Genomic DNA, 71,656 nt, shown 5'->3' on the forward strand with positions numbered 1-71,656 from the left:
CCTTCTTTCTTTTTCTTTGGAGAATAGCCTGACTTCTTCTTCTTTGGGGCAACCCCCTAATTATTGGAACATTGCTATCGTGTCTCCCCTGGTCCTTCTTTCCATTAAACTAGCCATGGTCAGTTCCTGCAACCGTTCTTCATATGTTTTAGCCTCCATTTATCCCCTGGTCCTCTTTGTGGCTCTTCTCTGCCCTCTTTCCAGAGTCTCAACATCCTTTATGCATTGTGGCGACCAAAACTGATGCTTTATTCCAAGTGTGGCCTTACCAAGGCCTTGTAAAGTGGTATGAACACTTCATTTCAACCTACCAAGAACAGCACCAGCACCAAAAAAAAAAAAAAAGAATATTAGGAACACAAGTTAAAACAAGGATATAAATATCACTGTCCATTTTGAATACATGGTGGAAAGAGGAAAGTTGAGAGTTCATGAGTCTGAAGCTCTATGGAATCTGGGCGTTTTGCCTTTGGATTCAGCATCTCATCTTAACTTGTCTTCTATCTTCTATTTTTTATTTATTTGTTTTGTCAATATTGGTGGTATACAAAGATATAACAATTTTTATATACATGATACTATTAAGAGAGAGAGAAACATTGGGACATGGGACGGAAGGCACGCTGGTGCACTTATGCACGCCCCTCACTGACCTCTTGGGAATTGGGAGAGGTCAACAGTGAACAGTCTAAGGGTCAGGTTTTGGGGGTTAGGGGATGATACTACAGAGTCAGGTAGTGAGTTCCAGGCATCAACTACTCAGTTACTAAAGTCGTATTTCCTGCCATCGAGTTTAGAGTGATTTACTTTGAGTTTCTATCTGTTGTGTGCTCATGTGTTGTTGTGACTGAAGCTGAAGTAGTCGTCGACAGGAAGGACGCTGTGGCCGATGATTTTATGGCTGTGCTGAAGTCGTGTTTAAGGCGACGTAGTTCTAAACTTTCTAAGCCCAGGATTGTGAGTTTAGTTGCGTAGGGTATTAAGAAACCCCTAGCTTGGCTGTGGAAGCCCCTTTGTGGTCGTAAGTGGAGGACTCCCTGGTGGCGTCACCCCGTTTAACCTGCACTTATCTCTCCAACCTTTACATCAATGCTGGCTTCCTGCCTCCCCTCCTGGAACAGGATCTGCTGGCGAACGAGGGCCGAATAAGCAAAGGGAAGCAGCAGAGGGTGAGATCAGCTTACATCCTCCGCGGCTACTTGGCCGTAATGAGCTGGCTCCCGTCCTGCCCTCCGCTCTCCTTCCCCAGGGTTGGACCAGCCTGGCCCGCGTGGTTGAGGCTCTTCAAGGTAGGACCTCCCAGGTGAAGGACTCCGGTCCTCTCGTGTGTGTCTGTGTTTATCACAATTCTCCATGGCCACCTCACCCACCACGGGACAAAAGTTACACCAACATCAAAGAAATAGAATAGATTAAATAGAATAGAATAGAGAAAAGAGAAAGGATGGAAGGAAATTATAATGAGAAGAAGGAGGGGATAAAAGAAGGAAGGAAGGAAGAAAAGAGGGAACAGAGAAATGAAGGGAGGCAAGGAATGAAGGAAAAAGGAAGGAAGGAAAAGAGAAATGAATGAATGAATCAAGAAAAGAAGGAAGGAAGGAGGGAAGGAAAGAAGGGAAGGAGAAATGAAGGGAGGGGAAGGAAGAATAGAATAGAATCAAAAGAGAAAATGAAGGGAGGGAAGGAATGAAGGAAAAGAGAAATAATGAATCAAGGAAGGAAGGAAGTCAGGCAGGAAGGAAGGAAAGAAGGAAGGAAAAGAGAAATGAATGAATGAATGAATGAATCAAGGAAGGAAGAAAGCACACACAAGGAATTTGTCTTTGGGGCAGATGCTCTCAGTGGACATAAGAGAAAAAGAAACATTTGACAAGAATTTATCCAGGGTGGAGTCGAACCGTTCAAGAAAGGATGTCAAAGGAAGGACAGAACGAATGACATGTGAATTAAAATAAAATTCTGTATTTATTTTAAAGGATGAAACATAGAAACAGATTAAATAGAATCATTAAAAATTATCCCTCCCACGGCAAGTTTTTAACACAGTGTGATGAGTTGGCGGTTATGAGTTGGCCATGGCAAGGTGTCCCATATATAAGAGCCGGGGTGGCACAGTGGTTAGAGTGCAGCCCTGCAGGCTCCTTCAGCTAACTGCCAGCTGTAGTTCAGCAGTTCAAATCCCACCACCGGCTCCAGGTTGACTCAGCCTTGCATCCTTCCAAGGGGGTCAAATGAGGACCCAGATTGTTGGGGGCAAGAGGCGGATTCGGTCAACCACTTAGAGGGGGCTGGAAAGCACTGTGAAGCGGTATATAAGTCTAAGAACTATTGCGAAGAAAGGAAGGAAGGGAGAGAGAGAGAGAAAGAGAGAAAGAAAGAAAGAAAAAGAGACAGAGACAGAAAGAGACAGAGAGAGAAAGAAAAGGAGAGGGAGGGAGGGAGGGACCCGGGCTGGCACAGTGGTTAGAGTGCAGCCCTGCAGGTTCCTTCAGCTAGCTGCTAGCTGTAGTTCAGCGGTTCAAATCCCACCACCAGCTCCAGGTGGACTCAGCCTTCCATCCTTCCCAGGTGGGTCAAAAGAGGACCCAGATTGTTGGGGGCAAGAGGCTGACCGCTTAGAGATGGCTGGAAAAGCACCAGGAAGCGGCATATAAGTCTAAATGCTATAACATAAAATATATAAATCCCCACCTCCCCGGGGAATCTGTGCCAAAGGAGGCAACTGGACTTTCTTGGGGGGGTTTTTTCCTTTGAAGACATTTCGCTTCTCATTTGAGAAGCTTCGTCCACTCCTTGCATGGTCATTTCCATCCTTTTGAGAGGGTCCTTGAGGCCACTTGGAGGTTTGTCCTCAGGGTCCCCTGAGTGGTGCAAATGGTTCCCGTGTAGTCTGCAACTCCATCCTAACTATCAGTCAGTGGTCAAGCCTCTGGCCTTTGATCGTGTGACCCCAGGGAGGCTGCAAGGGGCCTTCAGTGTGGAAAAATGGTCTTAACTCACCTTTTTTCCTCCATTGATGTCGTAACTTTGAATGGTCACTAAATGAATTGGGGTAAGTTGAGAAGTATCTGTAAAGCTTTAATTCTGGAGATGGGTCAATATCTTCCTTTGCAAACACCTCTCTCTCTCTCTCTCTCTCTCTCTCTCTCTCTCTCTGTTTCTCTCTTTGTGCTCCCTCTTTCTCTCTCTCTCTCTCTGTGTTTCTCTCCCTCTGTTTCTCTCTCTCTCTTTTTCTCTCTCTCCCCACTCTGTCTCTCTCTCTCTCTGTGTGTGTGTGTTTTATCTCTCTGCCTCTCTCTCTTTCTGTTTCTGTCTTCTTGTCTTCCTGTCTCTTTCCTTCTCTCTTTCTCTCTCTCTCACACACACACTGTCTCTCTCTCTGTGTTTTCCATCCATTTCTCTGTCTTTCTGACTGTCTCCTTTCTCCATCTGTCTCTCTTTCTTTCTCTCTTTCTCACTCATTCTCTCTCTCCCCTCTCTCTGTTTCTCTCTCTGTGTGTGTGTTTTCTCTCCCTGTTTCTCTCTCTTTCTGTCTGTCTTTCTCAGTCATTCTCTCTCTTCCCATCTCTCTTTCTGTGTGTCACTTTATCTCTCACTTTCTCATTCTTTCTCCCTCACTCTTTCTCTCTCTGTGTGTGTTTTCTCTCCCTGTTTCTCTTTCTGTCTGCCTGCCTGTCTCTTTCTTTCTCTCTCTCTTTCTCTTTCTCACTCTCTCCTTCCCCATCTCTTTGTTTCTCTCCCTCCCTTTCTCTTTCACTTTCTCTTTATTTCTCTTTCTCTCTCTTTCTCACTCTCTCCTTCCCCATCTTTCTGTTTCCCTCTCTCTCTCTTTCTCTCTGTCTCTTTTTCTCACTCTTCCTCTGTCTCTCTTGTTCACTCAATCTCTCTGTCTCTGTCTCTCTCTCTCTCTCCAGAGCTCCAGCCTAGAAGCCAAACAGGTGCCAACCCAGCCGGATCTTCCCACTTCAGGTGCCCAACCCTAGTGTGTACTTTACTACTTCTGGGGCCTGGAGAACCTGCTCAGGTAGAGCCAACCTCCCTCTTTGCCTGCGATACTCCCAGCCGATTTTCTGCCCTGCACTTCCTGGTCCACCTCGCCCAACCTGTCAGTGAGGTTAATTGGCAGGCAGACCTGGGAAGCTTGCAAGGAGCTGCTGCAGCACACCTGAGGCAGGTAAGGGCCGCTGGACCTCTTCCCTTCGAGTCGGATCTCTCTGTGTGTGTGTACGCCATGGGAGGGGGCTACAAGGGAGGAGAAGGGCTTGGAAGCAGGAGCAAGAGCATTTAAGACTTATAAACCGCTTCATAGGGTTTTTCCAGCCCTCTCTAAGCGGTTGACAGAATCAGCCTCTTGCTCCCCACAATCTGGGTCCTCATTTTATTGGCCTTGGAAGGACAAAAGGCTGAGTCAACCTGGAGCCTGGTGAGATTCGATCTGACAAACTGCTGGCAGCCAGGGATCAGCAGAAGTAGCTTTGCAGTACTGCACTTGAACCACTGCACCACCAAGGCAAGAAGAAGAGGAAGAAGAAGAGGAAGAGGAAGAAGAAGAAGAGGAAGAAGAAGAAGAGGAAGAAGAAGAAGAAGAGGAAGAAGAAGAGGAAGAGGAAGAAGAAGAAGAAGAAGAGGAAGAGGAAGAAGAAGAAGAAGAAGAGGAAGAGGAAGAAGACTTCACAGTGCTTAACAGCCCTCTCTAAGTGGTTTACTGAGATTCAGCCTCTTGCCCCCCACAATCTGGGTCCTCCTTTGACCCACCTGGGAAGGACAGAAGGCTGAGTCCACCTGGAGCCTACTGAGATTCGATCTGACAAACTGCTGGCAGCCGGGGATCAGCAGAAGTAGCCTGCAGTACTGCCCTCTAACCGCTGCACCACCGAGGATTGTGGTCCACCTCTGGGTCCTTCCCCTCATTTCTGGGGGTGCTGGATGGATACGGCAGGCAGTGCATTGATCCAAGCCAGGATAAAAGTCCCAGGACCAGCATGGGATAAATTAACCATGCTAACGTTGGGTTGGTGGAGTTGCTTTGTTTTCATAGCTTAAGAGCAGGGGGGCTTCAACCTTAGCAACTTGAGGTTGGTGGACTTCAATTCCTAGAATTCCCCAGCCAGCCATGACATCACCCTGGCTTGTTTGACTGGCAAATTCTGGGCGCTGGAATTCTTGGGTGGCTGAGGCATTCTGGGAGTTGAAGTCCAATATCTTCAAGTTGCCAAGTTTGGCTGGCTGAGGCATTCTGTGAGTTTTTTTTTATTTATTTATTTATTTATTTATTTATTTATTTATTTATTTATTTATTTATTTATTTATTTATTTATTTATTTATTTATTTATTTATTTATTTATTTATTTATTTATTTATTTATTTATCCAATACACAAATACATAGGAAGAAAATAGACATGTAGTAATATATATATAAGGGTGAAAGTGAACTTAGAGGAGAGGATATATGAAAGGAAGAGAATATATAAGATAGGTGAAAAAAAGGAAAGACAATTGGACAGGGGACGAAAGGCACACCAGTGCACTTATGTACGCCCCTTACAGGCCTCTTAGGAACCTGGAGAGGTCAATCGTGGAGAGTCTAAGAGAGAAGTATTGGGGGTTAGGGGTTGACACAATTGAGTCCGGCAATGAGTTCCACGCTTCGATAACTCGATTGTTGAAATCATATTTTTTACAGTCAAGTGTGGCGCGGTTCGTAATGAGTTTGAATCTGCTGCGTGCTCTTGTGTTGTTGCGGTTGACGCTGAAGTAGTCATTGACCGGTAGGACGTTGCAGCATGTGATCTTGTGGGCAATACTCAAATCGTGTTTTAGGCGCCGTAGTTCTAGGCTTTCTAGAGTTGAAGTCCAACATCTTCAATTTGCCAAGGTTGGCAGTTGTTGGCTCGCTCACCAGCAAACCCTGATCTTCTATCATCTTGTGAATTAACGCTGGCTTTGGCTGATCTGTCGACAGGACATTCTTAACCCGATTTGTGTTTGCATGGCTTACAAGGGACTCGGCCTTCTGCAACGCAAATCTTTTAGAGAAAGATTGGTCCAATATCTCAATGTTCATTTCGATGTTCAGGAATAAATGTTCAAAAACAAACCCTTTTGAGAATGATCCAGGGATGGAAAGTGTTCTGTCTGGGTGCCCCCAGACTTCAACACCAACTGGAAAAAGCAGCCAGACATGCTGGTAAAAGCAAAAGCACTTTATAGTTTGAAAAATAAACACAGAGAAAAACCTGTTCTTCCCAACAGGCAGGCTATGAGGCTTCACAGCAGAGTCCTGATGGCCAGACAATACAGCAGACTTCTTGCTGGCACACCCACCACTGTAGAGAATAAGACCCACACCTTTTCCCCCAAGGTTTCAGTATTCAAAGTCACAAACCAGAATTCCAAGACGCCAAAGATCACAGCCAGGTCCCAGGACTCCCAAAGATAATACTCCACAAGCCAGGAAGGGTGGGTCTGCCTTTTCAGCCTTTCCAGAGAGCACCACACCCAAACCCAGCTGTTGCCTCTTTAGTGCTGAAAGTACCTGGCTAATTGTCCCCTTCGTTGTGTTGCTCTTCTCTGCCGGAGATCTATGATTGCTTGTGCATTTTCATCTAAGGAATCCAGGCTGCTTGCTGGGGAGAGCTCCCTCTCGGGGGACTCTGGCTGTCCTCCCTCTCCCTCAGCCTGAGATTCCTCCTCCCCGTCTGCCTGAACCTCCTGTTCCTCATCCTCCCCCTCTGAGCAGGAAGCCGGCAGAGGATCAGCCGTTCCCTGAGGGGCCTCAGACGGAATCACAACAGAAAGGAATTAAAAACTCAGCCAAATGAAGCAAAAACAGACAGAAGAAAATGATATTGTGGAACTTTCTGATTGAGATGTTGCCATCTTACCAAGCAGGCGAAATAAAGACCAGCATATGTAGTCACAGTAGGTTACGTTTGCTTAATATTAACCTTGCTTGGGATCATAAGTTAAATAAATTATAAATTAAATAAATTAAATTAAATTATGTCAGCTTGGAAAAGAGTAGCTGAGCAGGCAGAAATCAAGTACACTGCAGTGGCTTTATTCACACAACACACAACCGTAAGCCATACATCTGTACAACCTGTTATTTATTTATTTATTGTTAGAGTTGAAAGGGACCATGCGGGTCATCAAGTCCAACCCCCTGCCTTAGCAGGAACCCTATAGCATCCCAGCCAAATGGCAGTCCAATCTCCTCTTTAAAATGTCCAGAGTATTGGAGTTCACAATGTCCGCTGGTAGGTTGTTCCACTGGTTGATCGTTCTGACCGTCAGGAAGTTCTTCCTTATTTCCAGGTTGAATCTCTCCTTGGTCAGCTTCCAGCTGTTGTTCCTCGTCTGTCCCTCTGGTGCCCTGGAGAATAAAGTGATTCCCTCCTCTCTGTGGCAACCCCTCGTATACCTGTAGACTGCTATCATGTCCACTCTGGCCCTCCTTTTCTCTAGGCTATCCATGCCCAGTTCCCTCAGTCTCTCTTCTTAAGTCTTGGTTTCTAGACCCCTAATCATTTTGGTTGCTCTTTTCTGCACCTTCTCCAGAGTTTCAATGTCTTTTTTGAAGTGTGGTGACCAGAACTGTACTCCAGGTGTGGTCTGACCAGGGCGTAGTAGACTGGTATTAAGACTTCCCTGGTCTTGGAGCAATTAGCTAGCCTCCAGTTAATCCTGGTTAGCTTCTTTCTGGCTTGCAGTGCTGCACAAATCTCATTCCAAAACCCAGAATGTGGGTTAATTAAACCCAGGTCAATGGGAGTTGGGTGAATATGGTCTGTGCGAAATGTCATGCCAGCGAACAGTCCTCGACTTAACAACAGTGACAAGTTACGACAACAATGAAAATGGAGACTCAGTAGTCAAAGGGAAATGAATGATCGTCTTCCTTCAGATCTCAGGATTTAAGATTAGAGATCAAGAATATAAGTTACGAGCCTTTGCTGATGATTTGACCTTCGTACTAGAAAAGTCAATAACTTCAGGCTCGAAACCCTTATCACAAATTGAAAGATACGGAGAGGTAGCAGAATTAAAGTTCAATAAAGACAAAACTAAATTGATCACAAAGAATATGACTGAAAAGCAAAAACTACACCTTAAAAGATGTACGGATGTTCAAATAGCGAAAGAAGTAAAGTATTTGGGAATCCATTTAACAGCTAGATGTTCATCACTCCAAAAAAGATAATTATGCATAACTTAAAAAGCAGATAAAGACCTTCAAAAATGGAAGAATTTTCAGTTATCATTGAGAGGCAGAATTGCCCTAATTAAGATAAATAGACCTTTATTACAGTCGAAGACCATCAATGTAATAATAATAATTAAAAACCCCCAGAAAAACAGAACATCCAAGAACCGTTTCAGATTCTTAGAATCTAGACATTTTAGTATCTCTTTGACCCTAGTAACAGATTCTTGGGTGATAAATGTAGTCCTTGACTTACAACAGTTCGTTGACCATCCAAAGTTGGTCGTCACCCAAGTCAACCAAGACATGCTAGGTGTTGAGGTTCTTGGACATCTTGGAGACAAATGACTTACAAAATTCATGACTTTTGGCTGAGCAACCAAAATTGACCCATTGTAAATATAGAAAAGATGTACATATCTCGCTATGATGCCCTAATTAAGATGAATATTTTACCAAGATTATTGTTCCCGGAACTACATTGAAGACAATTAACCAGTGGAACTACTTGCCACCAGAAGTTGCAGGTGCTCCATCGTTGGGTGCTTTTAAGAAGAGACTGGACAGGCATTTGTCTGGAATGGTAGAGGTTTTCCTGCTTGAGAAGACAGGCTGGACTAGAAGACCTCCAAGGTCCCTTATTCTCTTATTCTGAAGTAGCTGGTGACATCAGTGCCAAATGAAATAAAACATTAAAACTGTTTTGCTTTGGGAACATTTTGTAGGCCTGTGTGTCTTTGTGTGTGTGTGTGTTGCAATCTGATCTCCAGGCTCTCCAACACAAGGAATTTCAATGAAGGGGAGGATGGCTTTAATGTAAATAAATAAATAAATAAAAAAATCTGGCTCCCAACTGCGGGAATTCGGAGGCTGCAGATTAAGTGCATCTCTCCATCTGATAAATTGTGTTCTGTTCTCTTTTTTTCCCCCATTAAGGGGAAACTGGAGCTCTTCCAGACAGGGACCTCTTTCAAAATCGCTGGCTGTCAGTTCGGTTTTTGTGCCTGCGCTTTCAAAATCGGGTTAAAAGAAGAGAGAGAGACGAGGCTGACCGGCTGCAGGAGGATAGTAGAGGATGTGGAAGAACATCCATATATTTTTTTCTGGATGGTCATCCTGCCAAACAGAACGAGACCCCTGGATAAGACTTGGAGAGGGCTGGACAAGACAGTCATGAGCTGATGGGGAGAACGGTTAATTGGCTGCGGAACAGAGGTTTCCGAGAAATGTAGCCGAATTGCACAAATGACCTCAGCAGCTTTCTCTCTCCAGCCTTAAATTAATCCTCCCCAAGGCCCCCAGTTTACATGCAGGGACCTCTCATCTAGGAATAATAATAATAATAATAATAATAATAATAATAATAATAATAATAATAATAATAATAATAATAATAATAATATTGGCCAAAGGATCTCAGCGGACATTTGAAAACCATCGGAATTGACAAAATCTCCATCTGTCAATTGCAAAAGGCCGCTTTACTGGGCTCGTCAAACATAATTCGCCGCTACATCACGCAGTCCTAGGTGCTTGGGAAGCGCCCGACTGGTGATGAAATACGAAATCCAGCATAGTGATCTTGTTTGTTGTGTTGTATTGATGACAATAATAATAATAACCTGACTACAAGCATAGACATGATGCTGTGGCACAGATGATCCACTGGAACTTGTGCCGGAACTACCATCTACCAGTGGCAAAGAACTGGTGGGATCACAAGCCCGAAAACGTGGTCGAAAATGGGCAAGCAAAACTACTGTGGGACTTCCGACTTCAGACTGACCGAATTCTGAAGCATAACACACCAGACATTGTGATCGTGGAGAAAAAGAAAGTATGGATCATCGACATCGCAATCCCAAGAGACAGCAGAACTGAGGGGAAGCAGCTAGAGAAATTAGTGAAATACGAAGATCTAAAAATCGAGCTGCAATGACTCTGGCATAAGCCCGTGAAAGTGGTCCCAGTGGTACTTGGCACGCTGGGCGCAATGCCAAAGGATCTCAGCGGACATTTGAAAACCATTGGAATTGACAAAATCTCCATCTGTCAATTGCAAAAGGCCACTTTACTGGGATCGGCAAACATAATTCGCCACTACATCACGCAGTCCTAGGTGCTTGGGAAGCGCCTGACTGGTGATGAAATACGAGATCCAGCATAGTGATCTCGTTTGCTGTGTTGTATTCTTGAAATAATAATAATAATAATAATAATAATAATAATAATAATGATGATGATGATGATGATGATGATGATGATGATGATGATGAAGATAGGGATAGGGAGGAGGAGGAGGAGGAGAAGAAGGAGGAGAAGAAGAAAAAGAAGAAGAAGAAGAAGAAGAAGAAGAAGAAGAAGAAGAAGAAGAAGAAGAAGAAGAAGAAGAAGAAGAAGAAATTACACCAGCGGAACTGCAAAACACTGTGTTACTTGGAATATCACATATTTTGATACCTGGTTGATACCTAGGATGCTGGAAGGAACCTGTATCAACTATCTGCACTAGACAATGGTATTTAGGATGCATTCTTAAATGTTTGGTTGACTGAGTTTCATGTTTGATGAATAAAATCAACAACAAAAACAACAACACAATGGGAAGGGACCTTGTAGGTCATTCAGCCCAACCCACCACCACCCAAGCATTGGTTTGATTGCTTGTCCACTAAGGTCTGTCAACGCCCTTAGATGACAGGGAGAGTCAATATCTGAGACAGCCAGTTATACAAGTGTAATTATTAACCGAAGAAAAACGTGGAGGTAAAATTGCATGTTGTTGTCATGATGTTTTGCTTGAATGGGCCAAAGGGAAGGTTCTCAGCTTTTGCTGTCGTGAGATTTTCCACCTGGAGAAAGCAGGGCATAAACTGTGGTCATTAAGTAAGGACTATTTGGACCGCGGTGTGTGGAAGCATTACCATAAACCAACTGCAATACTATGGAGTTCAGTCTGGGTTGATATTGGGCCTCATCATGCTGCTTGATACCATGAAGTATAGAAACCTAGAAGATTGAAGGCAGAAAAAGACCTCTTGGTCCATCTACTCTGCCCTTATACTATTTCCTGTAATTTATCTTAGGATGGGTATATGTTTATCTCAGGCATGTTTAAATTCAGTTACTGTGGATTTACCAACCACGTCTGCTGGAAGTTTGTTCCAAGCATCTACTCCTCTTTCAGTAAAATAATATTTTCTCACGTTCCTTCTGATCTTTCCCCCAACTAACTTCAGATTGTGTCCCCTTGTTCTTGCGCTCACGTTCCTATTAAAAACACTTCGCTCCTGAACCTGATTTAACCCTTTAATCTATTTAAATGTTTCGATCCTGTCCCCCCTTTCCCATCTGTCCTCCTGACTATACAGGTTGAGTCAATGAAGTCTTTCCTGATCAGTTTTATGCTTAAGACCTTCCACCCTTTTTGTAGCCCGTCTTTGGACCCCTTCAATTTTGTCAATATCGTTTTGTAGGTGAGGTCTCCAGAACTGGACACCGTATTATTCCAAATGGGGTCTCACCAGCGCTCTATATAGCGGGATCACAATCTCCCTCTTCCTGCTTGTGATACCTATCGCTATTTATTTATTTATTTTGTCCAATACACAATACATATTGAAGAGGATAGACATGAAATATTATATATAAAGAAAAGATATAAAAGTAGAGGAGAAGATATATATGCAGCCAAGCATTCTACTCGCTTTCCCTACTGCCTGACTGCACTGTTCCCCCATTTGGAGACTGTCAGAAATCGCTGTTATGATAAGCAGCAGGGTACCACAAGGTTCCATCTTAGGCCCAGAATTCTTCAATCTCTCCATCAGTAATGGGTTGCACCGGGAATGGGCCGGGGGGGGGGGGACGGGGACAGGGGAGATACCATCCCAGGAGTGAAAATGGAGCTGCTTAGAGAGGGCTGACTTGCTTCGAGAGTAAACCGCTTAGAGAGGGCTGTAAAGCAGTATATAATAATAATAATAATAATAATAATAATAATAATAATAATAATAACAACAACAATAATAATAAAAGATCACACAGACTGACTACAAGCATAGACATGATGCTGTGGCACAGATGATCCACTGGAACTTGTGCCGGAACCACCATTTACCAGTGGCAAAGAACTGGTGGGATCATAAGCCCGAAAAAGTGGTCGAAAATGAGCAAGCAAAACTACTGTGGGACTTCCGACTTCAGACTGTGGAGAAAAAGAAAGTATGGATCATCGACTCTGGCATAAGCCAGTGAAAGTGGTCCCAGTGGTCATTGGCAAGCGTGCGCAGTGCCAGAGGATCTCAGCGGACATTTGAAAACCATCGGAATTAACAAAATCTCCATCTGTCAATTGCAAAAGGCCGCTTTACTGGGATCGGCAAACATAATTTGCCGCTACATCACGCAGTCCTAGGTGCTTGGGAAGCGCCCGACTGGTGACGAAATACGAAATCCAGCATAGTGATCTCGTTTGCTGTGTTGTATTGACATAATAATAATAGTTTATTAGATTTGTATGCCGCCCTTCTCCGAAGACTCGGGGCATCTAAAGTCTAAATATAAGTCTAAATACTATTGCTAAAGGGGGACCTGTTGATGTAATCCTGGATTGCTTTTGTCTTAAGGCAGTCGGCTGGAGGAACCAACTACAAGGTCCAGATTTCAGACATAAGAGAAAGAGATGGAAGAGAAGGACGAAGCTTCCCCTCCCAGGGCCGAAGTGTCACCCCAACCGAAGGCCACACAATCCCAATCCAACTCCAGGACCCTGCTGTACCCGCAACGCTCCCTCGAGTCGTACGATTCCAGGAAGTATTTTGTCACAAGGGTGAGTCAACTCCTATTATAAATGCTGGGATCGATTTTACTGCTGGATGGAAAAATGGAAAAATTCAAAATAGATAGTTAAAATGAAAGACGTAGTGATGAAGGAGAAAGAAATAGAAGTTTAAATACTGGCGGGAAAGAAAAAAGGGAGAAAGAAGGAAAGAATGTAAAGAAAGTGTAAACAAATTGTTGTTGTTGTTGTTGTTGTTATTATTATTATTATTATTATTATTATTATTATTATTATTATTATTTATTGGATTTGTATGCCGCCCCTCTCCGTAGACTCGGGGCGGCTAACAACAATGATAAAAACAGCATGTAACAATCCAGTACTAAAACAACTAAAAAAACCCTTATTATAAAACCAAACATACACGCAAACATACCATGCATAAATTGTAAAGGCCTAGGGGGGAGGAATATCTCAGTTCCCCCATGCCTGACGGCAGCGGTGGGTTTTAAGGAGCTTAAGAAAGGTGAAGAGGGTGGGGGCAATTCTAATCTCTGGGGGGAGCTGGTTCCAGAGCGCCGGGACTGCCACAGAGAAGGCTCTTCCCCTGGGTCCCGCCAAATGACATTGTTTAGTTGACGGGACTCGGAGAAGGCCCATTCTGTGGGACCTAACTGGTTGCTGGGATTCGTGCGGCAGAAGGCGGTCCCGGAGATATTCTGGTCCGATGCCATGAAGGGCTTTATAGGTCATAACCAACACTTTGAATTGTGACCGGAAACTGATCGGCAACCAATGCAGACTGCGGAGTGTTGGTGTGAAATGGGCATATTTGGGGAAGCCCATGATTGCTCTGGCGGCCGTATTCTGCACGATCTGACATTTCCGAACACTCTTCAAAGGTAGCCCCATGTAGAGAGCGTTACAGTAGTCGAGCCTCGAGGTGATGAGGGCATGAGTGACTGTGAGCAGTGAGTCCTGGTCCAGATAGGGCCGCAACTGGTGCACCAGGCGAACCTGGGCAAATTATATAGCTAATATGAATAAGTAATTAATGAATATCATGATAAATGTAAACTGACATGTAACATCCACTGTTTTTAAACGTTTTCTGTTTGTTATAGGTATTTGTAAATAAAAATTTTCTTTTTTAAAAAAGGGTGCATCAACTCAGCCACTTTGGGAGGGGGGGTAAGGGGGGGTTATGACCTGCCTAATAGTAATAGTAGTGCAGACTTAGTAAATAGTTTAACAGTGTTGAAGGAATTATTTGCTGAGCAGAGTGATGGCGTTTGGGGCAAAACCTGTTCTTGTGTCTAGTTGTTCTAGTTTGCAGGGCTCTGTAGTGACGTTTTGAGGGTCGGAGTTGGAACGGTTTATGTCCAGGATGCATTATTCTATCTTATTCCTCCATGGCAGGTGGCTAGAGACAGGTGGGGGCCCCAAGGGGGTTTTGAGGGACAGAGGAGGGGGTGTAGGAGGAATCCAAAATCGCATTGGGGCTTTCACCCTCTTCCTCCTCTCCATTTTAGCCAGGAGCCTTCGATCAAGCCATGGAGGACCTCAAGACCCACCTGGCAGCCAACAAGGGAGAGGAGGCTCACAGCTTCTGGCTACTCACTGAGTAAGCTCTACAGGAGGTCTTGTTGTTATTTGTGCTTCTCCGCTGCAGCCACAAACTTGTTTAGGCTTAAATCGAGCCCCATGAAGGCAGCCTGGCAATTACAGATGTAAGTCACAATAGAAATAAACACAGGGCCATTTTATCCCCTTTCCTGCAGTGGTTCCAGAGTAAATGTGGAGTCCTTAAGCGAATCCATTCATTGCTACGATCCAGGCAGTGAAGGGCTGCATTTTTTTTTACTACCATACTGTGGGCGTGATTTATTTTGAGGGTGTGGCTTGTCAGCCATGTGACCAGGTGGGAGTGGCTTGATGATCATGTGACCAGAGGGTGGCTTAAAAGTCATGTGACTGGCTTAAAGGTGGCCAACTTGACGTCACTCACATCAAGGGTTAGAGTTAGTGTGCCTGGCCTCTCCTCGCCTCAAAGACATACAATTTCCCTCTCTATTTAGTATTACTGAACATCCAAAATATACTCTTTAATTCTATGTCTATATGCCATAGGTGTACATACATATTACACACAGGCACACAAAAATAGACATTATCTACTATATAAGCTTTATGTGTATGTACACGCACATAGAAACATAGAAGATTGAGGGCAGAAAAAGCAGACGTGGTTGGTAAATCCACAGTAACTGAACTTAAACATGCCTGGGATAAACATATCCATTGTAAGTTAAAATACAGGAAATAGTATATTATTATTATTATGTCAGTACAACACAGCAAACGAGATCACTATGCTGGATTTCGTATTTCATCCCCAGTCGGGCGCTTCCCAAGCACATAGGATTCTGGGTGATGTAGCGGCGAATTATGTTTGCTGACCCCAGTAAAGTGGCCTTTTGCAATTGACAGATGGAGATTTTGTCAATTCTGATGGTTTTCAAATGTCCACTGAGATGCTTTGGCCCTGCGCCCAGCGTGCCAAGGACCACTGGGACCACTTTCACGGGCTTATGCCAGAGTCGTTGCAGCTCGATTTTTAGATCTTCGTATTTCACTAATTTCTCTAGCTACTACTTCTTCTTCTTATTATTATTATTATTATTATTATTATTATTATTATTATTATTATTAATTAGATTTGTATGTCGCCCCTCTCCGAAGAGGCAGTGTAACGAAGTATATAACGTCAGACTAGATGGACCAGGAGGTCTTTTTCTGCCGTCAATCTTCTATGTTTCTTCTAAGAAGAACTAAACTGAGGCTTCTTGGCTGAGAAGCAAAATGTTTTCAAGAGGAAAAAAACCCTAACAACAAAGTCCATTGACCTTTTGGAAAAAAACACCTTTGGGACAACCATGACCTGGAGGATGGAGAATCTCCATAGACACCCCATGTTGATTGCGCTGATACAAATAGACACACAGATACACAAAATTTGTTTTGTTCATTATGTCAATCTGAAAGAGTTGGAGGGAAATGGGTGATTTATTGAACGCCTGCTTTAAAGCCTTCCTCCCTGCTCTTCTTTTAACGAGTCTCCTCCTGATTCTCTCCTAAAATTAAATTCTGCCTTCTTTGGGGATATTTGTTTATTGCTGTTGTTGTAGTTGTGATGAATAAGAAATTCTACCCTAATCATCCCTAAAACTGCCTTACGCTCAGTAGGATATTTTTTTTTCAAATTGAATTTCAATATTTGCCTCCTCTCGGGGCTCCCTAAAATAGTCACTTCTGTTTACTCTGCAGAAATTATTTAATTGCCAATTCCCGCAAGCTCAAACATTATTATATATAACAGCAGAGAATTTATTTAATAAAAGTTTCTTGCAGTCTGTAGAGTGAAGAGCAGAGATTTATTTTCCTGTACTGCCACCTACTGGACATAAAGAGATCTGCATGTAAGCCTCTAATTGCCCTTCCTACATAACCATAACAATAGCAATAACAACAACAATAACAATTATAACAACAACAACAACAACAACAACAACAACAGAGGTGGAAGGGACCTTGAAGGTCTAGTTCAATCCCCTGCTTAGGCGGAAAACTCTACACTACTTCAGACAGATGGTTATCCAACATCTGCTTAAAAACTTCCAGTGTTGGGACATTCACAACTTCTGGTGGCAAGCTGTTCCACTGACTAATTGTTCTAACTGCAAGGAAATTTCTCCTTAGTTCTAAGTTGCTTCTCTCTTTGTTTAGTTTCCATCCATTGCTTCTTGTCCTGCCCTCAGGTGCTTTGGAGAATAGGTTGACTCCCTCTTCGTTTGGGGGCAATTTCAGCCGCTTTTAAGATGGGAAGGACTTCAGCTCCCAGAACCCCCCTTGTGAGCCAGGGAATTCTGGGAATTGAAGTCCATGCATCTTAAAGTTGCTGAGATTGGAAAACCCTGCTCGGTCCCTATCCAACTGTGCTATTCTCTTATAATGAAAAAAATTCTCACATCTTTCATCATTCCTGACCTTGACAAGAATTGTACAATGGGTGGAAATTAACCAAGGAGAGAAGCGACCTAGAATTAAGGAGAAATTTCCTTACTATCAGCAATTAACCAGTGGAACAGCTTCCCTCCAGAAGTTATAATAATAATAACAACAGAGTTGGAAGGGACCTTGGAGGTCTTCTGGTGGACAGGAGGCCCTATACTACTTCAGACAGATGGCTATCCAACATCTTAGAAACTTCCAGTGTTGGAGCATCAACAAATTCTGGAGGCAAGCTGTTCCACTGGTTAATTGTTCTACCTGTCAGGAAATTTCTCCTTAGTTCTAAGTCGCTTTTCTCCTTGTTTCGTTTCCACCCATTGCTTCTTGTTCTGCCCTCAGGTGCTTTGGAGAATAGTTCGACTCCCTCTTCTTTGTGGAAACCCCTGAGATATTGGAAGACTGCTATCATGTCTCCCCTGGTCCTTCTTTTCATTCAACTAGCCAGGCCCAGTTCTTGCAACTGTTCCTCATATGTTTTAGCCTCCAGTCCCCTAGTCCTCTTTGTTACTCTTCTCTGCACTCTTTCTAGAGCCTCAACGTCAGTGAAAGGCTACCAATATTTTTACTACCACACTGTGGCATGGCTTATGCAGGACACCCTGCATTTTCTTTCAACATCTTCCAGTGCAAATTGGGTGCTATGGGGTGGAGCTTCATTTTCGCTACCCCACTGCATTCACCCCCTAGTAGCCCAACCCTGCTCAACATCCTTTTTGCATCGTGGCGACCAAAACTGGATGCCATATTCCAAGTGTGGCTTTACTAAGGCCTTGTAAAGTGGCCTTAACCCTTCATGTGATCTTGATTCTCTCCCTGTGTTGATGCAGCCTAGAACTGTGTTGGCTTTTTTGGCAGCTGCTGCACACGGCTGGCTTCTATTTCAATGGTTGACCACCAGGACTCCAAGGTCCATCTCACAGTTACTCCTGTTGAGCAAGGAACCACCTATACTGTTCCTGTGTGTTTTGTTTTTCTTGCCTAAATGTAGAACCTGACTTCTTTCACCCTTGAAGTTCATTTTGTTAGATAACGTCCATCGTTCAAGTTTGTCAAGACCCTTCTGTATTTTGAGCCTATCTTCTGGGGTGTTGGGCTGTTCCTGCCAGTTTGGTGTCATCTGCAAATCTGATGAGTTCCCCATCTAGCCCCTTGTCCAAGGCATTGATGAAGATGTTGAAGAGTCCTGGGCCTAAAACAGAGCCTTGGGGTCCTCCACTGCATTGTGGGTGCTCCATCACTGAAGTTTGGGCACCCATTTGTCTGAAATGGTAGAAGATCTCCTGCTTGAGCAAGGGGCTGGAGTAGAAGACCTCCAAGGTTCCTTCCAACTCTGTCTCCCTGGGCAGAGAGATTTGGGGCACTGAATTGCCCAGAGTCTCCTTGCTAATGGTCCTGCCTGTGCTTTCTCCCAGAATCGATCACTGGAACATCGAGAAGGAGCGCATCGTGGTGCTCACCGACAGTGCCCTCCTGGTGTGCAAATATGACTTCATCATGCTCAAGTGCTTGGAGCTCCAGAGGATCCCTCTTAACTACATCGAGAGTATCTCCGTGGGCCCCTTCGCTTTTCCGAAGAAGTCCTTGAACAGGTGAGGCCCCACGGCAGTTAAATCAGTCATCTCAATACACATGCAATACTATAAATTTTACTTGTTCAGCTTACAAATACATAAACCAACATTTGAACACACCTTACTACAGCCTGGTCACACAGACAAAACAGAAATAGCAGAGAGAAGCCAAGAGAGAAAGAACCGCACTTTGGGCTCCCTCTGGTGGCAGTCTGCAACACTAGCTCTTAAAGCAATAATGTTCTAATACATGTAAGCATACATTGTTGGTCTATTTTATATATTGCCAAACCCAACTAGTTATGTACGTAATACTAACAACTGTGAGTGGGATGGAATGGAATATGTTACGGTACAATACAATACGCCACAAGTCCTTGGAGAGAGGTGGCATAAAAGTCCATGAATCTGTCTAAACCTGCCTTGAAGCTTTCCAGGCCGACAGATTCAGATAGATTCGTGGATGCCAAGTGTATCATAGGTGGTTATTGCAAAGGATGTCCACGTGCCACCTCTATGTTGGTTGAGGCAGGCAGGGTTCCCTTGAGTCCCATTTGTTGGGGGTCAGGGGAAAGGGAGGGTCTTGCCTTCTCTTTCTGCTCAAGATCCCCAAGGACAATTGGGGGGCCACTGGGGGCCACATAATGCTGGACTCAATGGGATTTGTCCCCATTCAGCAGGGCTCTTCTTCGGTTCTTAGGTTCTAGCACGAGGGGCCCCTCCATAAAGCTCACAGGTGAGAAAGTGAGGACAAATCAAGGGAAATATTTTTTCACCCAGAGGGTCCTCGGTTTATGGAATTCTCTTCCAGAAGAGGTCGTGACAGCTGTCAGCCTGGAGAGCTTCAAGGCAGGATTAGACGGATTCATGGATGCCAAGTGTATCATAGGTGGTTATTGAAACGGATGTCCATGTGCCGCCTCTATGTCAGTTGAGGCAGGCAGGATTCCCTGGGTCCCATTTGTTGGGGGTCAAGGGAAAGGGAGGGTTTTGCCTTCTCTTTCTGCTCAAGATCCCCACGGACAATTTGGGGGCCACTGTGGGACACAGGATGCTGGACTCCATGGGCTTTGGCCTGATTCAGAAGGGCTCTTCTTAGGTTCTTATGTTCTTATGAATTTAGGTTCTTATGTTCTTATAAATGCAAAAGCATTTATGTACTAAATGCTTTTGCTATTGAATTGGAGGTGGAAGGGTGGCAGGGAAGCTGGGAGCTTTCTCTCCACCCTTCAACAGATGGCGCTCTTCTCCCTGGAGATGGCAGGACTGACCTGGGCGCGTGTTGGAGAGCTAGGCATCCCAGCCAACTTTCCTTTTCCTTGCTCACCTTGTTCACCCCGGAGAGAAAGAAAGAGAGCGAGCGAGAAAGCACATGACCTTCCAAACCCTGAGTGGCATCTGCCAGTTGGAAGGGACGTGGCATTCTTGGTCCGAGGCCGCCCAAAACTTCCATTCATGCCTTCTTCTGTAACAGCCATTCCGTCCACATTGCAAGAGGACACTTCGGTTTCAAGAGGGTTGGTGATATTCCTGGACATTTTCTGGCCGTGCCGCTTTTGACCTCACCCAGCCTCACTTCCTGGATTAGCCAATCCAACCTGTGCTTTAAAAGCCCCGGTGCACATGTATTTATTTATTTTATTTATTCATTTGTCCAATACACAAATACATAGGAAGAAAAATAGACATGTGATAATATAAAAGAGGGTGAAAGTGAACTTAGAGGAGAGGATATATGAAAGGAAGAGAATATATATGATAGGTGAAAGAAAGGAAAGACAATTGGACAGGGGACGAAAGGCACACCAGTGCACTTATGTACGCCCCTTACTGGCCTCTTAGGAACCTGGAGAGGTCAATCGTGGAGAGTCTAAGGGAGAAGTGTTGGGGGTTGACACAATTGAGTCTGGCAATGAGTTCCACGCTTCGATAACTCGATTGTTGAAATCATATTTTTTACAGTCAAGTTTGGAGTGGTTCATATTAAGTTTGAATCTGTTGCATGTAACTTGATTTGTAATGGATCCAGAGACAGGCTACAAGAATGGTGGAAGGTCTTAAGCATAAAACCTCTCAGGAAAGACTTCATGAACTCCATCTGTAGAGTCTGGAGGACAGAAGGAAAAGGGGGGACATGATCGAAACATTTAAATATGTTAAAGGGTTAAATAAGCTCCAGGAGGGAAGTGTTTTTAATAGGAAAGTGAACACAAGAACAAGGAGACACAATCTGAAGTTAGTTGGGGGAAAGATCAAAGGCAACATGAGAAAATATTATTTGACTGAAAGAGTAGTAGATCCTTGGAACAAACTTCCAGCAGACGTGGTTGGTAAATCCACAGTCACTGAATTGAAACATGCCTGGGATAAACATATAAAATACAGGAAATAGTATAAGGGCAGACTAGATGGACCATGAGGTCTTTTTCTGCCGTCAGTCTTCTATGTTTCTATGTTTGTTTCACAGCACAGAAGAACAAGAATTGGAAGGGACCTTGGAGGGCATTTAGTCCAACCTCCTCATCAAAGTAGGGACCATACCATTCTCTTTTTTTAAAAAAACTTTATTTAAATTTTCCAATATCATAAAAAGAAAAAACATATGCAGATCATAACCCATTTCTGAATCAATATGCAACAATTTCTGATTTGATTAGTTACTTTCATCAGTAAAGAGATAAGGTGAATTTAACTTATTAAACTTTAGTATTTGTATGTTTCATCTGTTATTATCTAAATATGTTCTGGTCTCTCGTCATCTTATTCTCTTCTCAATCCAGTTCTACCATTTATCCCAAAATTTGTTTTTTTTTCATCTGATTTCGTGCCTTGAATGTCTCTTGTCATCTTGTCCATCTCCGCGCACCTATAGATTTTTTCTATAGGGACCATACCATTCTAGGCAAATGGCTGTCCAGTTTCTTCTTTAAAAAGCTCCAGTGATGGAGCCACCCACAAGTTCTGGTGGCATGTTGTTCCACTGGTTAAATTGTCTTATCTATCTGAAAAATCAACCAATGGAACAACTTGCATTAATAAGTTGTGGGAGCTTCATCACTGGAGGCTTTCAAGAAGAAAATGGACTGCCATCTGTCAGAAACGGTGAAGGGTCTCCTGCTTGGTTGGGTGGGGGTTGGACTAGATGACCTCCAAGGTCCCTTCCAACTCTCTTACTCTGTTTAAATCTTCTTAAAAAGCTCCAGTTGATGGAGCACCCACAGCTTCTGAAGAACCTAGTGAATAATCCACCCCAACAGGTCAAGTTTGTCCAAATTTAACCTTCTGTTATTTCTCTGTGGTTTAGGATTCAGTGCTACCTCCATCTCTTGGGTTATTTTATCACTGAAGGTATGAGGTGGAAGGGTTCTTCAAGGTCATCCAGCTCAACCCCATCAGCCTAGGACCAATAAAAGAGAATATTTGTAACTCTGAGTTGAAACGATCGCTCTCCGAGCTTGCAGCTTATCCCTAGGGAGTCGTGTAGGGGGAGTCTCTAAACTTGGCAACTTTTAAGGCTTGTGGACTTCACCTCCCAGAATCGGCTTAATCTTGTGCGATCCCTCCCACTGCAATCTCTCCATTTTAATTTAAATTCTCTTCAGTTCTGGGAGCTGAAAGTCTTCAAATCTTTAAACTTGCCAAATTTGGAGACCCCTTGAAATATGAGGAGGTAAATCAGATCCCCCCATTCTTCTCCCCAACTGAACTGACCACGATCCAGACAGAGGCTATAGGTTTGGGCCGAGCTGTGCCGGCCTGCAGCTATTCAGGCTGGAGAATTCTGGGATTTGAAGACCCCAAGTCTTAAACTTTTGTTTGTTTGTTTCTTTTGTCAAGTACATATTGGAGGTATGTAAAGATATAATAACATTCATGTACATGATACTAGTAAAAAGAAAAATAAGAAAAAAAACATTAGATATAATAATATTCATATACACATGATACTAGTAAAAAAATATAAAGAAATATGAGGACAGGGGACAGAAGGCCCGGTGGTGCACTTATGCAGGCCCCTTACTGACCTCTTAGGAATCAGGAGAGGTCAACAGTGGAGAGTCTAAGGGTAAAGTTTGGGGGTTGAGGTGAGGATACTACAGAGTCTGGGAGTGAGTTCCAGGCATTAACTACTCGGTTCCTAAAGTTGTATTTCCTGCAGTCAGGTTTGGAGCAGTTTACATTAAGTTTGCATCTATTGTGTGCTCATGTGTTGTTGTGGTTGAAGCTGAAGTAGTCGTTGACGAGAAGGATGTTGTAGCATATGATTTTATGGGCTGTGCTTGCCAGATTTGGAGACCTCCTGAAATATGAGGAGGTAATCAGATCCCCTATTCTTCTCCCCACTTGAACTGGCAACGATCCAGCCAGTGGCTCTGAGTTTGTGCCGAGCTGTGCCGGCCTGCCACCATTGCCCCGTTGCAAAGGGGCAGGGAATGCGCGAGCTGCAATTACAAAGACACAAAAGACACACACCCTAGAGAGGTTGATTTGGCACCGTTCTTCCTCTTGGGCAGGGCTGGTAGGAACACGCCAATCCCCTGGAGGCGCAGAAAACACGGCCCAAATTATCAGATGACTCAAGAGACGCCTGCGAGGTGATGAGGAGGAAGAGGAGAAGGAGGAGATTTGATTCCATGCTTGGCCTGATTAGGGAGGAAACCGAAAATAAGTCAGGTAGCATTGTTTTGCCTCTGTACAAATCAAGGGTGAGACCCCACTTGGAGTCCTGTGTACAGTTCTGGTCACTGCACCTCAAGAAGGATAGAATGGAACCGGAAAAGGTGCAAAAAAGGGCAACAAGAACGATCAAGGAAATGGAGCCCCTCCCTTAGGAAACTGGGTTGCAACGCTTTGGTTTCTTCAGCCTTGAAAGACGGCGTTGAAGGGGGGACTTGATCAAAGGGAATAAAATCCTGCATGAGATAGAAAAGGTGGATGGAGAAAAATTCTTTTCTCTATCACGTAATACTAGGACGAGGGGCCCCTCCCTAAAGCTCATAGGTAAGAAAGTGAGGACAAATAAAGGGAAATATTTCTTCCCCCAGAGGGTCCTTGGTTGATGGGATTCCCTTCCAGAAGAGGTCGTGACAGCTGTCAGCCTGGAGAGCTTCAAGGCAGGATGAGACAGATTCATGGATGCCAAGTGTATTGGTGGTTATTGAAACGGATGTCCATGTGCTGCCTCTATGTTGGTTGAGGCAGGCAGGGTTCCCTTCAGTACCCTCTGTTGGGGGTCCAGGGAAAGGGAGGGTCTTGCCTTCTCTTTCTGCTCAATTGGACAATTGGGGGGCCACTGTGTGACACAGAATGCTGGACTCGATGGGCTTTGGCCCCATTCAGCATGGCTCTTCTTAGGTTCTTAGGTTCCCTCTTTCTCCTTCCTTCCTTCTTTCCTTCCTTCCTTCCTTCTTTCCTTCCTTCCTTCCTTCCTTCCTGCCTTCCTTCCTTCCTCCCCACTCCTTTAGTTTAGACAGGCAGGGGTCCCTGAGGTCCCATTTATTGGGGGTCCAGGGAAAGGGTGGGTCTTGCCTTCTCTTTCTGCTCAAGACCCCCATGGACAATTGAGGGGCCACTGTGGGACACAGAATGCTGGACTCGAGGGGCTTTGGCCCCATTCAGCAGGGTTCTTCTTATGTTTTTATGCTCTTATGAGCAGATTGCACCTTGAGATCTTGGGCATGGCTCACCCCCCTCCTCTGCCCCCCACCCCACCCCACTCCATTCCCCGGGTTAATTTCCAAAAACGAGAGGTAAATAAACCTCCAAAGCCAGCCCAGAAATTTGGCTCCCAGCTGCGTTTTTCCTTCTCCCTCCACTGTGACAACCACTGCTTTGCTCCAATGTGGCTGCCGCTGGGAGATTTGCATTCGGTCAAGAACCAACATGCTCCTGGGTGCCTCCTCCTCGTCCTCCTCAGCCCGTCCTGAACCTCTGGAGATCAAAAGCAACCCATTGCTTCTCACCAGGCTGGTTTGGCTCCATCTGCGCATCTCCACTCACTCACTTAACGAAGACAATTGGCTAGGGCTAGTCTGGTGAAAAGAAAGACTAGGGGTCCTTGATACCAATCCCAATATTTGAGGGTCTGTCCCTGTTCTGTCTTGTACAGTAGCCGACCTATAATTATCCCCAATAGGGTTGATATTCCTGGAGGTATCTGTAATATGGCAAATGATTTAGCCTTACTGGATAAGTAGTCAAAGCAATGGAAACTGCAGTTTAATAATTATTCATTATAATTATAATAATTATAATTAATAATGTCTCCAAATGTAAAATAATGCAATCCTCAATCTGAGTATTGTATTTATTTATTTATTCGACTTCTATGTCGCCCAATCCAAAATGACTCAGTATTGGCAGTTCTGTGTTAGCAAAAACTTCAGAAGAGAAGGATTTAGGGGTCGTGATTTCTGACAGTCAAAATGGGTGAACAGTGCGGTCAGGTGGTAGGGAAAGCGAGTAGGATGCTTGGCCGCATAGGTAGAGGTATCACAAGCAGGAAGAGGGAGATTGTGATCCCGCTGTATAGAGTGCAAGTGAGACCACATTTGGAATAATACTGTGTCCAGTTCTGGAGACCTCACCTACAAAAAGAGATGGATCAAATTGAAGGGGTCCAAAGACAGGCTACAAGAATGGTGGAAGGTCTTAAGCATAAAACTGATCAGGAAAGACTTCATGAACTCCATCTGTAGAGTCTGGAGGATAGAAGGAAAAGTGGGGACATGATCGAAACATTTAACCATGTCAGAGGGTTAAATAAGGTCCAGGAGGGAAATGTTTTTAATAGGAAAGTGAACCCAAGAACAAGGGGGCACAATCTGAGGTTAGTTGGGGGAGAGATCAGAAGCAACGTGAGAAAATATTATTTGACTGAAAGAGTAGTAGATCCTTGGAACAAACTTCCAGCAGATTTGGTTGGTCAATCCACAGGAACTGAATTTAAACATGCCTGGAATAAACATAGATCCATCCTGAGATAAAATACAGGAAAGAGTATCAGGACAGAGTAGATGGACCAGGAGTTTTTTTTCTGCCGTCAATCTTCTATGTTTCTATTCTATTCTACTCTATCTATCTATCTATCTATCTATCTATCTATCTATCTATCTATCTATCTATCTATCTATCTATCTACCTACCTACCTACCTATCCTATCCTATCTTATTCTATCCTATCCATCTACTGTTGTATCTATCTACCATCTATCATTCTGTCTCTCTCTTATCTAAAATGAAAGAATGAAATGAAATGAAACCAACAGGGTTCCCTAAGCAGCTGTGGCATCATTGGGCAAGAGCAGTCTATCTGAAACTCCTGCCATGCTCTTAGCCTTTTGCCAGTGCTTTCCTTCTCCTTTCTAAAACCACATCCATTGCTCTCCCAAAGTAAGGTAACCACTAGAAAAAAGGCAGGAGGCATTTTCTACCCCAAAGGTCCCTGGGGCTTAACAGTCAAGCATTCTTGGCTTAGCTTTGTTCTTAGCTTGACCACGTTATTGGCCACAACACTTGGCGCTCCATCTTTTTTTTCCTCCAGAAGTGAACCGACAGGCTGGTCCACCAAATCCTTTAAGGACTTCATCCCAGTTGTACTGAACTGGAGCCAAGTTGGCTCTTGCAAATTCTGACACGTTCTTCTCAAGATGTTCTTTTATTTATTGTTAGAGTTGAAAGGGACCATGAAGGCCATCAAGTTCAACCCCCTTCCCAAGCAGGAACCCTATATTACACCAGTCAAGTGGCAGTTCAATCTTCTCTTTAAAATGTCCAGAGTGTTGGAGTTCACAACGTCCGCTGGTAGGTTGTTCCATTGGTTGATCACTTTGACCGTCAGGAAGTTCCTCCTTATCTCCATGTTGAATCTCTGTTCCTTCACCTCTCATCGCCACCCATGGCTCAAAGTGGAGCAAATTGGGCCTGGATAGTTTAGTGAAGAAAAGGACCAGGGGAGACATGATATCAGTCTTCCAATATTTGAGGGGCTGCCACAGATAGGAGAGGGGTCAAGCTATTCCCCAAGGCACCTGAAGGCCACACAAGGAATAATGGATGGAAACTGATCAAGGAGAGATTCAACCTTAGAAATAAGGAGAGATTTTCTGACAGTGAGATCAATCAATCAATGGAACAGAAGTTGCCTTCAGAAGTTGGGGAGCTTCATCCCTGGAGGCTTTCAAGAAGAGACTGGACAGCCATCCGTCAGAAATGGTGTAGGGTCTCCCGCTTGGGGGTTGGACTGGATGACCTCCAAGGTCCCTTCCAACTCTGTTGAAGTCTGTAATCTGTCATTTGTACATGACTTCATCTCTCCAGAGCCTGGATCAACAAATATTTGCAAATGATACCCAGACACCCCAAAATTTACTCCTAATCCAGAAATGAGCCGGGGTGGCACAATGGTTAGAGTGCAGCCCTGCAGGCTCCTACAGCTAACTGCCAACTGTAGTTCATCAGTTCAAATCTCACCACCGGCTCCAGGTGGACTCAGCCTTCCATCCTTCTGATGTGGGTCAAACGAGGACCCAGATTGCTGGGGGCAAGAAGCGGATTCTGTCAAATGCATACAGAGGGCTGTAAAAGACACTACGAAGCGGTATATAAGTCTAAATGCTATTGCTAAATTTGTAGGGTGCCCCTTTAGAATTTCCTCTCTTCGGCTGCTTCTAATTTTATGGGCTTTTAATTTTTAATTTGTTTTGTTTTGTCAAGTATGTATTGGTGGTATACAGAGATATAACAATATTTATATACATGATACTAGTAAGAGAGAAACATTAGGACAGGGGACGGAAGGCACACTGGTGCACTTATGCACGCCCCTTCTTGGAAGCCAAATTCACTTAACAGCCAGGAGAAATTTCCTGACAGTCAGAACGGTTGACCAGTGGAACAGCGTGCCACCAGAAGTTGTGAATGCTTCAACACTGGAAGTTAAGCAGATGTTGGGTAAACATCTGTCTGAAGTAGTGTAGGGTTTCCTGCCTAGCAGGGAGTTGGATTAGAAGACCTCCAAGGTCCCTTCAAACTCTGTTGTTGTTGTTGTTGTTGTTGTTGTTGTTGTTATTATTATTATTATTATTATTATTATTATTATTATTATTATTATGTCAATACAACACAGCAAATGAGATCACTATGCTGGATTTCGTATTTCATCACCAGTTGGGCGCTTCCCAAGCACCTAGGACTGCGTGATGTAGCGGCGAATTATGTTTGCCGATCCCAGTAAAGCGGCCTTTTGCAATTGACAGATGGAGATTTTGTTAATTCCGATGGTTTTCAAATGTCCGCTGAGATCCTTTGGTACTGCGCCCAGTGTGCCAAATACCACTGGGACCACTTTCACGGGCTTATGCCAGAGTCGTTGCAGCTCGATTCTCAGATCTTCGTATTTCGCCAATTTCTCCAGCTGCTTCCCCTCAATTCTGCTGTCTCCTGGGATTGCGATGTTGATGATCCATACTTTCTTTTTCTCCACGATCACAATGTCTGGTGTGTTATGCTTCAGAATTTGGTCAGTCTGAAGTCGGAAGTCCCACAGTAGTTTTGCTTGCTCATTTTCAACCACTTTTTCGGGCTTATGATCCCACCAGTTCTTTGCCACTGGTAGATGGTAGTTCCGGCACAAGTTCCAGTGGATCATCTGTGCCACAGCATCATGTCTATGCTTGTAGTCGGTCTGTGGGATCTTTTTGCAGCAGCTGAGTATGTGATCGATGGTTTCATCTGTTTCTTTACAGAGTCTGCACTTTGGATCGTCTGTTGATTTTTCAATTCTGGCTTTGACAGCATTTGTTCTAATGGCCTGTTCTTGTGCCACCAGTATTAGACCTTCTGTCTCCTTTTTGAGTGTTCCACTTGTAAGCCATGACCAGGTCTTTTCTTTTTCCACTTTGCCTTCAATCTTCTCCAAGAACTGGCCATGCAATGCTTTGTTCCGCCAACCGTCCATACGACATTGAATTACAGTTTTTCTGTACTGGTCCTTAGTTTGCTTCACCTTGAGAAGCTTCCTATTGTTGACCTCCATCAACGCTGACTCTTTGCTCTCCTTCATCATCATCATCATCATCATTATTATTATTATTATTATTATTATTATTATTTACTTACCTACTTACTTACTTATCAATGGCAGTGATTCACTGAACGACTGGAGCAAGCAATGTTGTAAAATGAGGCACAACTCACTTAACTAATATCTCACTTAACCACCTAAACTTTGGGCTCCATTCTGGGTCGTAACTTGAGGATTGCCCGTAATTGAGGGGAGGGGCACAGCTTGGAGACTTCACTGCAGTCTGGGGAGAAAACACAGGCGTCCTGTTTTGGTTTCCCTTCTCTCTCTCTCTCTCTCTCTCTCTCTCTCTCTCTCTCTCTCTCTCTCTCTCTCTCTCAAGCCAGGTGCTTCTTGAATGGGAAAAGGAAAGAAAAAAGGACTTAAATCTGTTTATTATTTTTCTTCCTTTTGTTCCTCCTCCTCCTCCTCTTCTGCTTTCTCTGGCCCGGAGTTCGGAGCCAGGGGAGCAAATCTGTGTTTATTATTATGTCTTTAAAAAAAGAAGGAACAGAAAGATTAAAAAGAAAAGGGAAAGAAGGAGGATTTATTGGGCTGGCAAGAAAGGGGAGTTGGCCCAGCCTGAATTTTGGCATCCTTTGCAGAGGTGTTTGTGTGGCTTTAAAAAAAATAATAACAATAATTGTGTTTGAAACGGGAAACCTGATAGTTTTGGCGAGGGTGGGAGGCCCACCACATCTCCTCTGTCTCTCCTGAGCAATTCAAGTCTCTGAAGAAGACCTTCCAACGCCTGGCAGCCCTTGTTGGCGATATTTTGCCCGCCACGGAGTCCTTGCCTTACGACCCTCACTGTGACGGGAATTCCCAGGGTTATGAAGTGTGGCAATGCTTCTTAAGGGAATTGGGCCTGATTGGATGACCTTGGAGGTCTTCTAGTCCAACCTCCTGCTTAGGCAGGAGACCCTACACCACTTCAGAAAGATGGCTTTCCAACCTCTTCTTAAAAACGTCCAGTGTTGGAGCATTCACAACTTCTGGTGGCAAGCTGTTCCACTGGTTAATTGTTCTCACTGTCAGGAAATTTCTCCTTAGTTCTAAGTTGCTTCTCTCCTTGTTTAGTTTCCACCCATTGCTTCTTGTTCTACCCTCAGGTGCTTTGGAGAATAGGTTGACTTCTTCTTTGGGGCAACCCCTGAGATATTGGAAGATGGCTATCATGTCTCGCCTGGCCCTTTTCTTTCTTTCTTTCTTTCTTTCTTTCTTTCTTTCTTTCTTTCTTTCTTTCCTTCCTTCCTTCTTCCTTCCTTCCTTCCTTCCTTCTTTCTTCCTTCCTTCATTTACTTCCTCTCTCCCTCTATATCATTTTCTCTTTTCTCTGTCTCTTATCTTTTTTTCTTTCCTTCCTTCCTTTTTTCTTTCCTCCCTTCCACTGTCTCTATTTCATTTTCTCTTTTCTGTCTCTTCTCTTTCTTCCTTTTTCTGCTCCTTCCCTCCCTCTTCCTTCCTTCCTTCCTTCTTTCCTTCCTTCCTTCCTTCCTTCCTTCCTTCCTTCCTTCCTTACTTACTTACTTACTTACTTACTTATTTACTTCCTCTCTCCCTCTATATCATTTTCTCTTTTCTCTGTCTCTTATCTTTTCTTTTCTTGCCTTCCTTCCTTTTTTCTTTCCTCCCTTCCACTGTCTCTATTTCATTTTCTCTTTTCTGTCTCTTCTCTTTTCTTGTCTTCCTTCCTTTTTCTGCTCCTTCCCTCCCTCCCTCCTTCCCTCCCTCCCTCTTTCTTTCTGTCTGTCTGTCTGTTTCTTGTGCTTTGGAGAATAGGTTGATTCCCTCTTCTTTGTGGCAACCTCTGAGATGTTGGAAGGCTGCTATTCTGTCTCCCCTGGTCCTTCTTTCCATTCAACTAGCCAGGCCCAGTTCCTTCAACTGTTATTCATGTGTTTCAACCTCCAATTCACTCATCCTCTTGGTTGCTCCTCTCTGCCCTCTTTCCAGAGTCGCCGCATCCTTGTTGCATCGTGGTATATCTTCAGGGGAGAGATGGGCGCGGTTGAGCGCCAGGAGGAAGCACATGGCGGTTGGTGGTGCAACCAGCTTGCATGGCCTTGGGCAGAATTTCTTTGCAGCTCCCTGCATTGTGTGTGTGTGTGTGGTGGTGGTGGGAGAACATCTTCACCTTTCATTGTGCAATGCAATTGTCTTCTCCCTGCCCTGGGGGGCTTATATCCTGGGGAGCATCCAGACTGTGATGCTTTTCATCTTGACTCATCCGTGGATTGGGGTGTTTTTGGAGGAGCTCAGGTGTGACTCTTGGGAAAATGTTAAACCTTCCCATGTTCTCCAACCATTTTCAAGTTCCGCAATACTTTGCATCTGAGGTCCACAAACTTGCCAACTTTAAGACTTGTGGGCTTTAACTCGCCCAATAAGCTTAATCTCTTGCGATCCCTTTTTCTGCAATCTATTTTAATTTAATTCTCTTCCGTTCTGGGAGTTGAAAGTCCCTGAGTCTTTAAACTGGCCAAATTTGGAGACCCCCTGAAATCAGTGAAGGGCTACAATTTTTTTTACTACCATGCCATGGGTGTGGCTTATTTTGTGGGTGTGGCTTGCCAGCCATGTGACCAGGTGGGAGTGACTTGAGGATGATGTGACAGGGGAGGGTGGCTTAAAGGTCATGTGACTGGCTTAATGGTGGCCAACTTGACGTCACTCGCATCAAGGGTTTGGGTTAGGGTCCCCATCTATTGACTATAACTGAACATCCAAAATACCCTCTTTAATTCTTTGCATATATGCCATAGGTGTACATACAGATTACACACAGGCACACAAAAATATACACTATCTACTATATAAACTCTATGTGTACACACACACACACACACACACAGCTCTTCTAAAATTATACACACTCAACCTCATTTACTGCGATAGGAAAAGCATACTACAAGTGCTGACTGGAGGATTCTGGGAGTTGAAGTCCACATATGGTAACTGAGGGATTCTGGGAGTTGAAGTCTACAAATGGTGACTGGGGAATCCTGGGAGTTGAAGTCCACACATCTTCAATCTGCTGAAGTTAAGAAACATTGATCCAAACTGGTTTCTTTTCCAGGAGGAATGGTGAAGGCCTGAGGATCTTCTGGGACAAACAGCAAGAACCCAACTTCCTCTCCCGCTGGAACCCCTGGTCCACCGATATGCCCTACACCACCTTCATGGAGCACCCGGTCAAAAACAGCTGCCCCAGGCTTGGCCCCATCTGTCAGGTGGGTGAGAGAGAGATACACCCCCCCCACACACAAAAGGTTGTAAGGAGGGGCTTAAAGGTCATGTGACTGGCTCAAAGGTGGCCATCTTGATGTCAGGGTTCGGGTGCCTGGCCCCTCCTCGCCTCAAAGAGAGACAATCTCCCTCTCTATTTTCTACCCCTGAACATCCAAAATATACTATTTAATTCTATGTATATATGCCATATGTGTACGTACATATTACACACAGGCACACAAAAATAGACATTATCTACTATATAAACTGTGTGTGTATGTACACACACACACGCACGCACAGCTCTTCTACAATTATACACATTCAACCGCATTTACTGCGATGGGAAAAACATACCCAGAGCCCAGAAGGGGAAAAAAAGAAAAAACATTCAATTTTTTTTCTACTGGTTCTGCCTAACTGACTGTACCTGTAGGAGCCCACACTGGTAGCATGTGTTCATACATCCTGCTTAATCGATAGCTGTAAAGACCTATGTCCTGAGTTCACCCCAACTTTGAACCACAATTAACCCATCAAGTTGGGAATCAGGCCGTAGAAACTAATCTAGCTTAGGCAATGGTGTCCTAGTTTAGCCTTTACTTGACCTAGTTAAGAAAGTTGTAAGAAGAGAACGCAACCAACGAGTTTTCAGCTTTGAATATTTGCATTTACGGTGTGCAGAACATTTTAAAGCCGTAATGGTGAACCTAGGACCCGTGTGCCACAGGGGGCACATGGAGCAATATCAGAGGGCACGCAAGACTTGGCCACGTTTCAGCTTGTGCTCGCGTGCATACACTGGCCAACTGATTTTCAGCCTTGGGAAAGGCCGTTCCATCCTCCTTCAGCTTCCCTGTAGCCCCAGAGGCAAAGAATCCCTCAACAGACAAACCGGAAGTTTGGAAAAACTCACTTCTGGTTTGCCGTTGTGCTGTTTTTTTGCACTCCGGAGGGTTCCCGGAAGCTTCCTGAAGCCCCGGAGTGCCAAAGGCAGCACAATGGGCAAAGAGGAAGTGCATTTTCCAAACTTCCGTTTTATCGTTGTGCTGTTTTTGGCACTAAGGGGCTACAGGAAGCTTCCGGAGTGCACAAAACAGCCCAACAACAAACCGGAAGTGCACATTTTTTTCACCTACCAGGCTTCAGAAAGGCCTGTGAGCAGCAATGGGCTACCAAAATTCTTACTGCCACACGGTGGGTGTGGCTTATTTTGTGGGTGTGGCTTAATGGTCATGTGACTGTGTAGGAGTGGCTTGCCATCCATGTGACCAGGCGGGAGTGGCTTGAACGATCATCATCGTTCAACTGAACGGTTAAGTCCTCGACTTACAACTTTACCGGTGTCGCTCGCTGGGGTGACATTTTGCTTTGCGTTTCCCACGCTCTCCTTCCTGCGTCGCCCCCCCACCTCAGGCTGGGTAGCGAGGTGAACGGGTGCTGCCAAAAGCATCAATGCTGCCAGCGCCGCTTCCACCCAGGCCTTCTGCTTGCACCTCAGGTGGGAGGTGGCTGTGTGAGGCTGGAGGGGAGCCGGTTGGGAGAGAGGGAAGCTCGTCTAAGGCCAGGAAGGAGGAAAGAGGAAAAAAGCAAGGAGCCCAGACGCAGCAGCAGGGGAAAAAAGGCGAGCTGAGCCGAGACCGTCAGTCCAGGAAGTGCAGCCGCTAATCAGCTGGAGCTGTGCACGGATCTTCATTTCCGCTGAAGGAATTGCATTCCACCCCATCCTGCCTGCTGCCCACCTCTGCCTGGGCGCATGTGGGAGGGGGGACAGCACACGTGTGTGTGTGCATGTTTTGGGGGAGGGAAGGCGTGTGAGCATATGCACGCATGCTAGCACGCGAACCAATGCTCGCGTGCTTGGCACGCGAACCAAAAAAGATTCACCACCACTGTTTGAAAGACAACGGCTGGGGGATTCTTCCCTCTTCCATTTGAAGAAGAGATGTAGACAGCCACTTGTCTGGAAGGCCATGGGGTCTCCTGCTTGAGCCGGGGGCTGGACTAGAAGACCTCCAAGGTCCCTACCAGCTCTATTCTAATCAAAGCAGGCCAGGATGGAGGAGCTTGGCGATGCTCACAGTCCCGGCTCCTGGAGCTTTGTGCCTATCGCCGCCTCTTTTGTTGGAAAATTCCTTGTGCAAGAATTCTACCACCACCACCACTACCACCGCCCCAAATCTCTTCCTTACCCCCCCCACTTGAAACTCCCCCCCATAAGAGACGGTGAAAGAAAAGTCTCGCGTGCTCCCTCCAGACTTTTGAGATCAACCGATTACTTCTTGCTTGCTGTTTTTCTTACTCTAAAAACGAGTGGGTTCCAGTTACTAATTCTCTCCTAAGCCAAATTGCAGATGGGCAGATAGGCTGGGGAGAATATGTGTGTTGTTTGTATCCCAAAACACACACACAACATACACAACCCCCCCCCCCACACAATCCTTTTCAGGCTCTTATGTGCTCCTGGCTCCTTTCCTTCAGTGACCAGAGGCAAGCTCTTCTGACCAATAGCCAGCCAAGACCTTTATTGCCACAAACAACAAGAGAGAGCTTGTTGTTTAACGTAGCTTGATTTCTCTCCTAAGGTTCTGACCCAAATTTTTCCCTTCTTTATACAACCCTGTCTCAGCTGCTCCGCGTCCTCGGAGAGGGGAGGCATAGAAATCTAATTAATAACAACAACAACAACAACAACAACAACAACAACAATAATCCCTCCCTCTTTCCCATTAGCTGAGCTACGATGAGTTTACATGCAGTGAAGGGTGGCAATTTTTTTTACTACCACACTGTGGGCGTGGCTTATTTTGTGGGTGTGGCACGTGACCAAGTGGGAGTGGCTTGACGATCATGTGACCGGGAGTGGCTTAAAGGTCATGTGACTGGCTTAAAAATGGCCAACTTGACGTCACTCACATCAAGGGTTAGGGCTAGGGTACCTGGCCTCTCCTCGCCTCACCGAGAGACAATTTCCTTCCTTTATTATTACTGAACCTCCAAAATATACTCTTTAATTCTATGTATATATACCATATCTGTCCATACATATTACACCCAGGCAGACAAAAATATACATTATTGCTATTGTTATAATTAGATTGAAGGCATGATAGGAACCGACATTTTTTCCCCTTGTTGTATGAAGAGGAAGTAAAATTGAAACTTTCCTCGTCAAAGGCAGTTATATTAAAATGAGGGTTTAGAAAACATGAATGAGAGAAGTAAGAACCTAAGAAATAGGCTGAAGCACTATGCCATAGTTTTAGTAGAAAAAAGCCAAGAGGAATGTTGATATCTAGTAGCATTTTGAACCCAAATGAGAACAGGAAAAAAAATTGGAAATCTGGATGACAAAATTAGAAAAGGAGGCAGCACAAGATAAATGATGTGTATCAAAACAAGATAGATAAATAATTAAGAATTTTGATTAAGAATTTGACAATTGATACTATATTGTATTGTATTCTAATTTGAAGGTACGTGTATGTATACACACATACACACACACACATATATATGTCACATGTTTTTGCCAAATTTGAAAATTAAGGGAGACTAGGATAGATCTATTTCAGACTTATTTTGGCCTCATCAGCTAGCCATACCCTCACTGGGACTTGAACCTGCAACCTGTGCCTTGTAAGGCAGAGAATTAACCTCTAGGCTACAGTATCCAATCCCTACAGCTCTGCACCAGGGAAGGGTTACATGTTTTTTGTGTCAAATCACAATATATATATATATGTGTGTGTGTGTGTGTGTGTGTGTGTGTGTGACATGTTTTTGCTGAATTTGAAAATTAAGGAAGACTAGGATAGATCTATTTCGGCCTTGTTCTGGCCTCATCAGCTAGTCATACCCTTTCACTGGGATTTGAACTTGCAGTCTTTGCCTTGTAAGGCAGAGAATTAACCTCTATGCTACAGTATCTAATTCCTTCAGCTTTGTACCAGGGTTATATGGGTTTTTTTCTCTTAAATACACACACACACATGTTATCTACTATATAAACTGCACAGCTCTTCTAAAATTATACACATTCAACGTCATTTACTGCGATAGGAAAAACATACCCAGAGCTCAGAAAGGAAAAAAAGAAAAAAAAAATCAATTTTTTCTGCGTACCTGACTATACCTGTAGGAGCCCATCACTGACAACAAACAAGATGTGAGTTTTGAGCAGTTTTACGACCTTGCCACAGTTGCTATGTGGATCACAGCACTTGCTTGTAGGTGGAGTCTCCTACCTTGAGCAATGGGGGTGGACTAGAGGACCTCTGAGCTCCCTTCCAAACCTTGGACGCTGTGTTCTTTGAAGCCCAAAGGCCTTTGGAAAAAGCAGCGATTTTATCCATTCATTCTTCTTCCAACTCAGAGCTGCCCCCCCACCCCAAAAGAAAAAAAATGTTTTAAAAAAAGCCTCCCATTGTTACGGTCTGAGAGTTTTAATTTTCACTTAATGATCCTGTTTTTTTCTCCCTTTCTAAAATGGTTTTGCCATCTGCAATGTTGTGCCGTGGATGTTTTATTTTCGGGAAACCACAGAGAATAAATGGGATCCCGATAGTTATAAAAGCAGAAATAAATAAATGAATAAATAAATAAAAGAGAAAGTTGAGCTAAGCAGAGGGGAGGAAAAAGACCTGGAGAGAATCTGCCCAAAACAGAGAAAAAAGACATAGAAAGCAACGGCTGAAAGCTTTTCACAGAACAGAACAGAATAACAAAAGAGTTGGAAGGGACCTTAGAGATCATCTAGCCCAACCCCCTACTCAGGCAAGAGACCCTACACTATTTCTGACAGGTGGAGGTCCAGCCTCTTATTTAAAGCTTCCAGGGATGAAGCTACCACAACTTCTGAAGGGAAGCTGTTTCACTGAATATAGAACACCAGAGTTGGAAGGGGCCCTGGAGGACATCCAGACCAACCCCCTCACCCAATCAGGACGCCATTTCTGACGGATGGCTGTCCAGCCTCTTCTTCAAAGCTTCCAGGGATGAACCTCCCACAACTTCTGTAGGTGACTTCTGTTCCATTGAATATAGAATATCAGAGTTGGAAGGGACCTTGGAGGTCATCCAGACCAACCCTCCACCCAAGCAGGACACCATTTTGAGCTCAGTGTCTTCTTAAAAAGCTTCTGGTGATGAAGCTCCCACAACGACCTGCACTACAGTCTATAAATTGAGGCAGTCCTCGACTTATGACATAGAAACATTGAAGATTGATGTCAGAAAAAGACTCCTGGTCCATCTCGTCTGCCCTGATAACTATTTCCTGGATTTGATCTTAGGATGGATCTGTTTATCCCAGGCATGTTTCAATTCAGTTCCTGTGGATTGACCAACCACGTCTGCTGGAAGTTTGTTCCAAGCATCTACTCCTGTTTCAGTCAAATCACATTTCCTCATGTTGCTTTTGATCTTTCCCCCAACCAACCTCAGATTGTGTCCCCCTGTCCTTGTGTTCACTTTCCTATTAAAAACACTTCCCTCCTGAACCTTATTTAACCCTTGAACATCTTTAAATGTTTCGATTATGTCCCCCCTTTCCCTTCTGCCCTCCAGACTATGCAGACTGAGTTCATGAAGTCTTGTGATAAGTTTTAGAAACATAGAAGATTGACAGCAGAAAAAGACATCCTGGTCCATCTAATCTGCCCTTAGACTATTTCCTGGATTTGATCTTAGGATGGATCTATGTTTATCCCAGGCATGTTTCAATTCAGTGACTGTGGATTGACCAACCACGTCTGCTGGAAATTTGTTTCAAGGATCTACTACTCTTTCAGTCAAAAAATATTTTCTCACATTGCTTCTGATCTTTCCCCCAACTGACCTCAGATTGTGGCCCCTTGTTCTTGGGTTCACTTTCCTATTAAAAACACTTAAACCCCCCTGAACCTTATTTATGGAAGGAAGCTACGATCCTTCCATAAAAGTTCGCGCGGGGGGGGATGTTTTGCTCCGCTTTCATCCAGAGAGACCCCCAGCCCCTCCCTTCCCTACTCCCCTTCCCCATTTGCATCATAGAATACAGCTCATCTGTTTGGAACCCATAACACATTTCTGACATTAACACCCTTGAAAATGTCCAAAGATCCTTCACCAGAAGAGCCCTTCACTCCTCTACCCATAACAGAAGACCCTACGAAACTAGACTTACAATCCTGGGTCTTGAAATCCTAGAACTACGACGCCTTAAACATGATCTAAGTGTTGCCCACAAGATCATATGCTGCAATGTCCTGCCTGTCAATGAATACTTCAGCTTCAACCACAACAACACAAGAGCACACAACAGATACAAACTCAATATTAACTGCTCCAAACTTGACTGTAAAAAATACGACTTCAGTAACCAAGTTGTTGAAGCGTGGAACTCATTACTGGACTCCGTAGTATCATCCCCTAACCCCCAACACTTTACCCTTAGACTGTCCACAGAGGTCAGTAAGAGGTCAGTAAGGGGCGTGCATAAGCGCACTAGAGTGCCTTCCGTCCCCTGTCCTATAGTTTCTCCTATATCTCATACATCTTCTCTACTATATCTCTATAAGCTTCATTGTGTATTATTGTGTATTGGACTAAATAAATAAATAAAAATAAAATAAAATAAAATAAATAAATAAAATGCTTGAGATCTGGGTCGCGTTCCCCAGCCCCATCCATCTTCGTAGGGTGTAACATAATCTCTTTATGTTCCTGGCATGGGGAGCATGTTTTGGTGCATTCAATCTCTCTCTCTCTCTCTCTCTCTCTCCAAGCTGCTTTTAATCCCAGGCATGAAAAATATCCTTTGCATGCGAGAGACGTGTTTGCAAGTGTTTGGCAACAACACCCTCCTGCCCCCCCCCCGTAGCCCCCCACCAAATCTGGGAGGGTCCCAGCTGCATTAGGATGGAGAGGTGGCTGAAGGACACCAGCAGATCCCTCTCGTACGGAGGGATCTGGTTTCCAGGGTCCTTTGTTGGAGATGTTCTCGTAAGCCCTAAGCAGTGGGGGGAGTAGGTTTATGCACTATTTATAATAACCATAACAACAACAGAGTTGGAAGGGACCCTGGAGGTCTTCTAGTCCAAACCCCTGCTTAGGCAGGAAACCCTACACTACTTCAGACAGAGGGTTATCTAACATCTGCTTAAAACTTCCAGTGTTGGAGCATTCACAACTTCTGGTGGCAAGCTGTTCCACTGGTCAATTGTTCTAACTGCCAGGAATTTTCTCCTTAGTTCGAATTTGCTTCTCTCCTTGCTTAGTTTACACCCATTGCTTCTTGTTCTTATAATGAAAGGACTTTCAGAGGTCATCTAGATCAACCCACTACTCCAGGCAGGAATGTAATTAAATCCCCTGGGACCAAAGGTTCAAGGTTTTCCACTCCTGAACTCTGAATCAACCCGGGTTCATCATGGACGTTGCTTGTCAGAAGGATACGTCATAAATATGAATCACTTGCTAAGCGTCTGAGCTTGGATCATGCAACAGTCATAAATGAGAGGGCTGGACATAAGTCCTTTTTCAGTGCTGTTATAACTTTGAATGGTCACTGAACAAATGGTCGTAAATCGAGGACTACCTGAGCAGGGGATTGGACTAGTTGACCTCTAAAGGTCCCTTCCAACTCTGTTATTCTGTATTCTGTACTACAATAAGACTTTTTTAAAAAAATGTTTTTTTACCTAATTGTCTAAAATGATAACCATCTATTTTCTTTATATGTTTTCCTTTCCCCCTTTCTTTTTTTAAATAAACTTTATTAGTTAAAAGTAAAATTACATAAACAATAAATGACATTGAACATAGAGTAAGACACAAACATAACATAGATTTCTATGATGCATTTTACAGAATATCATAAGATCAGTGAGGTAAGATTAGCTAGATAGGTAGGTATTTAGACTTAAATATTTATCCTATATATAAAATATATAATTTGATTTTTAAAAATTCTATGATTTATGCCAGTACCTACAATATGTCAACCATATTGTTGATAATGGTAGTGACCTTAGTTGCGGAATTTCTATATAATATATAATTATATAATCAAATTATATATTTTATATATAGAATAATTGGTGTAGTTGATAATTCTCTCTGTATAATCGTGTTCATTATTGATCCATATTTTATAGTATTATCATAGGTTCATATTTCACGATTTTCTTATTTGTGTTTATGTTTTTTCTTTTATCTTTTCAGAGTTGAATGAGTAGAATCTATTGTTAGGGTTGGAAAATAGATAATTTAAAAAAAAAATTGATTCCCCACCCCTCCGTTTTTTACATGGTCTCTAAGTATTTTTTGAGCTTGTGTTATTTTTAGTTTTGCATTTTTAAACCTCCATAACCATGATTAAAACAATGACGATTAATCTTATTTAATTATCCGAAATGATAATTGCCTTTCTTTCTCTAATTACTCCTTCTCCTTTTCGTTCTGCATTTTTCCCCTTTTTGATCTATCTTTAAACTCCAGTAGAAATCATGATTAAAAAGGATAATCAATCTTACTTAATTACCTAACACGACAATTACTTTCTTTGTATTCTCCACTTTTTTCTCTCACAATTTTTTTGGGGGGTCCGTACTTTATCTTTCCATTTTTAAACTCCAAAAAACTCCTTTAAAAAAAACAACAATTGTCAACCTTAGCCCATTATCTAAAACAACCGTTACCTATTTCTCTTATATTTCCCTTTCTCTTTTCCCTTTCTGCATTATCCCTTTTTTAATCATGTTTTTCATTGGAGCTTAAAATGCAAAGATAAAAATTATTGCCAACTAAATATATATATTTATTTGGCATTAATTTTTATCTTTGCATTTTTAAGCTCCAATAAAAAACACAATTAAAAAAAAAGATAATTAATCCTGTCTGGGAAATATTGCAAGGAAGGTGGGAGTGGGTGGGGGGGAGATTACAGATCGGTGGGTGATTTCTCTTGTTTATTTGCAGATTTCTGCCTTCAAGGCTCAGCTGGTTCAAGCCGTGCAGGACGCCCAAGAAATGCACCCTGCGCCCGGCCGGATTCCTGGAGTGGCTTTAGTGAACGAGCCCCTCCTCATTCAGACCTACACCGGAACGATGGCCTTTGTCGGAAACCAGAATAAACTGGGATATTGCCTGGCTCGGGGCAGCATCGGCTTCTGATTGGGTCATTTTCCCTCCCTCCCTTCCTTCTCTCTTTCTTTCTTTCTTTCTTCCTCCCTCCCTTCCTTTCCTCTCTTCCCCTCCCTCCCTCCTTTCCTTCCCTAGTTTCATTCATTCATTCTCTCTCTCTGTTTCTCTCTCTCTCTTTTCCTTCCTTCCTTCCTCTCTCTCCCTTCTCCCTTCCTTCCTTCCTTCCTCCATATTTCTTTCTTTCTCTCTCTCTTTCTTCCTCCCTCTCCCTCTCTTTCACTTTCTCTCTCTCCTTCTCTCCCCTTTCCTTCCCTCCCCCCCTCCCTTCTTTCTTGAGAATGGAATAGAAAAGGATAGGATAGGATAGAATAACAGAATTAGAAGGGACCTTGGAGGTCTTCTAGTCCAACCCCCTGCTTAGGCAGGAGACCTTACATCACTTCAGGCAAATGATTAACCCACATCTTCTCAAAAGCCTCCAGTGATGGAGAATTCACAGCTTCATGTGGCAAGCTGTTCCACTGGTTCTTTGTTGATTGTTATGACTGCCTGGAAATTCCTCCTTAATTTTAAGTTGCTTCTCTCCTTGTTTAGTTTCCACCCACTGCTTCTAGTTCTGCCCTCAGGTGCTTTGGAGGATAGGTTGACCCCCTCTTCTTTGGGGCAACCCCTGAGATACTGGGAGACTGCTATCATGTCTCTCCTGGTCTTTACTAGACTATGATAGTTTGCAACAAAAGGGTTAGGAACTGAGAGTGAGTTGTGTAGCACCACTGTTTTAGAAAAAAACAGATTCTATATCCCTTGTCCTTTTATTCTGCTCCTCGGTAAAATAATAACTGTAATGATAACGATGATGTAAATTCTTCAGCCAACTTTACATGGCATGTGAACATCTTCTGTTTTTGAAATGGCTTCCAAAATTATTGCAAATGGGGAAGAAAGAAAGAATTTGCTAGGGAACTAATTTTATGTTTGCTCATTATAATAAAATAAACTAGTTTTTCTAATTAAGATGGGACCTCTGTGGATTTATTTTCTTCAAACAAACATGTATTTCTTGCAGCTTTAACTCTGGAAGTTTGATGCTTGGTCTATGTTTGTTTATTATTATTTTTATTTATTTATTTATTGTTAGAGTTGAAAGAGTTCAACCCCCTGCCCAAGCAGGAACCCTATAGCACACCAGTCAAGTGGCAGTTCAATCTTCTCTTAAAAATGGAGTTGGAGTTCACAACGTCCGCTGGTAGGTTGTTCCATTGGTTGGACGCTCTGACCGTCAGGAAGTTCCTCCTTATCTCCATGTTGAATCTCTCCTTGGTCAGCTTCCAGCCGTTGTTCCTCGTCCGGCCCTCTGGTGCCCTGGAGAATAAAGTGATCCCCTCCTCTCTGTGACATCCCCTCGTATACCTGTGGACTGCTATCATGTCCGCTCTGGCCCTCCTTTTCTCTAGGCTATCCATGCCCAGTTCCCTCAGTCTCTCTTCGTAAGTCTTGGCTTCCAATCCCTTAATCATCTTGGTTGCTCTTTTTTGCACCTTCTCCAGAGTTTCAATGTCTGTTTTGAAGTGTGGTGACCGGAACTGAATACAGTACTCCAGGTGTGGTTGGACCAGGGCGTAGTAGAGTGGTATTATTACCTCTCTGGTCTTGGAGTGTATTCCCCTGTTGATGCAGCTTAGGATTGTGTTGGCTTTTTTAGCTGCTGCTGCGCATTGTTGGCTCATGTTTAGTTGATTGTCCACCAAGACTCCGAGGTCTCTTTCGCAGTCGCTACTGCTAAGAGGGGTTTCTCCCAGGTTGTATGTGTGTCCAGGGTTTTTTCTGCCTAGGTGAAGGACTTTGCTCTTGTCGATGTTAAACATCAATTTGTTGGTGTGGGCCCACTGTGTTAGTCTGTCCAGGTCTTTCTGTAATTTGCATAGCATAGTTTTTAAATAAACGACAATAATAATCTTGCGGTTTCTAATCAACAATTATTACTATTATTATTTTGCCTTTCTTGCCAACAGTTGTTATTATTATGGTTGATTGCAAGTCAGCCAGACATTTAGACTGAATTTTGCCTTTTAGTCCACCCTTTGAGTCCTTCCAAAGGACCTGGGATGGATAGAGGTGGACGTTTGAAGGGATTATTGCAGGATGTCAGCTATTCTGAGTCAAGCTGCCTTTTGCAAAGCCTTAGGGCAATGCAATTTTTTTTGTTTTTATTTATTTATTAGATTTGTATGCCACCCCTCTCCAGAGACTTGGAGTAGCTCACAACAAAAACAACAATGTGACAAATCCAATATATTAAAAGACATCTAAAAACCCATTATTAAAACCATGCAACACAATCATACCATACATAAACAATATAAGTACATTTTAATTTCCCCATGCCTGACGACATAGGTGGGTCTTCAATAGTTTATGAATGGCAAGGAGGGTGGGGGCAGTTCTGATCTCTGGGGGGAGTTGATTCCAGAGGGCCAGGGCCGCCACAAAGAAGGCTCTTCCCTTGGGGCCCACCAGACGACATTGTTTCGTCGATGGGACCAGGAGAAGGCCAACTCTGTGGGACCTGATCGGCCGCTGGATTCGTGCAGAAGAAGATGGTCCCAGAGATATTCTGGTCCGATGCCATGTAGGGCTTTATAGGTCATAATCAACACTTTGAATTGTGACCGGAAACTGATCGGCAGCCAGTGCAGGCCACGGAGTGTTGACAAGATATAGGCAAATCTAGGAAGCCCCATGATTGCTCTCACAGCCGCATTCTGCACGATCTGAAGTTTCCAAACACTCTTCAAAGGTAGCCCCATATAGAGAGCGTTGCAGTAGTTGAACCTCGAGGTGATGAGGGCATGAGTGACTGTGAGCAGTGAGTCCCGGTCCAGATAGGGTCGCAACTGGTGCACCAGGCGAACCTGTGCAAACGCCTCCCTCACCACAGCCAAAAGATGGTGCTCTAATGTTAGCTATGGATCGAGGAGGATGCCCAAGTTGTGGACCCTCTCCGAGGGGGATCAATGATTCCCCCCCTATGGTGATGGACAGACAGATGGAATTGTCCCTGGGAGGCAAGACCCACAGCCACTCCGTCTTGTCAGGGTTGAGTTTGAGAAGTTGGCACCCATCCAGACCCCAACAGCCTCCAGGCACCGGCACATCACTTCCACTGCTTCGCTGACTGGACAAGGGGTGGAGATGTAAAGCTGGGTATCATCTGCATACTGATGATACCTCACCCCATGTCCTTGGATGATCTCACCCAACGGTTTCTTGTAGATATTAAATAGTAGGGGGGAGAGGACCGACCCCCGGGGAACCCCACAAGGGAGAAACCTAGAGGTCGACCTCTGACCCACCACTAACACTGACTGTGACCGACCAGAGAGGTAGGAGGAGAAACACCTTAAAACGGTGCCTCCCACTCCCAGCACCTCCAACTGGCGCAGAAGGATACCATGGTAGATGGCATCAAAAGCCGCTGAGAGGTCAAGAAGCACCAGAACAGAGGATAAACCCCTGTCCCGGGTCCGCCAGAGATCATCCATCAGCGCAACCAAAGCAGTTTCTGTGCTGTAGCTGGGCCTGAATCCTGACTGTTGAGGGCCTAGATAATCGGCTTCTTCCAAGGACTGCTGGAGCTGGAGTGCCACCACCTTCTCGACAACCTTCCCCATAAAGGGAAGGTTGGAGACTGGACGGTAGTTATTAAGTACAGCTGGGTCCAGGGAAGGCCTCTTGAGGAGGGGGCGCACAAGTGCCTCTTTGTAGGGAGCCAGGAAGGACCCCACCCAAAGAAGCATTGACAATCTCCTGGACCCAGCTCCATGTCACCTTTCTGCTGGCCGAAATAAACCAGGAGGGACACGGGTCCAGCAAACAGGTGGCGGAATTCACAGCTCCAATGGCTGCGTCACCTGGTCAAACTCCTCCCAGACAGATGGACAATATTTCCCTTTTTTTAAAATTTTTTCTTTCCTCAATAGTTTGTGATCTGCAATGTGATTTAGGATACTTTCCTCTTTTTATATATATGAGATTTTGATAAACCTATTCTTATTCCATTGAAGGTATGTGTGTCATTAGGTATGGATGCTTTTAAGGTGGAGATTTTTTTTAAAAAAAATTACAGACCAAAAAAGAAAAAAGGGATGCTTGACCATGGGGGCTCGGGAGGGCCCCCTGGTTATCCTGCCCAGTGGTCAGAGCCCAGTGGAAGCCCGATGGAGCTGGGACGCCTGGTCCACCTTGGCCCAGTTTGCAAGCCAAGAAGGCCCCCACCCTCCAAGGATGACTCAGGCCAAGGCAATTCCTGGAAGCCAAGAGGCGAAGGCGTTGGCCCTCCACTACTCCCCAAGGGAGGGGCCAGCGGTTCCACAAATGCGGCGTGAAGGCGAGGGCAGCTTGGAGCTATGTGATGCCGCGGCTGCCAATTTGAATGTGGGTGAGGTGCCACAGCTGCTGTGCTTTTATTTATTTATTCGAGTTGGAAGGGACCTTGTAGGTCATCTAGTCCAACCCCCTGTTCAAGCAGGAGACCCTACCCCACTTGGGAGTCCAGCCTCCCCTTGAAGGTCCCAAGTGTTGGAGCGTTCACAACTTCCACAGGCAACTCCTGTTCCACCGGTTGATTGCTCTCACCGTCAGAAAGTTCCTCCTTATTTCCAGGTTGAATCTCTCCTTGGTCAGCTTCCATCTGTTATTCCTTGTCTGGCCTTCTGGTGCCTTGGAAAACAGCCTGATCCCCTCCTCTCGGGGGCTGCCCCTCAACTCATATCAAATGGCCTAAGGGCCACAGTCCACTGCAACAACATCACCAAAAAGGCTTCAAGAGTTGTCAACCTAATCCTATGTAGCTTCTGCTCCAGTAATCTCACACTACTAACCAGAGCATACAAAACTTTTGCCAGGCCAATCCTTGAATACAGCTCATCTGTCTGGAGCCCACAACACATTTCAGACATCAACACTCTAGAAAATGTCCAGAGATACTTTACGAGAAGAGCCCTCCACTCCTCAACTTGCAACGGAATACTTTACGCAACTAGACTCACAATCCTAGGTTTAGAGAGCTTAGAACTATGCCGCCTTAAACACGACCTAAGCACGGTCTATAAATTCATCTGCTACCATGTCCTTCCTGTCGATGACTACTTCAGCTTCAACCACAACAACGCACAAGCACATAACAGATAAACCGCTTTAAACTCAGCTGGAGGAAATATGACTTTAGTAACCGAGTAGTTGATGCCTGGAACTCACTACCAGATTCTGTAGTATCATCACCAACCCCCCAAAACTTGACCCTTTGACTGTCCACTGTTGATCTCTCCCGATTCCTCAGAGGTCAGTGAGGGCTGTGCATAAGTGCACCAGAGTGCCTTCCATCCCCTGTCCTAGTGTTTCTCTCTTACTAGTATCATGTATATAAATATTATTATATCTCTGTGCACCACCAATATGTACATGACCAAACAAACAAATAAATAAATACATAAAATCTTCTGGAAAGAGGGGGCAGGGCAGATGGGGCCAACGGAGGGAGGGATGGGGGTCCAGGTCACCCAACCTCTGCATCTACACCAGGATGGGGTAACAAGCACCATGTTTGACAACTCGGGCGGTCAGTCAGGTGGTAGGGAAAGCAAGTAGAATGCTTGGCTGCATAGCTAGAGGTATAACAATCAGGAAGAGGGAGATTGTGATCCCGCTGTATAGAGCGCTGGTGAGACCCCATCTGGAATAATACTGTCTCCAGTTCTGGAGACCTCACCTACAAAAAGAGATGGATGAAATTGAATGGGTCCAAAGACGGGCTACAAGAATGGTGGAAGGTCTTAAGCATCAAACTGACCAGGAAAGACTTCATGAACTCAATCTGTGTAGTCTGGAGGACAGAAGGGAAAGGGGGGACATGATTGAAACATTTAAAGATGTCAAAGGGTTAAATCAGGTTCAGGAGGGAAGCGTTTTTAATAGGAAAGTGAACCCAAGAACAAGGGGACACAATCTGAGGTGAGTTGGGGGAAAGATCAGAAGCCACGAGAGAAAATATTATTTGACGGAAAGAGTAGTAGATCCTTGGAACAAACTTCCAGCAGACCTGGTTGGTAGAGCCACAGGAACTGAATTGAAACATGCCTGGGATAAACATAGATCCATCCTAAGATAAAATACAGGAAATAGTAGAAGGGCAGACGAGATGGACATGAGGTCTTTTTCTGCTGTCAATCTTCTCTGTTTCTCTGTCACTCAGCCACTGCTTGGCTGGCATCCAGGGGGAAAGGGCAGGGCCATTGGAGGAGCCACTCACCCACCCAGCCTATAAAGACCTACATGACATGTTTGGCTCCCGGGAGGAAGAGGAAGCTGTCAGCAGCAGGCTTGATGGCCCCAGGCCCCGTGGAGGGAAGGGAGGAGGAAGGGGCTGGGTTGCTTTGGCCAGGCCCTGCTGCTTCCACCTGCGAGCAGCTTGTCCAAAGTTCTGGGTTTTTTGCGGCTTTCATAAGGCATCGGTTGGTTGCTTTGCTGCAAGGAACCCAATCTAAGGAAGAGAAGGAACGGAACAGAATGAGTAGAATGGGATAGAATAGGAATATAGAATAGAATAGAATAATAAATAAATAGATCACAGATCATGTGAGGTGTTAGTACCAATTTATACGTGCTTTTCCAGCAGATGGATGGATGGATGGATGGAAGGATTATAGAGTAGATATAGATAATTAGATAAAAAGGGGAGGGATACAAATCCAATAAATAAATAAATAATAAACAAGCAAACAAACAATCAAACAAATAATAGATAGATAGATAGATAGATAGATGGATGGATGGATGGATGGATGATAGGAGAGAGAGAGAGAGAGAGAGATGATAGAACAGATAGCATAGCATAGCATTAGCATTTAGACTTATATACCGCTTCCTAGTGCTTTGACATCCCTCTCTAAGCAGTTGACAGCCTCAGCCTCTTTTGCCCCCAACAATCTGGGTCCTCATTTGACCCACCTGGGAAGGAGGGAAGGCTGAGTCAACCTGGAGCTGGTGGTGAGATTTGAACTACTGAACTACAGCTAGCAGTGAGTGGAAGGAGCCTGCAGTGTGGCACTCTAACCCCTGCACCACCGTGGCACTTAATATTTTGATATCATGGTGACCAAATTTGGATGCAGTATTAATAATAATAATAATAATAATTTATTAGATTTGTATGCCACCCCTCTCCGAAGACTTATTCACCCCTGGAGTCTTTCAAGGAGAGACTGGACTGCCATCCACCAGATATTGTCTAGGGTCTCCCGCTTGGGTGGGGGGGTTGACTAGAAGACCTCCAAGGTCCCTACCAACTCTGTTATTCTGCTTTAAGTGTGGTCTTACCAAGCAGTTTTTATAACAGGAGGCTGAGCATCGGTGCCCTCTCTGCAGAAATCACAGCCTTTCAATGGGCTCTGAATGCCAGTTTGAGCCCTGGCACCTCGGTGGCATTTCTGGAGCGAGTCCTCCAACTCAAATCCCCAACAGCTGCATCGGTTGGACGTCCACCCTAGTTCCCACGGCTGGATTGGAGCCTTGAGATGGTGTCCAGGGCCCGAGGCCCAGCCCCGATTGGACTGACGATGCAACGCGAAGCATCTCAACCATGCCAGGCACTTTAAGAATTGGGCAGAGAAGGTTGTCATATCTCAGACACGTCTGTGGCATCTAAGCTGCCTTCTTGAGCTGAAATAGGAGGAGAAACTGGCCGAGGGACAGCTTGAAGGGGGAAGATATGGGAACAAAACACCTGCCTAGGACATCGGTCAAACGATGGCTCACGATGATTGGGAAAGAGTAAGGAACTGGAAGCTCAAGTTAACATTGCCTACAGCACATAAGGAGAATGTATATAAAATGTTCTATCGTTGGCATCTCTCTCCAACAAGGCTGGCAAAAAATCTCCCCTAAATGTTTATTTTTATTTATTTATACATTTCTCCAATACACAAATACATAGGAAGAAAAATAGACATGTAGTAATATATATAAGGGTAAAAGTGAACTTAGAGGAGAGGATATATGAAAGGAAGAAAATATATATGATAAGTGAGAGAAAGGAAAGACAATTGGACAGGGGACGAAAGGCACACCAGTGCACTTATGTACGCCCCTTACTGGCCTCTTAGGAATCCGGAGAGGTCAATCATGGGTAGTCTAAGGGAGAAATGTTGGGGGTTAGGGGTTGACACTATTCAGTCCAGTAATAGGCATCTATTTCCACATGTGGTGGATGTGCCCATTAGCCAGGACCACTGGAAACGAATACGAAGACGGTTAATTGAAATTAACTTCTGTCAAATTAGAGTTCAAACCAGAAATGTTTCTTTTAGGTATAATGGATCAAAGTATAAACAGAAACAATTTTGGATAACGCACATAATGACAGAAGCTAGAATCTCTGTCGCACAAGTATGTAAGAAGGAAAAAGTTCCCATCAACCTAAGGGTTGATTTATTTATTTATTTATTATTTTATTAATTGGACTTTTATGCCACCCCTCTCCAAGGATAAGATACTGGTAATGGTTACAAAGAAGATAGTGGAAGTGGCTGGAATGAATAAGTTAAGAATGCAACTAAAAGACAAAGAAGAAACAGGAACTATTACATTTGGACAAATGGTAAGAATGGTTAGATGAAAAAGAGAACAAATTAAGATAAGTCGTATAGAGGTGACATAAATGAAAAGTGATAGAGATGTAGGAAATAAAAGCGAGTGATAAAAAGTGAAGAGAGGAGCAGAATTGAGAATAAGTGTTACTGATTAGGAAAAATAATTGTTATTATTAATATCATCATGCTGGACGAGAGTTGTTAGACGTTTGATAGACAAAAAATAAGATATGTAGAACTGCACAAAATTAATAAAGACTGTTGATGATACGGAAGCAATTGAGAGAAATGGGAGGTTTTTCTCTTTTTAACATGTCGAGGTCTCAGCATGAAATGTAGCAAGAAGTTATAGTTATAAATGTATATATACATGTTGGCACTGATCCTTTTCTCTTTTTTCTTTTTTTGTTATTGTTGTTCGTTTTTCCCCCCTGCGTTTTTCTTTAATGTATTGTTTGTATTTTTGTATGTCTTTGTTAAGATTCTTAATTAAAAAATTAAATAAAAACAACAACAACCATGGGGTTTGGATTTGTTCTCACTTCCCAGTCTGTTTTAATCTGGAGTGGGGGGGATCTGGACTTCCCACAGGCCCCTGCAATGACTACAGTTAGTCCCTGACTTATGACTGTCTCATATTTATGACAATGTCCTGGGGTCAGTGATCCACTTTTGCGATCATCTCAGCATCAACACCAATGGGGAAGCCAGATCCACTTATTTATTTATTTATTTATTATTTGGATTTGTATGCCGCCCCTCTCCGAAGACTCGGGGCGGCTAACTTAACAACTGGGTTAATAATTCTTTCTTTTCTTTCTTTCTTCCTTCCTTTTTTCCTTCCTTCCTTCCTTCTTTTTTCTTTTTCTCACACTTTTTTCTCTCCTTCCCACCTTCATTCCTTTCTCCTTGCTCCCTCTTCTTCCTTCCTTCTTTCCTTTCCTTCCTTTCCTTCCATTCTTTCTTTCATTCTTTCCTTCCTTTTCTTTTTCTTTCTCTCACACTTTTTCTCTCCTTCCTTCCTCTATCCTCCCTCCTTTCTTTCTTTCTTTCTTTCTTTCTCTTCCTTTCCTTTTTCCTTTCCTTTCATTTCCTTTCTCCCTCACCTCCCTCCCTCTTTCCTTCCTTCCTCCCCCTCTCTCCCTCTTCCTTTTCTTTTTTCTTTTTCTTTCTCTTACACATTTTTTTCTCTCCTTCCTCTCCTGCAGCAATTAACTTAACAACAATGGCAAGGAAGGTCGTAGAGTAGGGAAAAACTCCCTTAACAAATGTCCCATTTAGCAATGTAAATTTGGGGCTCTGTCAGGGTGGTAAGTCAAGTTCTGACAGTACTAAAATCTACTGGGTTCAGGTTTGAGCTGGGCAAAATAAGCTTAGCTGGAGAACCAAAGTTTCAAAACTTAGCTAAAGCAAAGGTGGTTGAACTTGGCAGCTTGTGGACTTCAACTCCAAGAATTCCCCCTTCTCCGACTGAACATGTGTTTGTGGGGAGATTGAGTGGACCTCAGATCAAAAGGCTGTCCTTTCTTCACCCCTGCAGACGGCCCAAGACAGATGCTCAGCCACCCACAATTCTTCACATGCTTGGCATTTCATAGTGGGAAATTCAATGATCCTAGTCCTCATTAGGCTGTTGACTGGTATAAGTGTTGGGCGAGGGGACCAGCGTAGTTCTTTCTTTCTTTCTTTCTTTCTTTCTTTCTTTCTTTCTTTCCTTCCTTCCTCTCTTTCTGTCTGTCTTTCTCTCTCTCTCTGTCTCTTCTATTTCTTCCCTCCTTTTCTTCCTTGCTTTCTTTTCTTCCTTCCTTCCTTTTCTTTTTATTTCTCTCACATTTTCTCTCTCCTTCCCTCCTCCCTTCCTCCTTCCTCCTCCTTCTCTCTTCTTTCTTTCCTTCTTTCTCTTTCCTTCCTTCCTTCATCTCTCTCTTTTGCTTTCTTTCTTTCTTTTTCCTTCCTTCCTTTCTCTCTCTCTTTTTGCTTTTTCTTTCTCTTTCCTTCCTTCCTTCTTCTTCTTTCTCTTTTTCTTTCTTTATTTCTCTCTATCATTCTTTATTTCCCTCCCTCCTTCCCTCCCTCTCTCCTCCCTGTCTGCAAACACAGCCCCCTCCTAGCACTGGTGACGTTTCCTAGTTGGGTCATGAAACCTCTGCATTAATGCAACCAAGCTCCGAGAGCTCCAAGCCCCCCCCCCCCATTTCACCCCTGAGCTCCAAATATTCTCCTTCATGAAGACCCGCAATCCCTGGCTGGGCAGGAGACCCTCAGCTGCATCCCTCCCCAGAGAAAGCTGCTTCCGGAGCCATAAAACTCCTCCCGGTCCAGAGAGAGCCACCCTGGGCATAACTGGCACATCTCCGCCCTTGAAAGCCTGCAATTATCTCCCACCAGAGGCCGAGAGGGGAAGAAGAGCGGATGGCTCGGCTGAAGCGTTTGCTGTCTTCTCTCGTGTAGGGGCACGAGGCAGGTGTGTGCAGCTGGAAGCACCACTGCAGAGCTGCAAACATGGGGAGGGGCGTTGGCAGGAGCATGGCTGCATTCGGCGCATGGAAGGGGGGGTCGACCTCTGGGATTGGGCTGGGAGCCTTCGGGACGGCCTTTCTCAAGCTTGACTGTTGGAAGATGGGGAGGCTTCGACTCCCAGAATTCAAAACAAACAAGAGGAGGAGGGGGGGGATTGCAGGGTCTCTGGTGCTCTCTAAGCTTGATAGTTTTCCTGCAGACGTTTCGTAATCCAACTAGGGAACATCATCAATGCTAGAAGTGAGTGGGGTTTGCAAGGAGGAGTAGAAGGAGGAGGAAGAGGAGGAGAGGAAAAGGAGAAGGAGGAGGAGGAGAAGAGAAGGAGGGGGGAAGAGGAGGAGGGGGATTGTGGGGTCCTTGGTGCTAAGTTTGGTCATTTTCCTGCAGACGTTTCGTGATCCAACTAGGGAACGTCATCAGTGCCAGAAGAGAGCAGGATTTGCAGTGAGGAGGACGGGGGGAAGAGGACTTGATGCTCTCTCAGCTTGGTGATTTTCTTGCAGATTCTGGAAGGAGTTGGGCGCACTATAAGTTAAATAAATTAAATTACATCTGTAGTATCATCATCAAACTCCCAAAACTTGACCCTTAGACTCTCCACTGTTGACCTTTCCCGATTCCTCAGAGGTCAGTAAGGGGCCTGCATAAGTGCACCAGAGGGCCTTCCGTCCCCTGTCCTAACGCTTCTCTCTTCCTAGTATCATGTATATAAACATTGTTATATCTTTGTGTACCACCAATACATATTTGACAAAACAAAGGATTTAGGGGGTGTGTGATTTCCGACAGTCCCCAAATGGGTGAACATTGCGGTCAGGAGGTAGGGAAAGCAAGTAGGATGTTTGGATGCATAGCTAGAGGTATCACAAGCAGAAAGATGGAGATTGTGATCCCGCTGTATAGAGCGCTGGTGAGACCCCATTTGGAATAATACTGTGTCCAGTTCTGGAGACGTCACCCACAAAAAGTGATGGATCAAATTGAACGGGTCCAAAGACGGGCTACAAAAACGGTGGAAGGTCTTCAGCATCAAACGTATCAGGAAAGACTTCATGAACTCAACCTGTATAGTCTGGAGGACAGAAGGAAAAGGGGGGACATGATCGAAACCTTTAAATAGGTTCAAGGGTTCAATAAGGTTCAGGAGGGAAGTGTTTTTAATAGGAAAGTGAACACAAGAACAAGGGGGCACAATCTGAGGTGAGTTGGGGGAAAGATCAGAAGCCACATGAGAAAATATTATTTTACTGAAAGAGGGGTAGATTCTTAGAACAAACATTCCAGCAGACGTGGCTGGTAAATCCACAGTCACTGAATGTAAACACACCTGGGATAAACATAGACCCATCCTAAGGTAAAATACAGGAAATAGTACAAGGGCAGACGAGATGGACCAGGAGGCCTTTTTCTGCCATCAATCTTCTAATATTTCTCTGTTTCTAAATAAATAAAAATAAAATAAAATGAATAAAATACAAATAAACAAACAAATTATTAATAACAACAATAATAATAAATAAATAATTTATTAGATTTGTATATCGCCCCTCTCCAAAGACTATAAATATGCCGCCCCTCTCCAAAATAAATAAATAACCATTGTGGACTTCAATTCCCAGAATTCCCCAGCTAGGTCTGCTGACTGGAGAATCCCACCTCATAAATTTTGCTGAGGTTGAGAAAGACTGGAGTTTTTCAGTTTTCCCCCTCCCGCGGTTCCACCCGCCTTGAGTCACCTCTGAGTAAATCCTTAGTCACAAAACAAGGCCCTGGGTAGGCTGGAGGGATTGTGCACAACATGGAGTTCACACTTTGGTGAGGACCGGTGTGTGAGGATTTCACACTTTTTTTTTTTTGCAATTTTTTTAAAAAAATGTTTTATTCCTTTCCACAAATTCCATTTTTATAACGAAACACATACGCCTTAAAATATATCAATAAAATGCATATACATTTTCATTATTTCATCAACCACCATCTTATTATACACTTTTTTCAACACCTATTATGCATCCCAACACTCCTCTCTTCCAACCTTCATCCCTTCTTCCTACTTTTTTCCTCCTTCACTTCTTCCCTCCCTCCATTGTCTCTCTATTAACTGTTCTGTCAAGCTCTCTGGTAGAATCCTCCCAAAAATGCACAGGTACAAAGAAGGGAGAAAAGGAAGAAAGATGAAAAGGAAGGAAGGAGAGAGAAACAGAGGGAGGGAGGAAGGAAACAGAAGGAAGGAAAAGGAAGGAAGGAAAAGGAAGATAGAAGATGAGAATAAGAGGAAAGACGAGAAATGCATGTATGAAAATATTTTTTCACAACACTTCAGAAAACTACATGGACATTTCAATGAAATATCCTAAAGCTGAACTTGAAAGAAATATTGTCCCATTTCATAGAGAAATCCACAGGAACTGAATTGAAACATGGGGTCACGTGACACTCCCCCCTGGGACTCTGCAACAGTACTAAGTGCATGCCAGTTTCCCAGTGTCTGAATTTTAATCACCTGACCCCCCGCGATTCGACAAAGGTCATAAACGTGGGCAAAAAAGTTCTATGTCACTTTTTGTTAGTGCCGTTGTAACTTTGAACGGTCACTAAACGGGTGGTTGCAAGTGCCAGGGTTACCTGTACCCCTTTTTTCCTTCCGCTGACAAGAGTTCAAGACAGTTTCAACCAGAGGAGGTGAAATTAATCTCAGCCACTAGAGGGCAGCATGGTTAAAATCAGCCCCCAGAATTCCTATGGAAAGGGAATAAGTTCTCTTATTGTTATCATTTTTAAAGGCATTTGGGCTAAATTCTCCTAAAATTAGGGGTTCCCCCAAAACCCTCATTGTTCTCAGAGGCTCTCAGGAGAATAATTTATGTATTTTGCATCCTCTGTGTAGCAGTTAAAGCAGCGTTTCTCAATGTGGGAGACTGGAAGATGGGAGGCATAATAATAATAATAATAATAATAATAATAATAATAATAATAATAATAATAACAACAACAACAACAATGACAATAACAACAACAACAACAACAGCAATAATAATAATAATTGTTATGAAGAAGAAGGGAGGAAAAATGAGATGAACAAAGGAAAGAAGGCATGAAGGAAGAGGGAGGGGAAATGAAAGGAAAGAAGGAAGGTGTGAAGGAAGGAAAAGGAAAGAAGGAAGAGGAAGAAAGGAAGGGAAAAGGAAGAAGAAGGGAGGGAAAATGAGATGAACAAAGGAAAGAAGGCAGGAAGGAATAGGGAGGGGAAATGAAAGGAAAGAAGGAAGGTGTGAAGGAAGGAAAAGGAAAGAAGGAAGAGGAAGAAAGGAGGGGGAAAAGGAAGAAGAAGGGAGGGGAAATGAGAGGAAAGAAGGAAGGTGTGAAAAGAGGAAGAAAGGAAGGGGGAAAGGAAGAAGGAGAGAGGGAAAATGAGAGGAAAGAACAAAGGAGGGAAGGAAGGAAAAAGAAGGAGGAAAAGAAGGAATGGAACAGCAGAATTGGAAGGGACCTTGGAGGTCTTCTAGTCCAACCCCCTGCTTAGGCAGGAGACCCTGCACTACTTCAGGCAGATGCTTAGAAACTTCCAGTGTTGGAGCATTCACAACCTCTGGTGACGAGCTCTTCCATTCTAATTGTCAGGAAATTCCTCCCCTTAGTTCTCAGTTTCTTCTCTCTTTGGATTGATTACCCTTCTTCAACTCCCAGAATCCCCCACCGGCATCCCTGGGAATTCTGGGAGTTGAAGTCCACCCCCTTGGGGTTAATAAGGTTGAGAGATGCTGGCCCAGAGCCCATCCCGCCCCACGGCACCTGCCTTCCCCTCCTTTGCATGATTCCCTGCCCTCCTTAATTCCCATCATTTGCATGGTGATGTCAGGGGAGGGAGGATGTGTCACTGCTCCAGGCCCCGGGACGGCCCCTCCCTCCCTACACCCTTGGAGAACTTCTTTCTTTTCTTTTCTTTCTTTCTTACTTACCGGTCTTTCCTTCCTCCCTCCCTCCTTCCTTCTTTCCTCTCCCTTTTTTCTTTTCTTTTCTTTCCTTCCTTCCTTCCTTTCTCTCACTCTTGCCTCTCCTTCCCCCCTTTCTCCCTTTTTCTTTCTTTCTTTTTTTCATTCATTCATTTCCTTTTCTTTCTCTCCTTCACACTTTTTTCTCTCCTCCCTTCCCCCTTCCTTCCTTCCTCCCCCTTTCTTTCTTTTCTTTTCTTTCCTTCTTTCCTTCCCTACCTTCTTTTTCTTTCTTTCCCTCCCTCACTCACGCTTTCCTCTCTTTCCCTTCTTCCTTCCTCTTTCCTCCCTCGACTTTCTTTCTTCCTTCTTTCCTTTCTTTCTTTCCTTCCCTCCACTTTTCTTCCCTTTTCCCCTTCCTTCCTTCCCTCCCTCTTTCCTTATCTTTCCCTCCCTCCCTCTCTCCTTCGTTCCCTCCTTTCTTTCTTTCTTCCCTCCCTCCCTTCCTTCCTTCCTCTTTTCTTCCCTTCTTTCCTTCCCTCCCTCTTTCCTTCTCTCTCTCCCTCCCTCCCTCTGAATATTCCCACCCCTGGAGGAACCAAATAATCTTCTCCTACTTTTCCATTGGCTGGCCCGAGATCTTAAGCGGTGTGCTGGCGTTTTCACCCAGGTGTTTCTTCAGAAAGTTTTGGTAGCCTTTCCATGCCAAATTTCTCCAAACCTGTTCTCTCTTCAGAGGGTTGGACTTCTACTCCCATAATTCCTAGCGCTGGGGGATGATGGGAAGTGACCTCCAAGTCTCCACAGAAGTTGGCCCACAATCAACCAATCAGAGAGAGAAAGCAACGAGAACTTCTGGCTAGGAGGACAGAAGATTCGAAGCCAATTCAGCTACACATATCAGCATAGGAGGAATCCAAAGGTTGTCTTTGGGACCACTTGAGGCTTCCAACGGGGTTCAAGGTCCACCCCATCTTGGAGAAGGGGGACTTCAAGACCCACCTGCAGGGGAAGATAATGGCAGAGACCTCCCATGGCTTCCAAGGACCCCAGAAAACTCAGTTGGCCACCACAAGAAATAAAACCAAGATTACGTTGGCTTTGTCTTGGCTCAGCACAGCCTTTCTTCTGCTTGTAACCAGTGATGGGCTGCCAATATTTTTACTGCCACACTGTGGGCGTGGCTTATTGTGTGGGTGTGGCTTAAATGTCACGTGACTGGGTGGGTGGGGCTTACCGACCAAGATAAGTTTTTAAACAGGTGCTTGGACTCTTTTTCAGTGGATTAAGTCCCATTAATTAGAAGAGCCACAAAAAGGACAAAGCATAGATGGCATTATTTGTTGAGGAACACAGGAACATTTTAAGGTTTTGTTCTGAACCCACAAGGTTTCGTATGATAACAGATTAGGCAAGTAGCTCGATTTTCTTTCGTTGCTATACAAGTTCCAGATAATGATTAAAATGATTAAAGTTGATGGGTAAAAACATACTATTTAATTGTTTCCTATTTTAAAAGTAATTAAGGATCTAGAAAAGGAAGGACAATAAAAAACCTATTAAGCATTCAATAAATAGTGAATAAACTTACTATCCCCACTGCGTCTCCGCCCCCGTGATCAGCAGCCCATTACTGTTTGTAACCCCATAAACCTCCTTTCCCTCCCCCGTCCACTCATGACTATATGCACACTCATAAAAGGCTCCTGGGTGGTTGTGTGTATGTGTCAAGCTGGTGCAGAAGTTGGGGCTAAATCAACAGCTTCCCACACTTATCTATAGATGTTGATGGGAACTCGGGAAAGGGGATTTTCACAATGCAGCCACAAAGCATCCTTTCGAGGGGTTCAAGGCCATCCTATGCCCACCCACCTGGGCGGAAGTGGAAGGAGGACTGGACACACTGGCACAATCTGAGTGGGCAACATGAGAAGTTTGTGGGTGGGTGGGGGACAAGGGATGTGAACTTTCAACTGGGTGGGAAACTCAGGTCTCCCAGTGTGAGTGCCAGGATGGGGCGCCCCGAGTCTTCGGAGAGGGGCAGCATACAAATCTAATAAATTATGATTATGATTATGATTATGATTATGATTATGATTATGATTGTGATTGTGATTGTGATTGTGATTGTGATTGTGATTGTGATTGTGATTGATGATGATGATGATGATGATTTGTTGTTGTTATTATTATTATTATTATTATTATTATTATTATTATTATTATTAAATTAAGGAGTACCCAGCATTTGCTGGCTGGGGAATTCTGGGAGTTGAAGTCCAAATATCTTCAAGTGGCCAGGATTGGGGAACACTGCAATAGAATGTGTGTGAGAGAGCGAGAGAGAGAGAAAGAGAGAGTGAGGGAGGAGAGAGAAACAGAGAGGAAGCATAAGGAGGGAAAGAGGAAGAGAGAAAAGAGAAAGAGAGACAGAAAGAGAAAAACAGTGAGAAACACACCAAAAAAACCCACAGAGAGAGAGAGAAAGAGGGAGAGAAAGAGACAGAGAAAGTGAGGAGAGAGAGAGAGAGAAATAATGAGAAACAGACAAAGAGGGAGAGAAAGACAGAAAAAGAAAATGACGAAAGAGAGAGAGAGCGAAGGAGAAACAGGAAGAGATTGAGAAATAGAAAGAAAGAGAGAGTGTTGTGTGAAAGGGAGAAAAAGAGAAACAGGAAGACAGAGGGAAAAACAGAGAAAGAGAAAGAGGTGCAAATCCTTCTCCTGGGTGGCTGGAGGCAAAATCAGGATGAGAAAATCAGGTTTTTAAATCTGGATGATCCCACAACTCTTTCATTCTCCTCTAATCCTGCCAATCGGGAGGGGAGGGGAGGGGGGGAAGGGGAGGGGGAGGCTTCATTGCTCCCCAGCTAATCCAGTTTTGCTTTGAAGTTTCACACAATGTTTTACATTGAGCCAAATCGGTTACTTCTTGGTAGACCAGTAAAATGTGGGGTAGAAGAGAGCATCGCCACCAGGTGGCTTCCCGACTGGCTACCTAACCCTACTCAATGAGTGGTCCAGGGGTGCCTACCGTCCCTATCCTACTGTCCCCGATGGTCCTCTTTTATCATTGCGTTGTATGTTATGTTTATATAAACTAGTATCCTATACTTGAATGGCAAATGACAAGAGAAGGGAAGGGACGAGGAATGCAGAACAGAAGAAGGTGGAAGGGAAGAGAAGAAAAGAGGAATGCAGAACAGAAGAAGGTGGAAGGGAAGAGAAGAAGAAGAGAAGAAGAAGAGAAGAGGAATGCAGAACAGAAGAAGGTGGAAGGGAAGAGAAGAAGAAGAGAAGAGGAATGCAGAACAGAAGAAGGTGGAAGGGAAGAGAAGAAGAAGAGAAGAGGAATGCAGAACAGAAGAAGGTGGAAGGGAAGGAAAGGGAAGAGAAGAAGAGAAGGGAAGAGAAGAGAAGAAGAAGAGAAGGGAAGGGAAGAGAAGAAGGGAAGTTTAGTTTAGTTTAGTTTAGTTTAATCAGATTTGTATGCCGCCCCTCTCCGCAGACTCGGGGCGACTCACAGCAACAGCAATACAAGACAAATCCAATATTAAATTAATTTTAAGAACACCACAAGTTAAAAACCAATCATACACACTAGCGTACCATACACAAATTTTATAAGCCTAGGGGGAAGGAACATGTCAATTCCCCCATGCCTGACGACAGAGGTGGGTTTTAAGGAGCTTACGAAAGGCTAGGAGGGTGGGGGCAACTCTGATATCTGGGGGGAGTTGATTCCAAAGGGTCGGGGCCGCCACAGAGAAGGCTCTTCCCCTGGGTCCCGCCAAACAACATTGTTTAGTTGACGGGACCCGGAGAAGGCCAACTCTGTGGGACCTAACTGGTCGCTGGGATTCGTGCGGCAGAAGGCGGTCCCGGAGATATTCTGGTCCGGTGCCATGAAGGGCTTTATAGGTCATAACCAACACTTTGAATTGTGACCGGAAACTGATCGGCAACCAATGCAGACTGCGGAGTGTTGGTGTGACATGGGCAAATTTAGGAAAGCCCATGACTGCTCTCGCAGCTGCATTCTGCACGATCTGAAGTTTCCGAACACTTTTCAAGGGTAGCCCCATGTAGAGAGCGTTACAGTAGTCGAGCCTCGAGGTGATGAGGGCATGAGTGACTGTGAGCAGTGACTCCCGGTCCAAATAGGGCCGCAACTGGTGCACCAGACGAACCTGGGCAAACGCCCCCCTCGCCACAGCTGAAAGATATTTCTCTAATGTGAGCTGTGGATCGAGGAGTTGCAGACCCTCTCTGAGTGGGTTAGTGACTCCCCCCCAGGGTGATGGATGGACAGATGGAATTGTCCTTGGGAGGCAAAACCCACAGCCACTCCGTCTTTTCCGGGTTGAGTTTGAGTCTGTTGACACCCATCCAGACCCCAACAGCCTCCAAGCACCGGCACATCACTTCCACTGCTTCGCCGACTGGACAAGGGGTGGAGATGTAAAGCTGGGTATCATCTGCATACTGATGATACCTCACCCCATGCCCTTGGATGATCTCACCCAGCGGTTTCATGTAGATATTAAATAGTAGGGGGGAGAGGACCGACCCCTGAGGCACCCCACAAGGGAGTAACCTAGAGGTCGACCTCTGACCCCCCACTAACACCGACTGCGACCGGCCAGAGAGGTAGGAAGAGAACCACTGAAGGACAGTGCCTCCCACTCCCAACCCCTCCAGCCGGTGCAGAAGGATACCATGGTCGATGGTATCGAAAGCCGCTGAGAGGTCAAGAAGCACCAGGACAGAGGATAAACCCCTGTCCCAGGCCCGCCAGAGATCATCCATCAGCGCGACCAAAGCAGTTTCCGTGCTGTAGCCGGGCCTGAATCCTGACTGCTGAGGACCTAGATAATCGGCTTCTTCCAAGGACCGCTGGAGCTGGAGCGCCACCACCTTCTCAACAACCTTCCCCATAAAGGGAAGGTTGGAGACTGGTCGATAGTTGTTGAGAATGGCTGGGTCCAGGGAAGGCTTCTTGAGGAGGGGGCGCACAAGTGCCTCCTTGTAGGGATCCGGGAAGGACCCCCTCCCCAAAGAAGCATTGACAATCTCCTGGACCCAGCTCCGTGTCACCTCCCTGCTGGCCGAAACCAGCCAGGAGGGACACGGATCCAGTAAACAGGTGGCGGAACTCACAGCTCCAATGGCCTTGTCCACTTCATCAGGTGTCACCAGATCAAACTCCTCCCAGACAGGTGGACAAGTACGTGCCCCAGTCACCTCAACTGACTCGTTGTCAGTCGACTCTGTATTCCAATTGGAGTCGAGGTCCGCTCGGATCCGAGCGATTTTATCAGCGAAAAACGTGTTAAAATCCTCGGCGCTACTCTGCAAGGGCTCCCCAACTCCCCCCTGATTAAGAAGGGAGCGGGTCACCCTAAACAGAGCGGCCGGGCGGGATTCCGCTGATGCAATCAAGGCGGAATGATACGCGCATCTTGCCGCCTTGAGCGCCACTTTGTAAGTCTTAACATGTGCTCTTACAAGTGTTCGATCGCATTCGGACTTACTCTTCCTCCATCGCTTCTCTAGACGTCTCTTCTGGCGTTTCAACTCCCGGAGCTCCTCGTTGAACCATGGAGCTCTACGGGGTCTAGTGCAGCGGAGAGGTCGCAACGGCGCAATTCGGTCAAGAGCCTCCGCTGCAGCCTTGTTCCAGGCCTCAGCCAGAGAACTGTGTACGAGTGTATCTGGAATAACCCCAAGCGCCTTCTGAAAGCCCTCTGGATCCATCAGGCGTCTGGGGCGGAACAGCTTAATCGGTTCCGCCTCCCTGCGGGGAAGGATTGGAGCCAGGAAGTCAAGCCGCAGTAGAAAATGGTCTGACCATGACACAGGCAACACTTCTAAGCCCCTTAGTCTCAGACCATTACTCAGTTGCTCAGAGAGGAATACCATGTCGGGTGCATGCCCCCCCTCATGAGTCAGACCCTGTACTACTTGGGTCAGGTCCATGGCTGTCATGGTGGCCATGAACTCCTGTGCCAGTCCAGAGGTTTCACCGAGCGACGGCAGGTTGAAGTCCCCCAAGACAATAAGTCTGGGGAACCCCACCGCCAACCCGGCTACCTCCTCGAGTAGCACAGGCAGGGCTTGTGACACGCAGCTGGGAGGCAGGTACGTGAGAAACAAGCCCACCTGGACCCCTAAGTCCAACTTCACCAGGAGGGACTCGCAGCCCGCAATCTCTGGAGCAGTGAGTCTACGCAGGCACAGGCTCTCCCTGGCTATAATAGCCACTCCTCCCCCCCTTCCCTGGGGTCGAGGCTGATGCCATATCTGAAACCCGGCTGGGCAAATTTCAGAGAGAGGGACTCCTCCCTCTGGGCCCAGCCAGGTTTCAGTAACACATGCCAGGTCGGCCTCCTCATCCAGGATCAGATCCCGGATGAGGAGAGCTTTATTTACCACCGACCTGGCATTGAGTAGCAGCAGCTTGAGCCCAGGGCCAGAATTACACTCATCACCAGCACCCAGGATTGGGTTCACAGAGCCGGAACAAGGGATCGTTATTACGCAACGATCTCTTGTTCCCCTGGAACGGCTAGCTCTGTGTCCCCCGCCATATCTGCCTCTCCCCAGCAGGACTGGAATATTCCGACCCTCTACCACCTCAGACATCGGTGCCCCCTCCCCTCCTGCCTCTCCTGTGTCAGGTAGGCTAATCAAATCATTCATACCATTTATTTCATCCATACCAAAGTTCCACCCAGCCCACCCATAACAATCATTCATTTCATACGTGTCATGAAGAAGAAGAGAAGGGAAGAGAAGAAGAGAAGGGAAGAGAAGAGGAATGCAGAACAGAACAAGGGGGAAGGGAAGGGAAGAAGAGAAGAAGAGACGAGAAGAAGAAGAGAAGAGAAGAAGAGGGGAAGGGAAGAGGAATGCAGAACAGAAGAAGGGGGAAGGGAAGGGAAGGGAAGAAGAGAAGGGAAGAGAAGAGAAGAAGAAGGGAAGGGAAGAGAAGAGAAGAAGGGAAGGGAAGAGAAGAGAAGAAGAAGAGAAGGGAAGGGAAGAGAAGAAGAGAAGGGAAGAGAAGAGAAGAAGAAGGGAAGGGAAGAGAAGAAGAGAAGGGAAGAGAAGAGAAGAAGAAGGGAAGGGAAGGGAAGAGAAGAAGAGAAGGGAAGAGAAGAGAAGAAAAGAGAAGGGAAGAGAAGAAGAGAAGGGAAGAGAAGAAGAGAAGGGAAGAGAAGAGAAGAAGAAGAGAAGGGAAGGGAAGAGAAGAAGAGAAGGGAAGAGAAGAGAAAAAGAAGAGAAGGGAAGGGAAGAGAAGAAGAGAAGAGAAGAAGAAGGGAAGGGAAGGGAAGAGAAGAAGAGAAGGGAAGAGAAGAGAAGAAGAAGGGAAGAGAAGAGAAGAGGAGAAGAAGAGAAGAGAAGGGAAGAGAAGAAGAGAAGGGAAGAGAAGAGAAGAAGAAGAGAAGGGAAGGGAAGAGAAGAAGGGAAGGGAAGAGAAGAGAAGAAGAAGAGAAGGGAAGAGAAGAAGAGAAGGGAAGAGGAATGCAGAACAGAACAAGGGGGAAAGGAAGGGAAGAAGAGAAGAAGAGAAGAGAAGAAGAGAAGAGAAGAAGAAGGGAAGGCAAGAGGAATGCAGAACAGAAGAAGGTGGAAGGGAAAGGAAGAAGAGAAGGGAAGAGAAGAGAAGGGAAGGGAAGAGAAGAAAGGAAGGGAAGAGAAGAGAAGAAGAAGAGAAGGGAAGAGAAGAAGAGAAGGGAAGAGAAGAGGAATGCAGAACAGAAGAAGGTGGAAGGGAAGGGAAGAAGAGAAGGGAAGAGAAGAGAAGAAGAAGAGAGGGGAAGGGAAGAGAAGAAGAGAAGGGAAGAGAAGAAGAAGGGAAGGGAAGAGGAATGCAGAACAGAAGAAGATGGAAGGGAAGGGAAGGGAAGAAGAGAAGAAGAAGAGAAGGGAAGAGAAGAGAAGAAGAAGAGAAGGGAAGAGAAGAAGAGAAGGCAAGAGAAGAAGAAGGGAAGGGAAGAGGAATGCAGAACAGAAGAAGGTGGAAGGGAAGGGAAGAAGAGAAGGGAAGAGAAGAGAAGAAGAAGAGAAGGGAAGGGAAGAGAAGAAAGGAAGGGAAGAGAAGAGAAGAAGAAGGGAAGGGAAGAGGAATGCAGAACAGAAGAAGGTGGAAGGGAAAGGAAGAAGAAAAGGGAAGAGAAGAGAAGAAGAAGAGAAGGGAAGAGAAGAAGAAGGGAAGGGAAGAGGAATGCAGAACAGAACGCAGAATCCTCAGCTGGCACAGTTTACTCTCTTGTGATCCCTTCCTCTGCAATCTCACCACTTTAGGTGGTAAGAGAAAAGGAAACAGACATGGCTGGCTGGGGAATTCTGGGAACTGGAGTCCACAAGTGGCCAAGTTTGAAGCCTTCTGGCCCAGAGCATCATTCCCAAACTGCTGAACATCTGCCGCTGGTCCTCTGGTCACTCAGTCAGTCTTCTGGCACACCTGCAGGCCTCCATCCATCTGTCAGGGGGACCAGCTGGTGACCGCATCGGCTGCATGGGGACAGGGACAAATAAGGCCGGATTCCGAGGTCCAAGGTCAGGGACGTGTGTATTCTTTTATTAATACCCCGTACGCCTCCTTGGAAGCATCCCGATGACTTCAGGGCTTGGGCTGAGGGGGACTTTCCGTCCAGTTGTCTGCCTCCACTGGAGGGTTTTGAAGGAGAGACTGGACAGCCACACCGGCCTGAAACGGTTTCGAGCAGGGATGGTGAACCTTTTTTCCCTCGGGTGCATGCGTGCACCATTGCGCATTACATGAGTGCCCACACTCATAATTATCTCCAAGACCATCTTCTGCCACACCAATCCCAGCAACCGGTGAGGTCCCACAGAGTTGCCCTCCTTAGGGTCCCATCGACCAAACAATGTTGGTAGGCGGGCCTCAGGGGAAGAGCCTTCTCTGTGGGGGCCCCAGCCCTCTGGAATCAGCTCCCCCCAGAGATTCGCACCGCCCCCACCTTCCTCGCCTTCGGAAAGAGCTTAAAAACTCATCTTTGCCGCCAGGCTTGGGACTTTTAGATCTTCCCCCTGGTCAATGAATGTTTCAAGTATGAGTGTTGAATGATTGGTTTGATAGGTTTTACTTTCTTGAATTTAATGGTTGTTTTTAATGTAGTATTAATTGGATTTATATTATTGTTCTGTTTTTGTATATGATGTGAGCTGCCCTGAGTCCTCGGAGAGGGGCGGCATACAAATCCAATTAAATCAATCAATCAATCAATCAATCAACCAATGCCTGTGGAGGGCAAAAACAGCTTCCCCCACCCGCTGGAAGCTCTCTGGAGGCCAGAAATGGCCTGTTTCCCAACTTCTGGTGGCCCCAGTAGGCTCGTGTTTCATCCTCTACAGGCTCCAAAGGCTTCCCTGGAGCCGGAGGAAGGAAAAACGCCCTCCCTCATCCTCCCAGAGGCTCTCTGGAAGCCAAAAACGCCCCCCCAGAGCCTCTGTGTGAGCCAAAAATCAGCTGGCCAGCACACACATGCACATTGGAGCTCAGCTAGGGCAACGGCTCGCGTGCCAGCAGATATGGCTCCATGTGCCACCTGTGGCCCCCGTGCCATAGGTTCGCCATCACTGGTTCAGAGCAAGGATGGCGAACCTTTTTCGGTCCATGTGCCAAAAGGGGTGTGGGTGGGTGCTTGCTAGCCCACAGCCCTTCCCTCCCCCCCATGTGCTGCCCCTCCCGCGCATGCATACTGGCCTTTCTGAAGCCTGGGAGGTGGGAAAAAATGCCCAAACAGGCAAACCGGAAGTTAGGAAAACACACTTCCTGTTTGCTTGTTGTGCTGTTTTTCGCACTCCGGGGCTTCAGGAAGCTTCTCCTGTCCTAACTTTTCTCTTTTACTAATATCATGTATATCAATGTTATATCTTTGTATACCACCAATACGTCCGTGACAAAACAAACAAACAAATAAATAAATAAATAAATAAACCAATAAGTAAATAAACAAACAAACAAACAAATAAATAAATAAATAAACCCTCCAGAGTGCAAAAAACAGCAAACCGGGTAAAACGGAGGTATGTTTTTCGGAACTTCCAGTTTGTCTGTTGGGAGGAGGAAGCGGCTTTTCCAAAGGCCGAAAATCAGCTGGCCAGAGCCACATGCGCACTGGAGCTGACACACGGCAAAGCCTAGTGTGCCATAGGTTCACCATCATGGGTTCAGGGCCTCCTGCTTGAGCAAAGGGTTGGACTAGAAGACCTCTGAGGGGGTTGGAGCCCCCACAGCTTCTGGAGTCAAGCTGTTCCACTGGTTAATTTTTCTCACAGTCAGGAAGTTTCTCCTAATTCCAGGTTGTTTCTCTCCTGGATTGGTTTCCATCCATCTCCTTCCTTCCTTCCTTCCTTCCTTCCTTCCTTCCTTCCTTCCCTCCCTCCCTCCCTCCTTCTCCCCTTTTCCTTCTTTCTTCCCTTTCTCCTTCCCTTCCCTTCCTCCTAGAATCATAGAATCTAAGGCTGGAAGAGACCTTGGAGGTCTTCAAATCCATCTGCCAGCTTAGGCAGGAGACCCTATCCCATTTTGGATACATGGCTGTCCAATCTGCTATTAAAAACTTCCACTGTTGGAGCATCTATAACTTCTGGTGGCAGGCTGTTCCACTTGCTAGTTATTCTCACTGTCAGAAAATTTCTCCTTAGTTCTAAGTTACTTCTCTCCTTGTTTAGTTTCCACCCATCGTTTCTTGTTCTACCCTCAGGTGTTTTGGAGGATAGATTGGCTCCCTCTTCTTTTTGGCAACCCCTGAGATACTGGAAGGCTGCTATCATGTCTCCCCTGGTCCTTCTCTCTCTCTCTCTCTCTCTCTCTCTCTCTCTTTCTTTCTTTCTTTTTCTTTCTTTCTTTCTTTCTTTTTATTGTGCTTTGGAGAACAGTTTGACTCCTAAACCTTCTTTGTGGCAACCCCTGAGATATTGGAAGATCTCACATTATCATGTCTCCCCTGGTCCTTCTTTTCATTAAACTAGACATGTCCAATTCCTGCAACCATTCTTCGTATGTTTGAGCCTCCAGTCAAGGTCACTCAAGACAGGACATATGTCCAATAGGTCCCCTCAAAGCCTCTTGCTGGGCCCTGCTGGGTCCCCAGGACCTCCTCTTGTGTCAATCAAAGCCCTGATGGGTGACGGGAGAGAGAGCTCAGGACTCGAATATGAGACACGGAGATGTTTAGGTCATCGATATATTTCAGAAGTGACCAAATCGGAAAACTGTCCTTCTACCTCAAATGGCTCGTCACTCAAGCAGCTGCTTTTCGGACTTCGGAGTAACAGACACCAAAAATAAGCTCAGCGACAAACGAACAAGGTTGTTTCATTCCATCCTTTGCAAAGGTCAGAAAACAATAATCAGTGGGACCTCTACCTACAGACGCCTCTACTTACAAACTTTTCTAGATAAGAACCGGGTTTTCAAGATTTTTTTGCCTTTTCTCAAGAACTATTTTCCACTTACAAACCAAAGCCTCCGAAACTGTAACCAGAAAAGGCAGGGAGAAACCTCCGTGGGGCCTCTCTAGGAATCTCCTGGGAGGAAACAGGGCCGGAAAAGGTGGGGAGAAGTCTCTGTGAGGCCTCTCTAGGAATCTCCTAGGAGAAAACAGGGCCGGAAAAGGCAGGGAGAAGCCTCCGTGGGGCCTCTAGGAATCTCTTGGGACGAAATGGGGCCGGAAAAGGTGGGGAGAAGCCTCCGTGGGACCTCTCTAGGAACCTCCAGGGAGGAAACAGGGCCGGAAAAGGTGGGGAGAAGCCTGCGTGAGGCCTCTCTAGGAATCTCCTGGGAGGAAACAGGGCCTCCACCCCTCTGTGGTTTCCCCAGTCGCACACATTATTTGCTTTTACATTGATTCCTATGGGAAGAATTGCTGCTTCTTACAAACTTTTCTACTTAAGAACCTGGTCACGGAACGAATGAAGTTCGTAAGTGGAGGTACCAGTATATATATATGCACAGTTGAAGATCAATATTTGAGATTTGAAAAAAAATCTGCTTTGTGTGTGTGTTCATGTAAGAGACATATATTTAAGGTGACCAATCATCCTCCTTTAGGGAGGACAGTCCTTCTTTGGTGGGTTGTGTCCTTCCTTGAAAAGTGTCCCCCTACCTGTCTTCCTTTTCGATATTTAAAAACTGATGTGTTAATCTCTGTATTCAGAGATGCTGCGCTGAACTGTTACGTGTCATGTGACGGTGCGGTTCAGAAAGACGTGATTATGAAACACATGTGCAGGGCGCAGGAGAAGTTTCCAATATATTGTTACAAAATAAGATATTGACAAAACATAGAAACATAGAAGAAAATAATTAATTCAATGGAAATCCTTCATTCAATGAAAATAAAAAAATTCATTCAATGGAAATCAAAGTGCTCATAAAAATTATGGGGACACTTAAACAACACAATATAAGTCCAAGTAAATCCAATTTTGGTGAAATCAAATTGTCCACTTAGGAAGCAACACTGGTTGACCATCAATTTCACATGTTGTCAGCACATTTAACTTTGCACAGAACAATGAGAATACTGTATTTCATTCATTCCGATCTAGGATAGGTTCTTTGAGTGTTCCCTTTATTTTTTTGAGCAGTGTAGAAAGATAGATAGATAGATGGATGGATGGATGATAGATGGATAGATGATAGATAGATAGATAGATAGATAGATAGATAGATCCATACATACATACATACATACATACATACATACATACATACATACATACATACTATATACACATCAGAAGTGGGTTCGAACTGTTTTGGACCAGTTCATCCAAACTGGTTGCAACCCACTGTTGATGTCACCATGACATCAAGTAACCAGTTCAGTGGGTGCTGGTCCATGGGCAATGCCATCTTTTTAAAAAAATACATTTTTAACAAATTTGAAATCTTGTTTGCAGCTTTAAAAAAATGTAATAATTAGAAACACACTTACACACACACGCACACACACACACGCACACACAATACTAGACAACACAGTAACACAGTATCAACAGTAGAGACAGTTTCAAATGTCTGCGTTCTACCATATCGCAAGATCTAAGATAAACAGCTAACATCAAAAACGTCATCAAAAAAGCACAACAGAGACTGTTCCTTCTACGCCAACTCAGGAAGCTCGAACTGCCCAAGGAGCTGCTGATCCAGTTCTACAGAGGAATCACTGAGTTTGTCATCTGCACCTCTATAACTGTCTGGTTCGGTTCTGCAACCCAACAAGACCGACACGGACTTCAGAGGAGAATCAGACCTGCAGAAAGAACAATGGCTGCCCACCTGCCTTCCATTGAGGACTTGTAGACTGCACGAGTCCAAAAGAGGGCCATGAAAATATTTACTGACCCCTCACATCCTGGACACAAACTGTTTCAACTCCCACCCCCAAAATGTCGCTACAGAGCACTTCACACCAAGATAACTAGACAAAAGGACAGTTTTCCCCCCGAACGCCCTCACTCTACTAAACAAATAATTCCCTCAACACTGTCAAACCTTTTACTAAGTCTGTAGTTCTATTTCTACTAGTTTTTTCTCCTCATTCCTATCACCCATTTCCTCCCACTTTCAACTGTATGACTGTAACTTATTGCTTGTATCCTTACAATTTATATTAATATTGATTGTTTCCTGATTGCTTAATTGAACCCGATGACAATCATTAGATTGTCATCAGAACCTGATGATTCTTGACAAATGTATTTTTTTTCTTTTATGTACACTGAGAGCACCTGCACCAAAGACAAATTCCTTGTGTGTCCAATCACACTTGGCCAATAAAGAATTGGTGGTTGGGGGGGGGGTTGGACCAGGTGGACCTCCAAGGTCCCTTCCAACTCTGTTAACCTGTTGCTCATTCTAGACACTCGGGCTGCTTTCACAAAAACCCCTAGGTAGGTCTGCACCAGATTGGCATCCAAAACAACCCACATTTTAGTCTAGACTGAGAAATTGGAAAGACATCCTGGAAAAATTTCACGTGGATTTTACCTCCAGGGTTGGCAAGGGAGCTCCAAGGAGCTGTCCCTCAAGGCCATCCAAGCTATGATAAAGTATCTCAGAAACTTTCACAATCCAGGGAGGGAGGGAGGGAGGGAGGGAGGGAGGGGGGAGGGGAGGAGGGAGGGAGAGAGAGCGCCCATCAGACCTTTGAGCGGGGAAAGATGGCGTTTCCAACCTAGCAATTTGGGTGGGTGTCCTCAAAGACCCAAACTGCTAAATCCTTGACTTACGACCCCAACAAAAACGCAAAGTCCTCAACTTGTGACTGGCCAGGAAGGTTGATGCTGAAGCTCGACTGACTAAGCACAAGAGGCCTTTTGAGTGGGAAATTAAAAGCATTGTGATTGGTTGGCTATCTGGCAGCCACACTATAAAAGGCACTTTCAAAGTCTGTTCGCTGCTTCTGTTGAAGCCGAGCTGGAGCAGTGCAGAAATTGCCAGAATAAAAGTTCCCTGTTTGAAAAAGTCAAGCCTCAGCTAAGTTCTGTCAGTGCAAAGTCTCACCTATCTAACACAAATTTCATTCAACAAATCAGATGCAAATATACCATATTTTTCCGTGTATAACATGTACCTTTTCCTCCGTAAAAGAGGCTGATAATTAGGGTGCATCTTATACTCTGAATGTAGCTTTTTTTCCCCCAGCCCTAACTAGCTGCTAACGATCTTCCCAGCAGGCTCTTTCATTGTTTCTCTCTGTAAATAATGTTTTCCAAGCGTTAAGTCTTTGCAGGGTGTTTTTTTTTTCATTACTCTAACTTGCTCTGAGTAAGTTTCTTTCCAGGTGTTAACAATGTTCCCAGCTCTTACCGGATTGCAAGCTTTTTCATCATTACTCTCTGTGAAGAATGTTTTCCAAGCGTTAAGTCTTTGCAGGGTGTTTTTTTTTTCATTACTCTAACTTGCTCTGAGTAAGTTTCTTTCCAACCCTAACCAGGTGCTAACAATGTTCCCAGCTCTTACCAGCTTGCAAGCTCTTTCATTGTTACTCTCTGCAAAGAATGTTTTCCAAGTCTTTGCAGGGTTTTTTCCATTGCTCTACTTCCTCCGACTGCTTCTTTCCAGGTCCTAATGATGTTCCCAGCTCTTACTGGCTTGCAAGCTCTTTCATTGTTACTCTCTCAGAATAAATATTTTTTTAAAGCCCTAACCAGGGGATAAAATAATGTGCTGAAGCTGACCAGACTAAAGGCGCTGGCCAGATGAATACCTGGTAAGCAGATTCTTTCCCCTATTTTCCTCCCCCCAAACTAAGGTGTGTCTTATACTCCGGAGCATCTTATATTCCGAAAAATATGGCATTTCCCTTGGTTCCTCTCCGTGGCTTCGCTTTCATCGTGGCTCCACCCAACGTGCGTGGGAGGCTAATTCCAAAACAGGGTGAGAAGCTTTCACTTCTTCTGCAAACTTGGAAAGGCTCCTTTGTCCCCGAAGCCAAACTTCATCAAGGGAAGCCTTCTCCTC

The 71,656-nt window shown here is 44.8% G+C and overlaps 1 protein-coding gene across 2 annotated transcripts; it reads left to right on the forward strand.

The window, feature by feature from the left end:
• Positions 1-4,096: 4,096 nt before the first annotated feature.
• TPRG1 (tumor protein p63 regulated 1) lies at positions 4,097-42,068 on the forward strand. Of its 2 annotated transcripts, none has more exons than XM_070753853.1 (6): positions 4,097-4,174; positions 12,838-13,040; positions 14,525-14,616; positions 18,476-18,652; positions 31,777-31,930; positions 40,890-42,068. In XM_070753853.1, the coding sequence occupies exons 2-6, from the start codon at positions 12,894-12,896 to the stop codon at positions 41,082-41,084; spliced, it is 765 nt and encodes a 254-aa protein (XP_070609954.1). In that variant the 5' UTR covers positions 4,097-4,174; positions 12,838-12,893; the 3' UTR covers positions 41,085-42,068. The 2 variants fall into 2 exon arrangements, with proteins under 2 accessions (XP_070609954.1, XP_070609955.1); XM_070753854.1 differs by having other exon boundaries at positions 4,112-4,174; positions 12,842-13,040.
• The last annotated feature ends 29,588 nt before the right edge of the window (positions 42,069-71,656 follow it).

Source organism: Erythrolamprus reginae, chromosome 5 (genome assembly GCF_031021105.1).
Source record: "Erythrolamprus reginae isolate rEryReg1 chromosome 5, rEryReg1.hap1, whole genome shotgun sequence".
NCBI classification, from domain to species: Eukaryota; Metazoa; Chordata; class Lepidosauria; order Squamata; family Dipsadidae; genus Erythrolamprus; species Erythrolamprus reginae.

Bases quoted from the DNA above. Each gene is read 5' to 3' on its own strand.
- TPRG1 (XM_070753853.1), top strand. From the start codon at position 12,894: ATGGAAGAGAAGGACGAAGCTTCCCCTCCCAGGGCCGAAGTGTCACCC. The intron at 13,041-14,524 runs GTGAGTCAACTC...TCTCCATTTTAG, and splicing joins GGAAGTATTTTGTCACAAGG to CCAGGAGCCTTCGATCAAGC. The intron at 18,653-31,776 runs GTGAGGCCCCAC...TTTCTTTTCCAG, and splicing joins CCGAAGAAGTCCTTGAACAG to GAGGAATGGTGAAGGCCTGA.